Source organism: Vigna angularis, chromosome 7 (assembly GCF_016808095.1).
Source record: "Vigna angularis cultivar LongXiaoDou No.4 chromosome 7, ASM1680809v1, whole genome shotgun sequence".
Taxonomy (NCBI): Eukaryota; Viridiplantae; Streptophyta; class Magnoliopsida; order Fabales; family Fabaceae; genus Vigna; species Vigna angularis.
The window spans coordinates 6346744-6418832 of NC_068976.1; the positions used below are offsets into that span (position 1 = coordinate 6346744).

General features: G+C 35.7%; 3 protein-coding genes across 6 annotated transcripts; 1 reads left to right on the forward strand and 2 right to left on the reverse strand.

Moving 5' to 3' along the window:
• Nucleotides 1-4770: 4770 nt before the first annotated feature.
• Nucleotides 4771-44322, reverse strand: LOC108336917 (putative leucine-rich repeat receptor-like serine/threonine-protein kinase At2g19230). Of its 4 annotated transcripts, XM_052880812.1 has the most exons (14): nt 44072-44322; nt 41509-41778; nt 41223-41418; nt 40479-40981; nt 40221-40356; nt 39592-39663; nt 39424-39495; nt 39056-39136; nt 11261-11415; nt 10428-10642; nt 10189-10315; nt 6215-6289; nt 5932-6124; nt 4771-5313 (listed from the first exon to the last, which is right to left on the reverse strand). In XM_052880812.1, exons 1-14 carry the CDS (start codon nt 44187-44189, stop codon nt 4896-4898), a joined length of 2631 nt encoding a protein of 876 aa, XP_052736772.1. In that variant the 5' UTR covers nt 44190-44322; the 3' UTR covers nt 4771-4895. The 4 variants fall into 4 exon arrangements, with proteins under 4 accessions (XP_052736772.1, XP_052736770.1, XP_052736771.1 ...); XM_052880810.1 differs by having other exon boundaries at nt 41223-41778; XM_052880811.1 differs by having other exon boundaries at nt 4772-5313; nt 6215-6277; nt 41223-41778.
• Nucleotides 44323-50996: 6674 nt separating this feature from the next.
• On the reverse strand, nt 50997-53970 carry LOC108338119 (transmembrane emp24 domain-containing protein p24delta4). The gene is made up of 4 exons (XM_017574837.2): nt 53595-53970; nt 52549-52755; nt 51662-51738; nt 50997-51363 (listed from the first exon to the last, which is right to left on the reverse strand). Exons 1-4 carry the CDS (start codon nt 53820-53822, stop codon nt 51219-51221), a joined length of 657 nt encoding a protein of 218 aa, XP_017430326.2. The 5' UTR covers nt 53823-53970; the 3' UTR covers nt 50997-51218.
• Nucleotides 53971-61918: 7948 nt separating this feature from the next.
• On the forward strand, nt 61919-69954 carry LOC108338118 (uncharacterized). The gene is made up of 4 exons (XM_017574836.2): nt 61919-62992; nt 63074-63211; nt 69209-69448; nt 69569-69954. Exons 1-4 carry the CDS (start codon nt 62102-62104, stop codon nt 69656-69658), a joined length of 1359 nt encoding a protein of 452 aa, XP_017430325.1. The 5' UTR covers nt 61919-62101; the 3' UTR covers nt 69659-69954.
• Nucleotides 69955-72089: the final 2135 nt, after the last annotated feature.

The following is a 72089-nucleotide window of genomic DNA, read 5'->3' on the forward strand; positions in this document are numbered from 1 at the left end:
AAAAACAGTTCAGGAGTTTCATTGATATTTTCAAGAAGCTGGAAATCAAGATGCCCTTCTCAGAAGCACTAAAACAAATACCTGCTTACTCAAAATTCATGAAAGATTTGCTCACAAAGAAGAGAAAGTATATTGAGGAAGAAACTATAGAAGTACAGGGCCAGTGCAGTGCTATCATTCAGAAGTTGCTTCCACCAAAGTTTAAAGATCCAGGCAGTTTTACAATTCCATGCACCATTGGTAAACTGGCTATTGGGAAAGCGTTAATTGATCTTGGAGCCAGCATCAATCTTATGCCTCTGTCAATGTTTAAGAAGATTGGAGAATTAGAGTTGAAGCCCACACGCATGACTCTACAATTGGCAGACAGATCGATCAAATATCCGCATGGAGTAGTAGAAGATGTTCTGGTAAAGGTAGACAAATTCTTATTTCCAGTGGATTTTGTTGTCATGGAAATGGAAGAGGATAAAGAAATTCCTTTGATTTTGGGAAGACCATTCATGAAGACTACTCGAGTATTGATTGATGTTGATGATGGAAAGCTTAAATTGAGAGTTAAGAATGAAGAAGTAAATTTTAATGTTTTTGAAGCAATGTCTCACCCAAATGATGAAGATACATGCTTTCAAACTGATGAACTTGAGGAAGTCTGCATGATGGCACAAAAGACGATGCACATATCATCACCTCTTGAAAGAACTCTTGTTGATGCTTGTGAATTTTTACTTGTAGATGAAGAGAAGTTAATTGATGAATGTATACAGAGTCTAGATGCTTTGAAGGAGATTCCATCTGATGAAAAAGAGATAAAAGAAAAGAAGCTGGACTTGAAGTTGCTACTTTCACATTTGAAGTATGCTTTTCTTGACAAAGATGACAATAAACCTGTGATCATCAGCAATGTTGTATCCACTCTGGAGGGAGAAAAGTTAACTGAATTCTTGAAAGTGGACAAAGGAGCTGTAGGTTGGTCAAATTCTGATCTGAACGGAATAAGTCCTTCTTCTTATTCCATGCATATAATATTCATGAAGGATGATTTCAAACCATTGGTTCAACCACAGAGAGCTTCTTAGTGTCAAGCTAAAGACGTTAAACAAGCGCTTACTGGGAGGCAACCCAGCTTTCTAACTCTATCTATTTATGTTTTCATTTACTTTGGTTGTGTGGATTGAATCTGAATATGTCTGGTTGTGTGGATTGAATTATGTTTCTGCAATGATTTGATTGTGAATTGTGTGTTTGAATGTTTGAATTTGAATTTGGAATTCTGTCCATGATAACTGGCATGATTGTGAGATTGTTATTGCAGAATCTGAGTTTTAGAACTTGTGTTATGATTATATATGACTGGTTCTTGAATCTGACTGATTGTGACCCAGAAGTTGAATATCTGAGTGTACTGAGAAAGCTTTGAGAGCAAGTGAGAAGTTGTTATTGCTATGAATTTGGTTTTTGCATAATTCTTATTAACACAGATACATTCTGTTTTAGAAATGAGAAAGGCAGTTTTGTTTGATGAAATTAGCTACTGGCCAGATGACTACCCATTTGTGAATATTAATCATTTGTTATCCTATTTGAGCCTTATATATATTTTTTGTGAACCCTGAGCTTCTTACAGAAAAATCTACCTTATCCAACACTCTAGGAGAAGAGAACAAGAAACATATTTGTCAAGATGATAGGTAGAAATTAAGTTTGGGGGAAATCATAATCAGTTGAATCTTAAACTGATAAAAAAAAAGGGGGTTATTGTATCATGTAAATATGATAAAGTATCAAAGTTAGAGAAAAATTCAAAAAAAAAAAATGTGTTATGTGATGAATGAAGAGGTAGTTGATGAATAAAGTTTCAATGTTGCTATGTTCTTGTTCTCCTCTTCTTTAGTGTTGTTTTGTTTCCCTGTAAAACCATGTTCCTTCTAGCCAAGCCAAGTTATAACCTGAGAAAGTCCTTTTGATTTAAATCAGAATGTTTGAAGTGTATATGAGATGACTTGCAAAAGTTGATGAAGTAGTTGATGACACTTTGAGCGTGAATTTGAGTGTAAACACTTGCAGGTTGAGGTAAACACTGATTGAGCACATTTGTACTATTCTTTTTGTGGATGTCTTATCATTTTGGATTCAAGAACTTGTCAATATAGAAGTTATAACATTTGATCTGAATATTTGGAGGTGTAGGTACAATCCTTACTTTTGTGACAGAGATTATGTGATGGAATACTAACTGCTTTGTTGGGTTCGTTTTCTTTTGTTTTTGTGTATTTTCATGAGGACACGAAAATATATAAGTTTGGGGGAGTTTGATAGGTGTAAATTTTACTTGTTTTTGTTCCTTAAAATGTTGTGTTTTTGAGTAAGTTTTAGTATTAATTCTCATGAAAAGTATATAATTGTTGATGTAAGTATAGTTTGTAATGTTTAAATGTGTGTTTTGATGCTTTTGTGTGTTTATTTTTGCAATAGAATAAGGATTGGATAATATCAAAGAGACCCTGTGTGCATCAGTGGCCCAGCCAGAGCGCACCAGAGGCCCAGCCAAAAGTGAACCAGTGGCCCAGCGACCAGGAACCAGTGGCCCAGCGCACCAGTGGCCCAGCGACCAGGAACCAGTGGCCCAGCGACCAGGAACCAGTGGCCCAGCGAGCCAGCTCGCCCAGCGAGCTGGAGCAGCTCGCCCAGCGACGGACGCTCGCCCAGCGACGGACGCTCGCCCAGCGACGGACGCTCGCCCAGTGAGCGTACGTTCGTCGCCCAGCGAAAAATCACTTAAGGTCCTTTCTTTAAAAACGCGATCCAGAGGCAGAAACCAGTCAGTTCTGGAGGGGAGAAGCTAGGGGAGACTCTGCAGCTCGTTTCCATGCTCGTTTTGGGTGCTCCGGAGTGGAATTTCAACACTTTCTACCATCCAATCCATCCTTTATCGCTTCTATGATGTATATGTGTAGCTAGAACTCCATTTCACTGGGGTTGAGAGTACATTTCTGAAACTCTTTGTAATTTCTATATTAATGCATGATTTTGTATGAATGTTGTGTTCTATCTTTATTATTCATGCCTATGATGAGAATCTGAGCTATTTGAACGGTTAAATCATTGAGAAATGTATGAGACCGCGGACCTAGGATAGAACTGCTAAAGGATTTCGAGTCCTAGACATAGGAGGAAATTTTTAGTCATCTGTGACATTGTGATTAAGGAAAATCTGATAACTGAATTATCTAAGAGATTAGGATTTAGTTTGAATGATTCTGAACGGTCATCTGAGAGATCAGGACTGCATGCGCCTAGGATGTTGATGCTTAATTTTGAGGAATTGTGTTAGTAGAAAAATTACTTGAGTGATGAACTTGAAAATCAACCCCAGTGAACTTTAATTCATCTGTTTTTACCACTTTAATTTCATCTGTATGCAAATCTTACTTGTGTTGTAAAATTAATCGCTAAATTAGTAAACTTTAATCATTCTGTGAATCAAAACAAATCTCTTGGGAAAACGATTTCCGGACTTACCGATTTATTACTTGTACGATTCGGTACACTTGCCGAGGTCTCAACATGGGCCCTGCACGACTTGCCTATATATGTAATTGACCAAAAAGTTTTCCTATATCGGTAATTTAGGAAAACTTTTTGCCTAAAAACGTAAAAAAACCCTAGATATTGGACTTTATAGTAGAGATCAACGTTGAAGCATCACGATTTTCAAGAAAAATCAACATAATTGACGCGTAGCCCATCCTATTGCAGGATGAGTTCCATGTTGCATCCCATTTTCGAATTAGAAACCAACCTAATCTAATTCGTTTTTTATAAACCAATGACACATCAGACTAAAATGGATCGAATTGATCTATTTTTTCATTTCTAAACACAAGAGAGAAGATGAGAAGAAGACATGTTGCACAAAGAGGAAAATGATTTAGAATTTTTATCCTAATCAAGGTAAAATGGGTACGGGGATTATGAAAATTTTGGGTGCAAGAAAAAGAACTTGGGATGCATGAAAAAACCCCTTCTTTAATAACACTTCCTTTTCTGATTAATGTTAGAATAAGGCCCAAATGCATAATTCCCCAACTTATATAGGAACAAGCCTTATAATTTCATTCTTCACCTCATGGCTTTGAACCAAAACCCCTTCAGCAATGACAACTTCATCTCCAATTCAAATTAGAGACGTCTATGAGATATTAACAGAAATTTTTACTTTATTTCAATCCGTATAATATTGAAAAAATATTCTTAAAAATAAAGTTTCTAATTCGTTGGTATATTTATATATAGGTTGTATTTCTATTTGCATTTCTTCGGCTTACTGGTCAAAGATTCTAATTGGTTTCCATAATTGATATTTTGTTTGTTTCCAAACATTTCATTTCCCTTTTTATATATGATTGTAAGTTTAAGTTCAATTCTTTTAAATCCTTGATTTGGGTTTTTAATTAGCTATTGCCTTATATTATTGCAGCATACAATAATTTCATTTTAATTAGGTTTGTCTCAATTTTGGCTCCATATTGGTCTTTCAATTTTTTTTTTCCATTTTTAACCTTTTTTCTGCTTTTTAATAGTTATTCAATTTTCATCGTAATAACTAACCTATGACAAGTTAGATTCTTATTTAAGATCTTCGTAGTTTTTTTTCTTTTTCTTTACTTTATATATTTCTCTTCTATTAATGAAACGCAAAAAACATGTATAAATTGTCATTATAAAAACGGTAAAAAATTGTTGAAGCATAAATATACAAATATGAATCAATGAAAATGAAAATAAAAATAAAAATTAATATGCATCCTTACCGAAAACAAGGTAATAAATATAGTACAAAGCAAGCACAGAGACAATCCTATATATTGAGCAAATTTAGGTGGGGAAAAATCCTACCTAGGATTTGGACATATATCAGATTCACTGAAATCAATGAGCACAGAATCCATGAGGAATGAATCCCTGTTGTTGCTCACAGTCCTTTGAAGGGATGCTTCCAAATGCAAACAATCCTTCAGTTCTGAGGTTACATGGCTTATGTCAGGCCTTTGGATGGCAATATCAGGAAGGCAAGACATGGCTATTTCCAAAAATTTCCAAGCTGAAGCAACATGGTAATTTCCTTCTAATCTTGGATCAACTATTGCTTTAATATCTCCACCTTCAACTTTTTGTTTAACCCAAGTATGTATGTGACTTGGTTTCTCAGGAGTTCCTCTTATTGCTGCTTGACCTGTAATTAGCTCTAACAAAACTACCCCGAAACTGTAAACATCACTTCTTTTATTAAGAGTACCCGAGGAGTGAAATCTGTGAAAATATACCAAGTTAAACACAAGGTTTTAATTAGTGCTGAATCACAATGATGACCATTAAAAAAAGTTTATAGGAGACAAATCAAAGAAAAGGAATATATCACCGAAACCAAAATTTTATAATCTTTAAAATTATGGATTAAATATATTTTTATTCCTTAATTTTTATTAAAAATTAAAATTAATTATTTTTCAAAATTTAGAATTACTTTAATTTTTCAATTTCATAAATAACTGGATTTAGTCCGCCAAATGAATCAAGGTTAAACATTTGCTGAATTATGTAATGATATTTCACCATATAACAAAAATAACAACAATATTTTTAACAGAGAAGATAGTTTTTATATGCGTCATCTGCTTCCTTTTTTACAACCTCTAATATTGTGAAATGTCATTTTATATTTCATAATGGAACGTCAGAACACAATTCAACTAAATTTATAAACAATTTCATTTCAAAAACTAAATCTGTTTATTTATAAAGTTAGGAGATTAAATTTGTTTAAAATTTAAGAAAAATATATCTAATTTTAATTTTCAGGAAAAATTAAAAGACAAAATATATATTTAACCTAACACTGTTAAGAAGTAAATTTTGTTATATACTTACTCAGGATCAAGGTAACCTGGTGTACCACCTGGGTAATTAGTTAAGACATGAGTGTCACTGTCATTTGCAAAAGTTCTAGACAATCCAAAGTCTGAAATCTTGGCACGCATATTTTCATCTAGTAGGATGTTGGAACCTTTCAGATCTCTATGAATTATAGGTGGCTTACATCCATTATGCAGATAATCCAATCCTGCATAATTCGTATAAATGTAACTAGTTCCTAAAGAAAATAATAACTTTAAGAGAATGAACGTTTATGAATATAGTTTTGATCATTTACCACTTGCTGCATCTAAGGCAATTTCAACTCTCTCTTTCCATCCCAAGACACTTGAGCTTTTCTCTACAAAACAAGCTTTATATATATTATCAATAATATTGATCAAAGCCTTCTGAATCATGCAACTGTATCTATGCATATAAATTTTTGTACATTAAGAATATTAATTACGATCATATATTTAAGACTTGTTTATGCCAATAATAAGTATCTATAATTATGAAGATTTCTTATTATGAAGTTGGTGTTCAAATTTATTTTCAATTTCATCCTTCAAATAATATTATTATTTATTATCATAAAAAGAATTCAATATACATGATAAACGAAATTGCAGTTAAGTTGAGTTGACGGAGATATGAAAATAAATTGGTTAAAGTTTCACAACATCTTAAAAATAAATTCAAGAATAGAAAATAATCAAAATCACAAAAAAACATTACATGAAAAATGCAAGAAAAGTATGAAAAATGAAGAAATTTGATTAAACAAAAAATTATCGACGAAAATACCAACGGTCTCTTGTCTTGCATTTACCGACAGATATATCCATTGGTAACGGATAGGTGTTTTAATTTACCAACAAATATATCGACGACATCTTGTGTTTCACTTACTCTGTGGATATATTCGTTGGTAATTAGTGGGTGTTTTAGTTTACCGACGGATATATGACCATTGGTAACCATCTTGATGAAGTTAGGACAAAATTAAGGTATTTTCTCCCCCAAATTCACTCAAAACTCTTCTTCTTGCACTTTTTCTCTGGTTTCCAAATCTCAGTTTTCCACTGTTATTTCCCAATTCGTTGTCGGTGTCATGTTCCCCTACCTCCATTGTTGTTCAATCACAGTGTGTTCTGGAGTCCCCAACTTTCACTAACTCTTGTTATCAAGAGGCCCATCGTTGTGGTCTTCCCTTTCCTATGTGCTTGCGGTTTCCTAGGGTTTATGTTTTGTTGTTGGTGGAGGTACAAGGGTTTCCTGGTTCGTGGTTATGGTTTGTGGTTGGTGGAGGTATGACAATTTCATGGTTTGTAGAGGGTTCGTGGTCATGGATGTTGGTGTTAGAAGGCCATTGTCGTAAGGAGGGGCTCCCTAGTGCGTTGACCAAGGTCGAGGGTTCGTGCAGTGCTGAGCTTCGACGATTAAGCCATCTTCTTCTGTGTAAATTACCCAGTTAATGTTAATTAGTTTACCATTTTGGCATATGGCATGTGAATCCAATGTGATGTGTTTGTTAATTCTGTGATTGCTTCTGGTAATTGGAGAATTGAGGTAAAACCAAGATGAATGCAAACTTACTTTAATTGTTGCTTGTTGTCCTATAATGTTTGATTAAATATGTCAATTTGGAAAACTATTTAAGCCTAAAGTCACAAGTAAGTGGTGGAAAATTGTTTAAGCCTAAATCTAGATATGTCAAGTTCGACAAGTTTGCTACGAAATTAGGAATTTGTCCACTTAGTTGACCTTGGTATAGATCAAGGCCTTCTAAACTCCTTAATGTCCACATTTGTTGAGGGATGGAACAACTGAAAAAATTTGAAGAAGGATTCAAAATATTTATTATGGATGTGTTACCAATTTGTAGTGGAATGTACCCATATAAGGAGTTGTTATAGATATTTAGGATAATTAAGTTAGGGAAAGCTAAGAAGTTGAGGGTGTTAAAGGTACTATGAGACCATAATTTACAAGATGTGTGTTGGAGATGGACTTGGAATTGTTACAATGAATTCCTTCCCATTTGCATGGTGTAACAAACTTTCCATGTTGACAAGATATCTTGGCTCTAGATGTGTGAAGGTTGTGTTTCCACTTTAGCGGTGCATTGGTTTCATTTTTCTCTACTACAACTTCATCAACAATAGTAATTGAGATAACAATAGAAGCCAAATAAAGGATTTGGGAGAATCTTAATGGATTACTTGGTTCAAGTATAATTGGATTTTTAGGATCAAGAATATAATAAGAGTCTACCAAACTTAAATTTGGGATTTTTAGGATCAAGAATATAATCCTCTAGTAATTAATTTTCATGGATTGCATGGTTCATACATTTATGGAGGTTCCAACTCAAGGCCCTGTCCAACCAAGTTATCACATAACACCAAAGCTTAAATTATAGAGTCTAGGTGGTTTCGATAACAGCCAACACAATTCACTCACACACATCAAAATATTTCACACTCATGCATAAATCTATTTTCACTTAAAACTCATACCAAACTAGTCCAACCCCCACAATGATACAACCATTGCTAAACAACTCCACTGAAGTGAAATATCAAGATGTATACAAAACACAAAACCTAACTACTTCTAGCATTCATTCCTTTCCTAGCACAACCACTAAAATCGTAAATTAATGAGATAACCTACACTATGGCTACCACTCCACTTCACGATATTAACCCAATATAAAAGGGATCAATGGCATGATAAATATATCACAACCAAAACATATACAATGTATCCAATTCGCTCAAAGAGATGCAGGGCAAGGTTGCACTACCTAATCAGTGAATATGTTACATTTTCTTAGCTTTCATACAAAAAGGTATATCAAATCGAATTAATGAACAAAGCTAAATGGCCCATAATTTCCCTAAAAAGAAACCATTTTGATAGTATGAAACCATTTACCCCTACCCAAATAATTCACTTTTCACTAGATTAAGTTCGTAAGTGTTCTTAAGTGTTCAACCTGCAAAGTTCATTAAGGCACCCAAAATCTAGACAACAACTTAGTTCTACATTTATTAACAACTAATTAGCACATTTAAACATCTAGTAGTATACAACATGCTATCACACAACTAAAAGCCACTTGTAGCTAAAAAAAACACCGAACAGCTAGACTATAGTATTATTACAGCTTACCCAAATCATTTAAACAATTAAACCACAAAACAGGATTACATGTAACACTTGGTCTTAGTTAGAATGCATGCAGACTGTACTTCAATAACTTTAAATTTATTTGCAGTCCAACATTCATGCCTCTGACCATCATTGCAGCGAAACAATCAAACCTTAGTGTAATAGTCTAATCAAGTCACAGAACATCTCGCCAACTCATGGAATTCATCATAACACATTGTAAAAAAAATCAAACAATTGAACACAATTTCTTCCCTTTGCTCCAAGTTTATTGCAAATACAAATATGAGACATAGATTAAATACCATTTCGGTCAGGATTCCACTTAGAATATCACAAGAAGCCGGACAACCTCTGAACACACCCTAAACTAGAAGCATGGTGTTGTATCACATTAATTGGCAAGTTTTGGCGAGTTGCTAACTTTCTAACTCAAATTATTTTTCTTGTTGGTACTTGAGTTATGCTTAAATCATTGGCTGATTTACATGTGTTGATTTCTTGTTAGGACTGCAATACTTAACAAACACAAGACTTGACATAGGATTCTTAATAAATAAGCTTAGCCAAGTCATGAGCTCTCTCACTTTAGATCACTAGTAAGGTATAACAAGAATATTTAAGTATCTTCAAGATATCATTCACTCTTATTTACACATTAAACTATTCATTAACTTGAACTTAATAAAATTCTTAAATGCTCTGAACTACAAGTGTGAATGATAAAAATCCATAATGGCTGGTTAATGTATCTATTTTTAGTGAAATACTTGTCTCTTGCTCCTTCAAGAAGAAAAAGGATTCAAGATTTCATAAAGGTTTGGTTGACTTAGTTGCTAAAAGAACTAAAAATAATTAAATAATTACAAAAATAGGTTTTTACAAGAATTATTAATTAATTTTGTTGTTTATTTATTGACATACTACATAAGTGAAAGTAGATAGTGATCAATGAGAAAAAAAAATTATGATCAATTCTCTTTACTTAACATTTGCATCTGATTCTGCTTGTTTGAGAGAAAATGGAAAGGTCTTATCATGTTAATTAACATGTCATATATATTAGAAAGAAACTGTAACTTAACAAACCTGACAAATGTTCTTGGAGGTTTCCTTTTGATAGATATTCGTAAATAAGTGCTTTAGCATCACCTTCATCACAATACCCCACAAAAGAAACCACATTTCTATGATGAACAAGCGTTAGAAACTTTGCCTGCATTTTAGAAATGTTTAATATATCTTAAATTAATGAAAAAGATATATTTGTTGAGCAAATTCGAGAAAAGAAGAAAAAAAGGACTAATTAATCAATTGTTCCATCTAACCTCTGACTTAAACTCCTTGTAACCTTGCTTTGATGACAGGGAGAGTTTCTTTACAGCAACTCGTTCACCACTTTGCAAAGTGCCTAAGTAAACTTCACCAAATCCACCTTTTCCAATCATTGTTTCGAAACCGTTGGTAATATTATGAATCTCCGAGTAAGAAAATGTTTGATTTTTTAATTTTAGTTGATCTTTTCTTGAAGTTGAAGATATCCCTAGACAATGAAAAAAGAACACATGCCATTTAATGAATATTCATATAGTGCAAAATATTCAGAGCAAAGTGAAATATATAAAAAGAAAAACCAAATACTTGAATTGCATCATATTAAGAAAGCTAGTTGAATCCTTCAACAAAAATATCATTGTTTGAGTCACTGTTAAAGAATTAAAAATCTAGAGAGTTAAATATCTAATAAGATGCTTTTGCGATTCTTCATTCTTGTACTTTAGAATTTCAGATTAAACAAATTGTAATAAGAGTAGTAATTTTAAATTTACATAGAAAAATAAAAATAAAAAAGTAGAAAAATTTGTTCTTATAAGCTTGTGTAAAAAAGATAGACTAGTGATGCTAATGTTATAATTTTCTGAGTAAATATGTCCATCGGATAGGAGACATATAAGAGTTTAATTTTTATTTATCATCTAGTAATGAAAGAGAAAAAATATAGATATATGATAAGTTTATCATCAAGCAAAAATAAAATAATAGATATTAAAAAAATTCTAAAGATTCAAAAGGAAAAGAATGAGAATAAATTTAATGATAGTGATTGGGTGTACTTAATATAGTAATATTGTAGAAAATATCATATGAATTATGAGTATACCTCCTTCATTTCTTCTAAGTGATCTCCAAATCATAATTATGCCCACTATTATGATAGAGACAACAATTGATGCTACAATAGTTGCAACTAATGTAACAATATTCTTCTTCTTCTTGCATGATCCTATCAGACATATATCAGTATTCCCCTCCAAACTGAAATAATGTATAAGCGTATGTTATCATGCAATAAATATAATAAATACGAAGAAACAATTTTAATTCAATAAGACATTAAGTTTTTTCTTAACATTTTAACTCCTAATTTTGAATTTATAAGCTTTCAATTTATTTATAAAATTTTTCACTTAATATTGAAGTGGATCGACATTTTACAAGGAGTGAGATTTAAATGTTATTAAGTTTAGGAGTTATTTGAGATTTAAAGTTTGACTCCATGTTCCTATTATCATTCTATGTTGAGATGAGAGATTGAAGAGACAAAGAAGGATCTTATATGGCTTAATATTAAGGTATTATTTCTTTAATGTTGCATAATTAATTTTTGTTTTAACTTATTAATCAACATATGTGCTAATGTTTCATGTTATTATTTTTACAGTAAAATCTTGTTAATTTGAACACTAGGATGATGAGAAAGAAGAATTTATTTGTCATTGTCAGAATGGATGATATTTTGTGTCAATCAATTGAACTCTACTTCGTAGGTTAATTATTGATAATGTTTGTAAATATATATATATATATATATATATATATATATATATATATATATATATGTATGTATATATAATTTCTCATAATCTCATTTTCTTATTTGTATTGGAAGAGAAAAGTTGACAGGGTTTGTAGAGTCTCACCTCCATACTATATGAGACTCCATGTGGAAGGTTGTTTACCCAAAATCAACTAATTATATGACTCCTGATCTTGCATACATATCATTCCTAACAAATTTGTAAGTCTATGTACAGTTAATTATTGAACCTCCCAACACTGGTATTAGAACAAATCTGTGAGGGTTTGACCCAAAACGGACAATATCTTACTAGTGTGGATATATGTGTATATTGAACCTCCCCAACAGTAAAAACAAAAATGCAATGCAGAGAATGAAACTGATAGAGCAGTAAGGAAGTACAGAGAATGTATGAGAGAAAGAATTTGAAAGTAACACTATGGAAGAGTTATTATTTTAGCAGTGAATAACAACGTTTATATACAATAGGAAAACATAATAAAATGGTACAACAGTATTAACTGACTAAGTCAAACATGACATGCTTGAATTACATATCTAATACACCTCCTTAATTCAAGCTATTCAGTGTTAATACTCCAATTTCCTTTTTGAGAAACTCAAATCTGTCAAGCTTGAGTGCTTTCATAAACAGATAAGTTAATTGTAGATCAGTCTTGCAGTGCACAAGTTCAATTTTGTTGTTCACCATATCCCGTAAGAAGTGGTATTTTACCTCAATGTGTTTGCTTCTTCCGTGGCTTACTGGATTATTTGCCAAGCTTATAGCAGACGTGTTGTCCATCTTCAATTCAAACGACCTCTCTGTTTGAACTTTCAACTCCTTTAGGACCTCATTCAATCAAACCCCTTGACACACAGCATAGCAACCAGCTATGTATTCTGCTTCACAACTTGATAACACAATAACTGTTTGCTTCTTAGAGCTCCACGAAATAGGTGCCTTGTTCATGAAAAAGATGTTCCGAGATGTGCTTTTTCTCTCAACTTGATCACCACAGAAATCAAAATCAGTATATCCAACCAGCCTCAACTCTTCCTTCTTCATACCATAAGGAAACAAAATACCATAATCTGCGGTCCTTTTAACATATTGCAGTATGCATTTGGCTGCTGTCATATGACTCCTCTTTAGGTTGCTCATGAACCGACTTATCAGACCAACTCCAAACATTAAATATGGCCTGTTATTGCATAAGAACCGTAAGGATCCAACAAGTTGCTTATAAACTACTCTATCCATGCCTTCTTCATCTTCATATCTATCTTTAACTTCACATTAACATCGAGTGGGCTTCTAGCATCATTACACAGGGTCATCTTGAATCTTTCCAGTAAATCCTTCACATACTTTTTCTAGTGCATTAGTAAACCTGCAGTTGTATGTATAAACTCCATCCCTAAGAAGTAATTGAGCCTCACAAGATCTGTCATCTCAAACTCAGCTTCCATCATCTGTTTGAATTCATCAATTTCATTCAGGCTAGAACCAGTCACCAACAAGTCATCAACGTAGAGACAAATTATCATTATGTCATTGTTGACACTCTTCTTCACGTACAAACTATGCTCTACAGCACATCGCTCGAACCCGTGGCTGACAAAGAATGCGTCAATCCTCTTGTTCCAAGCCTTGGGAGCTTGTCTCAACCCATAAAGTGCCTTGTGCAGTTTGTACACCTGATGTTTCTTATCCTTTTTGCTGAATCCTGGAGGCTGCTGAACATATACTTCCTCCTCCAAAGGACCATGCAAAAATGCATATTTAACGTTAAGTGCAAATAACAACCATTTCCTAGCACAAGCAATAGCAACTACTAATCGAATAGTTTCTAACCTTGCCATAGGTGCGTAGACTTCTGTAAAATCTACTCCTTGCTTCTACAGAAAACCTCTCACCACAAGTCTATCCCTGTGCTTTGATATTGTGCCTTCTGGATTCAACTTTCTCTTGAAGATCCACTTCACTGCAATGCATTGTTTTTCAGGTGGCAGATCAACTAACTTCCACGTATTATTCTTCTCGATTGATCTAAGCTGTTCAATCATGGCCTCCTTCCAAATTGGTTGTGTTAGAGCATCATCTATATCCAATGGTTCACTTCCAGCCATCAATGCCAAGTGAATTATGTCACCCTCTTCATCTACTCCAGCATCAGAATACATCTCGTTCTAGGAGAACCTGGAGGTCTTGTAGTTTGTCTTCTCGGTCTTTCTGAAACTTCTGTAGAATCTATATTTCCAGCATTTCTTTCAACAACTTTTGCAACTTCTACGCTATCCTGTATAGGCGCATGCATCACAACTTTCGTTTTCTTCAAGCTTGTCTGATTGCATTTCCAATCCCAACTCTCATCTTCAAGGATCAAAACATCCCTGCTGATAGTCATCTTTCCTCTGATAGGATCATACAGCTTGTATGTGCCAGTAGGATGATATTCGACAAACACCATCGCCTCTCCTTTGTCTTCAAGCTTTGTTCTCTTCTGATCTGTAATGTGACAAAATGCCAAAGACCCGAATATTCTAAAGTGTTTAACAGAGGGTTTCATACTTGTCCAGATTGCATGTGGCACCTTGCATGTCAGCCACTTCGTTGGACACCTGTTGAGCACGTAGACAGTTGTTGACACAGCTTCTCCCCACAACTCGCGTGGTACTTCCTTCTCTCTCAGCAGACACCTGGCCATGTTCATTATAGTCGTATTTCTTCTCTCCGCCAAACCATTGTGTTGAGGCGTGTATGGTGCGATCACCTCGTGAGCTATTCCACATTTCTGACAAAACCTTTCGAACTCAAAGGAGGTGTATTCACCCCCTCCATCAGTACTAAGGACTTTAATCTGCCTTCCGGTCTCTCTTTCCACGCTAGCCTTGAATCTTTTGAACGTCTCAAGAGCTTCACTTTTCAGCTTTATGAGATACACCCATACCATTCGGCTAAATTCATCAACGAAAGTGATAAAATACTTGTTTCCAGCCAGTGTTGGTACCTCTAGAGGACCACATATGTCTGAATGTACTACCTCAAGACGCTCTTTAATCTCATCTCCAACCTTGTCTGAAACTGTCTTCTGGTTTGCTTCCCAACGATGCAAGATTCACACGTTTTATCTGGTATGACGATACTTGGTAATCCATAAACCATGATATTTTACTCAGCTGTTGTACGTCTCTAAAATTCAGATGGCCAAACCGTAGATGCCATTTCCAATTTTCATCCTCTTTGATAGTAGACAAGCAACACCTGTTTTCAACCGTATCCATGCAAACTTGAAATGTGCGATTCTTAAAAGTCTTGCTTCTCAAGATCAACTTATTGCTTTTGTCAAACACCTCCACTCGATCATTGTTTCCCAAAATTACCGTGAAGCCTTTTTCTACCAATTGAACCAAACTCAACAAGTTGTACTTCATTTCTGGCACAAAAAGAATGTTTTCTATAGTTGCATGTTGTCCATCCTTCTTCATTATGACAACATTTCCAATTCCTTATACTCTTAACGTGCTGTCATCTGCAAATCTAACCTTGCTTTTCTTTGATTCATCCATATTGATCAACCATTCTCTATTACATGTCATGTGGTTTGAGCAGCCTGAATCTAAATACCACGATTTGTTCAAAGACGCAAAGCTCTCCAAAGATGTTGTAACCATGAGAATTAACGGCTCTGAATTAGACTCTTCCTTCAGAAGATGAACCTTCTTATTCTGATCTTTTTTGTTCTGTCTACCCTTATTCGACTAGCACTCATAGGAAAAATGTCCCATCTTGTGACACGTGAAACATTTTATGTTTCTCTTGTCTTTCTTCTTATAATTCTTGTTCAAACCGCCTTTTCTCTAAGATGAATCACTTCTTTCTTCTTGATCATCTACACTATTATCGTTCTTCCATCTTCTTTGTGCAACAAACTTACCTTTTCAATTCTTAAACTTCTTCTTTCCTTCACCTCTGACGTGCTGAGCCTTTAACTCCTGCTCATCGTGTTCGATAGGATCTCTGTCCAAAAGTCCCATCTCATGAGCCTCCAAGGAACTTTGAAGTTCCTCGATCCTTAACTTCTCAAGGTCTTTGGATTCTTCGATTGCAACAACAATAAAGTCGAATCTTCGAGGTAATGATCTCATTATCTTCTCCATTATCATTAAATCGTTGAGCTTTTCTCCGCAACCTTTCATTTGATTGGTAAGAGACAAGATTCTATTGAAATAATCACTGACCTTGTTGTTGTCCTCCATTTGCAACAGCTCATATTGTCTCCTCAACGTTTGGAGCTTTACTTTCTTAATCTTCTCCCCTCTAGCATGACTCACATCTATGTGCTCCACCTGCTCCAGTTTTTGTCTGTGAGAATAGGTAGGTTTGTCGTAGAGAAATCAGCCATGATCCACCTTCTTTTCTGCTTAAGAACTGCTTTCTTTGATTGTTCCAACCACACTTGGCCAGCCGCACCGTACCCTGATGATCAATTATTTGATAGCCGTTGCTAGGACTCGGGTTCAGCCCCCAAATCCCCGGCAACGGCGCCAAAAACTTGATGAGGCCCAACTTAACTTGTTAGCCGTTGCTAGGACTCGGGTTCAATCCCCAAATCCCCGGCAACGGCGCCAAAAACTTGATGAGGCCCAACTTAACTTGTTAGCCGTTGCTAGGACTCGGGTTCAATCCCCAAATCCCCGGCAACGGCGCCAAAAACTTGATGAGGCCCAATTTAACTTGTTAGCCGTTGCTAGGACTCGGGTTCAATCCCCAAATCATTGGCAACGGCACTAAAAACTTGTTAGCTCAAAAAATACGTGTTAGGCTCGATTTCGGCAAGTGCACCGAATCGTTCAAGTAATAAACCGGTAAGACCGGGTATCGTTTTCCCAAGAGACTCGTAATACTAGAGAATTGTGCGATTAACAACTCATATAGACTCAATAACATAACATCAATATACAGAACAAGTGCAGAAATATAAATTCATACATAATTACAAGGTTGGACTTTGGTATTGAAGGCACTTGAAAATGGAAAAGACTAGAAATGGTATGAAATGACATTGTTAAGGTTAGTTTTCACCAATGCACTCTTGTGTATAACCAATTTCGTCTCCTCTCTATCAATTTACTAAAGTCAATCCACTAAAACACTCTAGCCCTAATTCCTTAGGTGAAAGAGCCTAGGTTTTCCTTATCAAATCCCAATTCCTTGGCAATCTAACAAGCAAAACCCGCATTAAAGAGCTGGGATCTAAGACAACATGCGAATCATCTTCCATTCCTAGAATCAATGACCCACAAGGACTCCTATTTCAGTTCAAGATTTCATCTTACGTTCCCATAATCCATGAAACCCCAAAATCAAGCCATGAACGTTCCCATTACATGCAAGCTTTAAGATTGGAAACAAGAATACTAGCAATTGATAGAAAAGGCATATATATAATCAAATCATTCAACAATTACACAAGAATTCGAAGGCTACAAATAATCCCAACAAGATGGGTTTGGTTCTCCATTTCCTTGGAGAACCCTAAAGCTTACAACATGGAAGATGGAAGAAGAAGGAGAACCCAAGAGGAAGAAGGGAGTGTTCCCACGAACCCTAGTGATGAATCATTATTTTATTCACTTCATTTAGTTTATTGTGCTAGAATTAATCAGGGAATTGTGCTTAATTGTCCAGTATTTTCCCATTTTACTGAATTGAGCCTAATCCGATCAGAAATTCTTATTTTAATTAATTTGAATTATCTGAAACGAATGATTTACATTATTGAGTGCATGAAAAATTGTGGAAAATATTTTTGGACATTTAGACTTTCTGTACAAATTCCCAATTCCTCTCGGGTAATCGTTTACAGGGGCAGAAGTGCCTAAAAGTCAGTTTTTTTGCCAATGGTGACCTGTGTTCACCTGACTGAGTACCTGTGTTGGACTTTCTGTACAAATTTGCAATTCCTCTCGGGTAATCGTTTACAGGAGTGCTGTAAACGATTACCAGTGCTGCGTGAATGTTGTGTCAACTTGTGTGTCTTCGTTTGAGTTCAATTCTTATCCGTTTTGCATGCAATTTTTTTTCACAGTTTCGTATGGATGTCTATTTTCACGTATAGTTTTTCCTTTGTTTAAATTCGTTCTGTGCTGTTCCCAGTATTTGTTTTACTCTCCTATGTCAGTCTAGTGTTTACTGTTTGAGTGATTTCTAATCTCTTTACATTTTTTATTGTTGTTTGGTATTTGTGGTTGCTGGAATTGATCATTGAACGATTCTAAAACCTCCTAACACTCTTAAGCAAGTTCTTCATTTATTAAATTTTAAGAATGGCTTGGAACAACACATCACACGGCCCTTAAAAAAAAACTCTCATGCTGAAATTGCAAATTGGAAATTGAATTGGTGTCATGCATGTGCCGTGGAAGCAAAGAGTGAGAAGTAGAGTTGCATGTGGGAGCTGCTATGTTGACATGGAAGAGCACCAAAATACAATTGATAATGGAATGAAAAGGTGGACAACACCTTGCTTTCTTTTCATTATTGTGTGGCATGGAGTGCATGACTCTCACGTAGGATGCAACAACATTCAAAGAATTTCTCACGGCTGAAATAACAAAAGTGGAGGGCCCCCTTTACTTGATTTTTATTGAAGGAAGTTTTAGAAGAAAGCATGGGAACAACACACTTCACACAACCTTGTTCTTGGTCCACAAGAGGTGCTCACGGTCTTGCTACACATGAGAGAGGAGAAACAGTCCAGCCACCTTAAGAGCAGTTGCAGCAGCACGTTAAAGAGAAGCCACCAGCTGAACTTTGATTGTTCACACTGATTTCACTTTGGAGTAGAAGCTGAAGCGGTCATTTCAGAGGGAGAATAGCAGCATACTGATCCAGCAGCTTCACGTCCAAGCAGTCCAGCACGTTGGGGAGAAGGTGTCTCGGTTTTCCACTTCCAGCACTCTCACACGTCCACCATGGCAGCAAAGAATGAAGGTGCAGTAGCCACCTAGAGAAGTGAAGCTCAAGGAAGCTCATGGCTTGATGATGAATGAGAAGAAGAAAGCTAGAGGTTGTCACGACCAAAGCAGCAAGTGATTTCATTTTGGTATTTTGTGTGCATGAAGAAGAAAGGTGTTGATTCAATTTGATGTCCAGCAAAGTGACTGCCATGGGAGATTACATGGAGTTCATCACGGATGGGAATAAGTCACGGCTGGAGCAAGCAAGGAGGCAGTCACCATTGGAGAGTTGCTGGAAATGGAAACAGCAGCAGTAGTGAAGTCACGGTCCAGCATGGAGAGAAAGAAACACACTTCCTGGTACTAGAACACGGTGATGATTCAAGAAGAAGCTTGGATGAGCTGCATGTCCAGGAGCATCCAGAGCAAGGAGAGAACAATGGTCATTGAGAGTTGCTGTCCAGCCAAGAACTCATGCACATTGCAGCCATGACTTGATGCTTCCACACGTTTTCAGCAGAAAAATATTTGCTCCAGCAGCGTCCAGCATAGAGAAGCAAAGCTCTGGAGCAGAGAAAGGAGAAGCTCACTGATTCATCCAGCAGAGCGGAAGGGAGAAAGCATGTCCAGAATCACACAGGGACAGCAGAGAAGTTGGAGGGTACACATTCACGCGTCCAGCAATTCAGCAAAGAGAAGACTAGGTGGAGTGGCAATGTTCTCAGTCTCGGTGCAGAGCATGCAGAAGTTAAAAAATGGAAGGCCCCACCTTATTTTATTCGGCACATAATGGATAATGCAAGAAATGAATATAATAGAAGTTAATGGGAGACCAAGGTGGAACTGACAGAGGGAGATACACTCACTTCCAGTCTGCATTTGCACTTCCAGCCTGCATTTGCACTTCCAGCCATGGGAGAAAAGACCTTCAAGAATAAAAGGAGGAGTTCCGGTTCTGCAGGGAGGTGACACGGTCTGGGGGAGTCTTCCCCTCTTAGAAATACATAATAGTATGGAATGTAGAGTGATGTAAGGAGTTTTGGTAGAGAGAGTTTGGCCGTGAAGGAGATGGAGATGATCATTGTCCCGCAAAGAGAACAGCACTGCACTGGACAGCTGATGGAACAAATGTGGAAGGCTGTTGTTGATGCAAAATAACTGATTTGGTGTACACGCTCCTAGGTTCCAATTTTACTTTCCATGTTGTAATGAATTTAATCTCAATGCATGAGTTGATTTAATTTTCTGTTACTGAAATGTTAATTTTAATTTATTGTTAAATTTTGTTGTAAATTAATTTCTGCTGCAATTTAATATTTATCGTTGTGTGCCTATCGTTTAATTTTTACTGTTGTTTACACTGCGTTGTTGATTATTGCACGTTAAATTATTAGCTGTAGTTTTGATCTAAATGTTTTGCCGCCGTAATGTTGATGTTGTTTTCAGATTTGAATTTTACTGTTTTATGTTTTTACTTTTTACTGTATTTTCATTTTTTACTGTTTTCTGTTTTTACTGTTTTCTGTATTTTCTATTTTACTGTATTTTCGTTTTTACTGTTCCAGATTTAATTTTTACTGTTTCATGTTACTGTATTTTCGTTTTTACTGTTTTCTAAAATTTTCTGTTTTCACTGTTTTCTGTATTTACTGTTTTCTGTATTTTCTGTTTTTCTGTATTTTCGTTTTTATTGTTCAGATTTATTTTTGTTGTTTACTGTTCACTGCAATTTCGTTTTTACTGTAGTAATTTCGTTTTTACCGTTTTAATTTTGTTTTACTGTACTGCGTTTTACTTCATCGTATTTATTTCAACGTTTTTAAAATTCAGTCGCATTTAATTTTCATCGCAAAAATAACCATTTCAAAACCCCCCCACTTCGTGTGTGATCTGAGACTGAACCACAATATTGGTCCTTGAGAGACGACCTAGGAGTCACATCCTAGCTATACTGCATTATTTTTCGTGCATCGAATTTGTATGACCGCGACAGTCGTTGTCAAATTTTGGCGCCGCTGCCGGGGATCAAACGGTTCAGTCTTTGGTTTTTTGTTGTGCCATTATGTGTTGTGTTTTGTATTTAGTTGTTGTTTCTTAAAAAAAATAATTAAAAAAAAAACTGTAATTTTTATTTTTACTTCATGTTATGCTTTCGTATAATCTTTGCATGAAGTGGAAGTCCAGGTCTGAGACAGATTTTGAACTAGAATAGAGAAAATGACGGATTCTCAAGACTGGACGTATAAGCTGATCAAGAAGCTTCCCAAATTCCATGGATTGACACATGAGGATCCATACAGGCACTTCAAGGAGTTTTATTCGATGTGCTCATCCATGAGGCCTGTTGGTGTTTCAGAGGAGGAAGTACATATGAGAATGTTTCCAATGTCCCTTCGAGACGAAGCAAAAGACTGGTTCATATACCAGTATCCTTTTAATAGTTGGCAGGAAACACAACAAAAATTCATCGACAAGTTTTTCCCAGCGGAAAAGGTGATCAGCATTAGGAGGAAGATAACTGCCATTGAGCAGTTTAAAGAAGAAAGCCTGGCAGATTATTGGGAAAGGTTCAACAGGCTCTGCACAACTTGTCCAAACCACCAAATTTCAGAGCATTTGCTCTTGATTTATTTTTATGAAGGGCTCCTGGACAGTGAAAGGATACTTGTGGATACAACTGTTGGTGGATGTTTGATGGATAGAACCCCAGAAGAAGCAAGGAAGTTGCTCTGCAAGCTAGCTGGTGAAAATCCAATTGAGGTAACAAAGGAAGAACCTGAGCAGCCTGTTCTGGATTCTGACACTGATAGCCCTGAGGACGCAGTTGATGACTTAGAGATTGGTAAAGAACTTTTCAATGAGCAAAAACAGGTTTATTCTGAACCTGATATTCCAATTTTACCTGATTTGCCTACACATTCAAATGCATGTGATTTGACGCACATTGATTCTATAGGGTTTATGACTGATACTGATACAAATTCGATTGACCATTCTAAAATTTTTAATTCAGTGTCAGCCATTGAACCCATTGGTAAAAGTCGCGTCAATATTGATTTTGAAAGAGAAACTGTGCAATCTGATGACTTTATAGAGTTAGGACTAAACTTTGATTTAACACAGTTTTCTGAAAATTTTGAATGTGATTGTGAATCTGGTTCTTGCTCCAGTTGTGCTGAAATTGGTTATGCGTTACAGCCAAACTCTAAGTTTATTACAGATGCTATTAAATGTGAGTTTGATGACAAGAATGCAGAGTTAAAAGAGAATGCAGGTGCTGACATTAAGGAATTCATGATTGATGAAGAAGAGTATACTGCTACTTCTTTGAGCGAGCCAGAGATATCTATTCCGGTGTCACACACTCAACAACTGCTAGTGGAAGGAGAGATACTGCTGAAACAAATTGCTACGAGAAGAATACTGATGAAGCAGTTCTTCCTCAAATTTTCTTTGCTGAATCCTGTGATGAAAAACATCTCCCTGCTTGTCCAAATTTGGCAACTGCCACCATAACCAGGGGAGTTTTCCTGTTCCTTCTTCCCTTAATTTTCTTGGTTTGTGAATTAGGGGAGAATTCTGATTTTCTTAGTTTTCGATTTGTTATTTTTATTTTAAAAAAAAAAATTGTTCTGTTTTTGGTCTGTTATTTTGTTAATGTATGTATGTAAATATGTGTTTTGTTTGCTGTTTTTGAAATATGTGTTTTATCTGCTTTGATATCTTGTGTTTGGTATTAGATATTTTGTTAATACGTGTTCTGTTTTATTTATTTATTTAGTTTTCGTTTTTGTTTAAAAAAAAAAAAAAAAAAAAAAAAAAAAAGAGAGCAAAATTGCAGTAATAGGGCAGAGAGGTGAGGTTTGAGCAGAGATATAAATCTGAGTGCTTTTATTAATAATCATGATTCACCGAAAACATTCTGTCTTACACTGCTGATAATAAAATAAAATACATAAAAACATAATAAAGATGTTCAGGGTTCGATCATTTCTGATCGTTAAATATTACAGACCATAATAAAAAAACATAATAAAAATTAAAAACATAAAAAAAAAATAATAATAATTAAGTGTTCAGATTACATGCCTTGTTCAAATTATGGCCACACTCGGCCAGCTAAAACATAAAAAAAAAAAAAACATAAAACATTAAAATTTCAGCGAAAGAATTCTCGAGCTGGTTGTGGAGGTCTAAGGGAGAGCTCCGTCGAGGGAGCTCTGGTTCGGAATGTGAGAAGCATGGGTGGAGGGATTTGTCGTACGTCCCTATCGTCGTCGATGATGATCGGAACGGGAAACAGATTCAGCAGCCTCGGTGCCCTCATAATCACCCAGTCGTACTCTTTCAACAAAAAAAAAAAAAAAAATTGTGTGTTAAGAATAGAAGAGGAAAGGAAAAAATCAATAAATGTGAGTTTTGATCAGAGTCTTACCGTACATATATAGCGGCAGTTGTGAAAACTGAGTGCCAGTGGGGTCTATCTCCGCTTGCCAGCGCCTGACCCGGTTGCCGTGATTGTTGAACCAGCAGTGCACGTTGTATTCGCTGGCATCTCCGAAGATCCTTAGTCGAGACGCGATCTCGACAACTTGCGCTCTACTTGGGTGTGTGACCCCAAAGTTGTAGATTCTGGTCATCATCTGGGTCTGATCTTCGGTAGGACGCCACCTCTGACTGGTGTATCTCTCTGATTCCATCTCACTCTTTTTTTCCTCTCGCTGTATTCTTTAAAAAAAAAACAAAAAATAAATAGAACAAAGCATAACAATAAAAGCATTGCATATAAAAAAAAAAAAATTTTTTAGTTCTGTGTTTTCTTTATTTGTTCTTGTTTCGTTTTAGATTTATTTTGTCCTGTCTGTCTTTGATGTTTTTGTGTCTGGTCTCAGATCTGTTTCGCGGTCCTTGCAAAAGGGTCCTAAACGGATCTACGTCCTGTTGTCCTGTTGTCCTTGTCCGTGTTGTTCTTGTTTTAATTTGTGTTTCTGTGTTTTTAGTTTTTAATGGGGTACGTGGCGTTGTTCTACCCGATTGTCTCTGCCATACCTTCAAACGAAGGGAGATTAACGTCTGGTTTCCAGCCGATATACCCCTTATGTTTTAAGACAATTGTGTTTTTAGTGTTTTAAAATAAAAAAAAAATTGAAAAGGAGAAGAAAGAAGATGGAACGGGAAGAAGAGAAAGCGCATGAAAATAAAGAGCAGTGCAAAGAAGAAAAATACGGGAAAGCAGGAAAGGAAATACAGAAAGAAGATGGAAAGCAGTAAAGGGAAAGCAGTAAAGGGAGAGTAGGAAAGAGGAAAGCAGAGGAAAATAGAAGAAGAAAAGAGAAGGCAGAAAGAAGGATAATGTTAAGCAAGCAGAAAGAAAGGGAGATCCAGGTGAAGAAGGACTTACCTGGAGAAGTGGGCTTGCAGAGGCTCCTCGACGGTCTCAGACTCTTCAGAAGGCGCGGTGGCAGAGGCTCCGCGCAGCTCCAGACGCTCAGAGAGGAGTAGAGAGAGAGCAGGGCAGTCAGAAATGTCGCTCAGGCGCTGAAGTTGGCCTATTTATAGCCAAATTGTTTTCACTGTAGCAATAGTTCCGGTCATTCCCACCGAAACTGTTGCCACAGTACCGGTCTTCTCCTTTTTCAAAAAAAAAAAAAAAAAAAAATTATTTTAGCATCTACTGATGGGTGCTAGGTGATTTAGACATCTGCTGATGGATGTCAATGATAACATCTACTGATGGATGTTACTGAAAATTTCTTCCCTTTTTCCTACTTTTATTGCACTTGTCCATAATATGTTTCCTGGTTTGATTGCTGATGTATGCTTAGAACACATTGAGGACAATGTGTAGTTTAAGTGTGGTCTATTGGAAGAGATTCTGATTGTTCTTTGTTTTGTGTGTTAAATTTTTTGTTTTTGAGTGTTAAATTTTTTTCTGTTTTAGATTGTTTTTAGTGTGTTTTTTGTGTGCAATTTTACATTTTTTCTCTATTTTCTGGACTTTGTTTAAGTTGTAGACTCGTCTTTCATTTCACTTGATTGATACTCATGGCATGAAATCTTTGCTTTTCTCTGCTTGGAAAATGATTATGATGTTTAAGAGGTTGATTTAATTGTGACAAATACCCTATGTGAGAATTTGAGCCACTTTATTTCTTTCTTGCGTGTGACATGTCTCTTGATTGCTTGCACATGTGCCTTGGCTTGACTCTTGTTGATGATTCTTGATGGATATGCATGTTTAGAAATGATAAAGGCATTTTATTTCTTGAGCCTCATTAGCCAAATAAGCCTACCCTGTTATTATCATTTGATAACCCTTTTGAGCCTATACTGTATCCATTTCTTTGTTTTAAAGCTCATACACTCGACCTAAGTGGAAAACTATGTTTACCTTAACCTTAGGAAATTTTGGAGCTTTGGAAGTGTTTTGGGAATAAGTGTGGTCTCCGTGGGGATTCTTATAAATTGGCTAGTTGGTTCCTCATCTTATTTTATTTTTGGAAATATGATCTTGTTGAGTGAAAAAAAAAAAATTGAAAAAAACAAAAAAAATTGAAAAAAAAATAAACAATTTTGTGAATAATGGAGTCAAGAAGAGGATTGAATTAGAGGTTTGGTTGTGATTTGACTGTGTTTACACTTGTTCCCCATTGCTCCTCTATTTCTTGTGGTTTGTAGCTACTTATCCATATATATCCTCCCTTGTCCTTGGCCCCATTATCACCCATAAAAGACCTTTTGATTTAAACATGCATATACTTCTGAGTGTTGATTTTAGAGGCTTGCCAAGTCTGTTTGTGTTTGCTTTCTTGAGTGCATCGAGCTGATATTATTATTTACCCTAGACACTTGAGAGAAACACTGATAGTGCATCTGTGAGGTTTTGGTACTTTTAATTCACCTCTTTAACTGATTAATTGTTTTACCATGTTTTGAATTGCTTGGATGATTTCTGCGAGTATCTGTTTTCTATGATTTTGTGTCAGATATTGTCTACATCTTTTCGTTGTCCAGATTTCTTGAGAACAGTGTAAATTTTCTTTCTTTCTTGTGAGTTTTTATTTTCTGTGTGCTGAGTTTTTGGTCGTACACCTAATGTCCATTGAATTATTCCCTGATTTGCGTCTTAATTTTGCCCAGGAGTGCAAAAGACTAAGTGTGGTCTATTTTGATGAATCATTATTTTATTCACTTCATTTAGTTTATTGTGCTAGAATTAATCAGGGAATTGTGCTTAATTGTCCAGTATTTTCCCATTTTACTGAATTGAGCCTAATCCGATCAGAAATTCTTATTTTAATTAATTTGAATTATCTGAAACGAATGATTTACATTATTGAGTGCATGAAAAATTTTGGAAAATATTTTTGGACATTTAGACTTTCTGTACAAATTCCCAATTCCTCTCGGGTAATCGTTTACAGGGGCAGAAGTGCCTAAAAGTCAGTTTTTTTGCCAATGGTGACCTGTGTTCACCTGACTGAGTACCTGTGTTGGACTTTCTGTACAAATTTGCAATTCCTCTCGGGTAATCGTTTACAGGAGTGCTGTAAACGATTACCAGTGCTGCGTGAATGTTGTGTCAACTTGTGTGTCTTCGTTTGAGTTCAATTCTTATCCGTTTTGCATGCAATTTTTTTTCACAGTTTCGTATGGATGTCTATTTTCACGTATAGTTTTTCCTTTGTTTAAATTCGTTCTGTGCTGTTCCCAGTATTTGTTTTACTCTCCTATGTCAGTCTAGTGTTTACTGTTTGAGTGATTTCTAATCTCTTTACATTTTTTATTGTTGTTTGGTATTTGTGGTTGCTGGAATTGATCATTGAACGATTCTAAAACCTCCTAACACTCTTAAGCAAGTTCTTCATTTATTAAATTTTAAGAATGGCTTGGAACAACACATCACACGGCCCTTAAAAAAAAACTCTCATGCTGAAATTGCAAATTGGAAATTGAATTGGTGTCATGCATGTGCCGTGGAAGCAAAGAGTGAGAAGTAGAGTTGCATGTGGGAGCTGCTATGTTGACATGGAAGAGCACCAAAATACAATTGATAATGGAATGAAAAGGTGGACAACACCTTGCTTTCTTTTCATTATTGTGTGGCATGGAGTGCATGACTCTCACGTAGGATGCAACAACATTCAAAGAATTTCTCACGGCTGAAATAACAAAAGTGGAGGGCCCCCTTTACTTGATTTTTATTGAAGGAAGTTTTAGAAGAAAGCATGGGAACAACACACTTCACACAACCTTGTTCTTGGTCCACAAGAGGTGCTCACGGTCTTGCTACACATGAGAGAGGAGAAACAGTCCAGCCACCTTAAGAGCAGTTGCAGCAGCACGTTAAAGAGAAGCCACCAGCTGAACTTTGATTGTTCACACTGATTTCACTTTGGAGTAGAAGCTGAAGCGGTCATTTCAGAGGGAGAATAGCAGCATACTGATCCAGCAGCTTCACGTCCAAGCAGTCCAGCACGTTGGGGAGAAGGTGTCTCGGTTTTCCACTTCCAGCACTCTCACACGTCCACCATGGCAGCAAAGAATGAAGGTGCAGTAGCCACCTAGAGAAGTGAAGCTCAAGGAAGCTCATGGCTTGATGATGAATGAGAAGAAGAAAGCTAGAGGTTGTCACGACCAAAGCAGCAAGTGATTTCATTTTGGTATTTTGTGTGCATGAAGAAGAAAGGTGTTGATTCAATTTGATGTCCAGCAAAGTGACTGCCATGGGAGATTACATGGAGTTCATCACGGATGGGAATAAGTCACGGCTGGAGCAAGCAAGGAGGCAGTCACCATTGGAGAGTTGCTGGAAATGGAAACAGCAGCAGTAGTGAAGTCACGGTCCAGCATGGAGAGAAAGAAACACACTTCCTGGTACTAGAACACGGTGATGATTCAAGAAGAAGCTTGGATGAGCTGCATGTCCAGGAGCATCCAGAGCAAGGAGAGAACAATGGTCATTGAGAGTTGCTGTCCAGCCAAGAACTCATGCACATTGCAGCCATGACTTGATGCTTCCACACGTTTTCAGCAGAAAAATATTTGCTCCAGCAGCGTCCAGCATAGAGAAGCAAAGCTCTGGAGCAGAGAAAGGAGAAGCTCACTGATTCATCCAGCAGAGCGGAAGGGAGAAAGCATGTCCAGAATCACACAGGGACAGCAGAGAAGTTGGAGGGTACACATTCACGCGTCCAGCAATTCAGCAAAGAGAAGACTAGGTGGAGTGGCAATGTTCTCAGTCTCGGTGCAGAGCATGCAGAAGTTAAAAAATGGAAGGCCCCACCTTATTTTATTCGGCACATAATGGATAATGCAAGAAATGAATATAATAGAAGTTAATGGGAGACCAAGGTGGAACTGACAGAGGGAGATACACTCACTTCCAGTCTGCATTTGCACTTCCAGCCTGCATTTGCACTTCCAGCCATGGGAGAAAAGACCTTCAAGAATAAAAGGAGGAGTTCCGGTTCTGCAGGGAGGTGACACGGTCTGGGGGAGTCTTCCCCTCTTAGAAATACATAATAGTATGGAATGTAGAGTGATGTAAGGAGTTTTGGTAGAGAGAGTTTGGCCGTGAAGGAGATGGAGATGATCATTGTCCCGCAAAGAGAACAGCACTGCACTGGACAGCTGATGGAACAAATGTGGAAGGCTGTTGTTGATGCAAAATAACTGATTTGGTGTACACGCTCCTAGGTTCCAATTTTACTTTCCATGTTGTAATGAATTTAATCTCAATGCATGAGTTGATTTAATTTTCTGTTACTGAAATGTTAATTTTAATTTATTGTTAAATTTTGTTGTAAATTAATTTCTGCTGCAATTTAATATTTATCGTTGTGTGCCTATCGTTTAATTTTTACTGTTGTTTACACTGCGTTGTTGATTATTGCACGTTAAATTATTAGCTGTAGTTTTGATCTAAATGTTTTGCCGCCGTAATGTTGATGTTGTTTTCAGATTTGAATTTTACTGTTTTATGTTTTTACTTTTTACTGTATTTTCATTTTTTACTGTTTTCTGTTTTTACTGTTTTCTGTATTTTCTATTTTACTGTATTTTCGTTTTTACTGTTCCAGATTTAATTTTTACTGTTTCATGTTACTGTATTTTCGTTTTTACTGTTTTCTAAAATTTTCTGTTTTCACTGTTTTCTGTATTTACTGTTTTCTGTATTTTCTGTTTTTCTGTATTTTCGTTTTTATTGTTCAGATTTATTTTTGTTGTTTACTGTTCACTGCAATTTCGTTTTTACTGTAGTAATTTCGTTTTTACCGTTTTAATTTTGTTTTACTGTACTGCGTTTTACTTCATCGTATTTATTTCAACGTTTTTAAAATTCAGTCGCATTTAATTTTCATCGCAAAAATAACCATTTCAAAACCCCCCCACTTCGTGTGTGATCTGAGACTGAACCACAATATTGGTCCTTGAGAGACGACCTAGGAGTCACATCCTAGCTATACTGCATTATTTTTCGTGCATCGAATTTGTACGCGGTGCGACCCGCGTGCCACCTAGCAGCCCTCCAAGCTCTCCTCTGAGTGAAATCGCGCCTCCAAATGATCAAAGACCCATTCCCCTTCGTGTTTTGGGGTTAAATAGACTGATCTGCCACATCAGAAAAATCGCGCCCGGGCGCCCTCTGTCAGTCGCGCCCGGGCGCGAGACTCTCTGGAAAAATTGAAAACTGGCGAAATGTCGCGCCCGGGCGCCCCTTTTCTCACGCCCGGGCGTGAAACTCTCTGGAAGCTGAAAGTGGACGAACGTCCACTTCTCGCTGCCGAGCGTCCTCTTCTGCTCGCTGGACGAACGTCCTCTTCTGCATGGACGAGCGTCCTCTTCTGTGTGGACGAGCGTCCTCTCGTTTCTTGGACGAGCGTCCTCTGCCTGGCTGGACGAGCGTCCACTTCTGCCTGGCTGGACGAGCGCCCTCTGCCTGGGACGAACGTCATCTCTTCTGGACGAGCGTCCTCTTCTCTGGACGAACGTCCTCCTCTCTTGGACGAGCGCCCGCTTCTGGGACGAGCGTCCTCGGACGAGCGTCCTCTTTTACGTCCTTGCATGGCTGGACGAGCGTCCTGGCTTGGACGAGCGTCCACAGCGCCTGGCTTGGACGAGCGTTCGTTCTCCTTCGCAGGACGAACGTCCGTTTCTGCTCTCTGAGCGAGCGTTCGTTCGCTGGCGACGGCCGTTTCTGCATGTGCTCACTTTGGTTCATCTCTATACATGGTTGGAGACTCTTCCAAGCTCGTTTTTAGCTACAGAATAAGGGATTATTGATGAAAGTACATCAAAGTAGCCAAAAACACAATTATTTATAAAACAAGACAAAAGAAGAGGATTAAACAAGTTACAAGTTAGAAAGGAGTTGATTTTGCTACAAAAATGATGCTTAAATAATGGTAAAATTTAGCATTATCAAATACCCCCAAACTTACAACTTTGCTTGTCCTCAAGCAAAAGTACTTCTCCTAGCAAACAATTCAATCACAATGGTCTAGCAACTCAAGCATAGTTTCAATCAAATAAACAAAATCAATCATGCTTGCTCAACTTATAAATCACATTCAAGAGACAATATAGTCTTAGCAAGCTAAACTTCAATCATGGTGCTAACAGATTAAAAATCACAAGATAGATGCAAATGATAGATCAACAAACATGGCAAGTTGTTTTCAATGAGTGCATGGAACCAATCCTCACCAAAGAAAGTGTTTCACTCAAGCACAATGGTGTATAAGGATGTGTGTCTAACTCTCAAATATCACAATGTTACACAAATCAACTTTGCCTTTCATTTCAACAATTTCAAACACATTTACAAGCAAGTTACATCACAAGGACTTTGATTGGCTTGTATTGTGGCTGGGCTAAGAAGAAAATTTGGTTTTTCTGGACAACAAAGCACCTTGAGATAAGAGACCAAACAATTTGATTCATGATATAGCTTAGTATCTCTTTTTCTCCAAAATTGAATAACCCACTTCTCAACCTATTTCCCAACTCTTTTTCATTGAATTCATGTTTTTGTTTTCTTCTTCTTCTTTCTTCTTTTTCTTTCTTTTTAACTCAACTTATTGTTTTTCTCAATGCTCCCCTTTTGACAAGAAGAACTCCCCCAAACTTAGACCATTCTCCTCACTCTAACATATATGTTCATCTCTACTCAAGGTAAGGAGGTTAATGATTTTTCAATAGGCTTAAGGTTTCGGGAATGAGAAAGTTTTCTTTAAGGTTCAAAGGTTTACATTGGCTTTTAGGCTCAAAATGTAGAAGAGGTGGAAGAACAAGATGGCCTTGATCATTTGTAACATGCAAGTAACTAGTTCAAATAGAGAAACTCAGGCAAAATCAACTGTGATTCCAAAGTAATAACATTCATCAATAAACTCTGAGGCACAACATCTCACAGGTTTACTCAAGGTTCCAAAATTTGATAAACATCATGCCAAGAATATTGATCACAATTAAAACCAAGCATCTATCTAAACAGATACAAGCAACCATAATCTCTGTCCAACAAGCTCAACCACATAATCTCAATCAGATTTTCAAAACAATTCTCATGGATAAAGAGCAAGCACAAGAGATTTGTATTCAATTCAAGCATAACAAATGATTCACTCAAATCACCAGACCAATTGCACAAGAACTATCCACTAGGCAAGTCAAAAAGAAAACCAAATTCAAAAACTGAAAGCAAATAAGAACTGGAAATTAAAACTGAAAAACCGAATTAAAATGGACTCTTTGCAACTCCAGCAGTGTAGGACACTAGCTTCACTTTCATCTGCAACATCTTCCTCCAACAGTAGCTTATACTCCGCAACTGCTCCACCTCCCCCATCAGTAGGGGCCTGGCCCCCAGGCCATGCTACACGAGCAGCAAAATCTTCAAGTCATATAATGCTCTGCTCACGCCTGCCTCAAAGGTTGACCAATGGTGGTTTTCTCTTTAATTCCTAAGGAAGATCTTATCATGTAACAAGAAAGCTCAAAGCAAAATTAGTATCCTATAGTCAACAACTGAATAGAAAGATCCATAAAACACACTAAAAGAAAAATGCACAAGAAAGCAAAGAAACAAGACAAAGAAATCCAAAACAGACAAAGATAAAAAGTACAAGAACAAAGAGGGAAGTCTTAAAATTAAGCTTCCCAAAGGTACAACAACACAAAAAGGGGTAGCAACACATCAAAAGGAGTGTGTGAAAGAGTGCAAAAGAATGGGAAACTCATCATAAATCAAGAAAAACAAAAGTGCAGAACCAGAATTTTTGGTGCTAGGCGGCCCTGGTGCAGCTCGCGCTCGAGCGCCCCTCAGCAGGGGGCGCTTGGGCGCCACTGGTGCATCGCGCGCTCGGGCGCCCCTCAGCAGGGGGCGCTTGGGCGCCACTCGGTCAGTTTGTGCAGGATGGCCCTCGATGCAGCTCGCGCTCGGGCGCCCCTTAGCAGGGGGCGCTTGGGCGCCATATCAGTTTTCTGCATAATGCAGATTTCTGCGAAATTGGCCACTCACCATGTGATTTTTGGTTCTAGACCTTCATTCAATGCATTCACACACCAAACAAGCTAAAACTAACCTAATACACTTATACAAACCACAAAAACAACATCACAACTCAAAAATCACAAGAATGCAAAACTACACAAACATGCAAAACATAAACCAAAAATGCAACTAACACAAAAATCACACAAACACAAGTAAAAAGGATAAGAAAATTGGGTTGCCTCCCAAAAGCGCTTGTTTAACGTCATTAGCTTGACGGATTACTCAATGAAGTGCAAATGTTGATGTTGGTGTGCTCCTTCCACCAACTCTTCTTGAACCATTTTCTAGCCACCAAATCAACTCTCATAGCTTGAATTCTTCATTTTTGGCCCTTCCACTACCTTGACATCTTCAAACACTCAATCCTCTTGATCAAATTTTGCTTGCTAGGTTTGAGTTCTTTGTCTCTCATCCAAGGGTGGTGGTGACTAGTCTTTCTCTTTTCCTTCTCCCTTTCTTCATCTTTCACTTAGCACTTGGAGCATCTTCAATGAAGGGAGAATTTGGGGCAGCTTGTGATGCTCAACCTAGTTGTCTCCTTGTGTCCTATAATTCCATCAATCTCAAGGTCTTCATGATGCATTTGAGGCTGCAGTCCTCCTTGTATGAACATCCCCTGCATACACTTAGACACAACTAGGCTAAAGCCACAAATTAGCCCAAACAAAACAGAAAATCTATTTACAACAAAAGAGTTAGTTCTATATACAAAATCAAGTCTACATAAGTTAGAAACCTCACAAAAGTCTAGTATTGACACGAGTCCCCGGCAACGGCGCCAAAAACTTGATGAGGCCCAATTTAACTTGTTAGCCGTTGCTAGGACTCGGGTTCAATCCCCAAATCCTTGGCAACGGCACTAAAAACTTGTTAGCTCAAAAAATACGTGTTGGGCTCGATTTCGGCAAGTGCACCGAATCGTTCAAGTAATAAACCGGTAAGACCGGGTATCGTTTTCCCAAGAGACTCGTAATACTAGAGAATTGTGCGATTAACAACTCATATAGACTCAATAACATAACATCAATATACAGAACAAGTGCAGAAATATAAATTCATACATAATTACAAGGTTGGACTTTGGTATTGAAGGCACTTGAAAATGGAAAAGACTAGAAATGGTATGAAATGACATTGTTAAGGTTAGTTTTCACCAATGCACTCTTGTGTATAACCAATTTCGTCTCCTCTCTATCAATTTACTAAAGTCAATCCACTAAAACACTCTAGCCCTAATTCCTTAGGTGAAAGAGCCTAGGTTTTCCTTATCAAATCCCAATTCCTTGGCAATCTAACAAGCAAAACCCGCATTAAAGAGCTGGGATCTAAGACAACATGCGAATCATCTTCCATTCCTAGAATCAATGACCCACAAGGACTCCTATTTCAGTTCAAGATTTCATCTTACGTTCCCATAATCCATGAAACCCCAAAATCAAGCCATGAACGTTCCCATTACATGCAAGCTTTAAGATTGGAAACAAGAATACTAGCAATTGATAGAAAAGGCATATATATAATCAAATCATTCAACAATTACACAAGAATTCGAAGGCTACAAATAATCCCAACAAGATGGGTTTGGTTCTCCATTTCCATGGAGAACCCTAAAGCTTACAACATGGAAGATGGAAGAAGAAGGAGAACCCAAGAGGAAGAAGGGAGTGTTCCCACGAACCCTAGCAGCCCTCCAAGCTCTCCTCTGAGTGAAATCGCGCCTCCAAATGATCAAAGACCCATTCCCCTTCGTGTTTTGGGGTTAAATAGACTGATCTGCCACATCAGAAAAATCGCGCCCGGGCGCCCTCTGTCAGTCGCGCCCGGGCGCGAGACTCTCTGGAAAAATTGAAAACTGGCGAAATGTCGCGCCCGGGCGCCCCTTTTCTCACGCCCGGGCGTGAAACTCTCTGGAAGCTGAAAGTGGACGAACGTCCACTTCTCGCTGCCGAGCGTCCTCTTCTGCTCGCTGGACGAACGTCCTCTTCTGCATGGACGAGCGTCCTCTTCTGTGTGGACGAGCGTCCTCTCGTTTCTTGGACGAGCGTCCTCTGCCTGGCTGGACGAGCGTCCACTTCTGCCTGGCTGGACGAGCGCCCTCTGCCTGGGACGAACGTCATCTCTTCTGGACGAGCGTCCTCTTCTCTGGACGAACGTCCTCCTCTCTTGGACGAGCGCCCGCTTCTGGGACGAGCGTCCTCGGACGAGCGTCCTCTTTTACGTCCTTGCATGGCTGGACGAGCGTCCTGGCTTGGACGAGCGTCCACAGCGCCTGGCTTGGACGAGCGTTCGTTCTCCTTCGCAGGACGAACGTCCGTTTCTGCTCTCTGAGCGAGCGTTCGTTCGCTGGCGACGGCCGTTTCCGCATGTGCTCACTTTGGTTCATCTCTATACATGGTTGGAGACTCTTCCAAGCTCGTTTTTAGCTACAGAATAAGGGATTATTGATGAAAGTACATCAAAGTAGCCAAAAACACAATTATTTATAAAACAAGACAAAAGAAGAGGATTAAACAAGTTACAAGTTAGAAAGGAGTTGATTTTGCTACAAAAATGATGCTTAAATAATGGTAAAATTTAGCATTATCATACCCAGACGCACGATTCTCCTTAGGCCCTTTCTCGACCTGGGCTCTGATACCACTGATAGAAACATAAATGCAATGCAGAGAATGAAACTAATAGAGCAGTAAGGAAGTATAGAGAATGTATGAGAGAAAGAGTTTGAAAGTAACACTATGGAAGAGTTATTATTTCAGTAGAGAAACAACGTTTATATATAAGAGTGAAACAATAATAAAATGGTACAACTGTATTAACTCACTAAGTCAAACATGACAGGCTTGAATTACATATCTAATATTAATAACATTTTAAATTCTACTATCATTTATAAGTGAAGTAGTTAGGAGTATGTTAACTAATGGATGATATAATGTAGGATTTTTTACATGAGTAATCCATAAAATTCATTTCTTTTCCATGGTCGATGATATAACCATACACTAGTGCAATCAAGGGATTTGACCTCGGTTATTTTCGGTTATAGGCATCGGTTTCGTAACCGAGGCATATACAGACAAGGTAAAAAATCTACCTCTTTTTGCCTCGATTGTGAACCGAGTCGAAAAACGATAAGATTTTGTCTCGGTTTCTGCTGAACCGAGTCAATATCTTGGATTCTACTGTCCCGCTTGGACCTGAACCGAGGCGTATAGTGGTTTTCGATTTTTCCAAAAAATGTTCCAGGAAGTTGTAGAAAGCACTGAAGCAGAGAGCACAGAAAATGTTCACGGTCTACTGCCGTCCAAAATTGCAGACCCAACTAAGCTCAATCTGCCCCCAATCCAAGAATCTACTGCCATCTAATGCCCTCAATCTACCTCACGGTCAAACCCAACACAGATGCAACGAGCTCTAAGCTCTCAAAGAAACTCATACGCAGCGAACAAACCCAAATCTCACCTTCTCAGACTGAGACATTCTCCGTCACAGAGACACCAGCGACCACCGAACAGAGCCGCTTCTCCTCCTCCGCTGCTTCTCTTCCTCCGCCGCTTCTCCTCCTCCGCCACCGTCATCAAACCCTAATTTGCACCACCACCATCAACATCAAACCCCAATCGCACTCACCTTTTTCACCAAAAAAACTCCATTGACACACCAGCACAGAAAACACTCTGTTCATCACCACCTAGCACCGCCGCCAGTTGCTCTTCCGTCCAGAGGCGACGCACTCGCAGGAGATTTTGGAGGCGAGAGCGAGAGCGAGGGGAGGGAGGCGAGAGCGAGGGGAGGGACGCGAGAGCGAGAGCGAGAGCGAGAGCGAGGGGCGGGAGGCGAGAGCGAGGGGCGGGAGGCGAGAGCGAGGGGAGGGAGGCGAGAGCCAGGGGAGGGGAGGCGAGAGCCAGGGGAGGAGGGGAGGCGAGAGCCAAGGGAGGGAGGAAGGGAGAGCGAGGGGAGGCGAGAGCGAGGAGGGAGCTAGGTTTTCCTTCAACTTGGGGAAAATTTTGGGGAAATAAGAGAGGCTTATATGCCTCGAGTCCTTGTGCCTGAGGCAGTAGAGGCTTATGCCTCGGTCCTTCCTACTAACCGATGTCGTATAACTCTTCCACCTCGGGTTTCTCTTAATCGCGTCAGAAACTGCGTCAGAAACTGCTAATTAGGCACCGGTTGCCTTCACAACCGAAATGATAGCTCTTTTTGGCACCAGTCTAGTCTGAACCGAGGCCTATAAGGTGTCGTTAATTACGAAACTGCCACCGTGTCTGAATAGACAACGGTTTGGTGTAAAGAGAGGTCTATTGTGCGAGTTTAAAAGCATATTTTGTACTAGTGATAATAAGAAGATAGTAATTACTTTAGTGCCAATTCAGAGTGTGTCACTCAAAATGCCATGCAAAAGAAGGTGATACAATTCAGAGTGTTAATTGTAATTCTTGTAATTATATTAATGATGAACTATTTTTTTGTCCTTTATTTAGAATTTTGTCTGTCATGATAAACAACTTAGTATAGAACATATTATTTATTATGATGGTGAGGTGGTGGAAGATGAAGATAATCTCATTGCTCAACTTTTGAACATATTATTAAGGTTGAGAAGAAAACTCACAAGTATGGTTGGACAACACAGTTTTTGGTGTCAACACTTTTGTTGTTCCTTTGTATGAAGATAATTTGTCAACGATGTCAAAAACTTGTTGCAAGAATAATTTTAACATATTCTCATTTTACATTCATTTTAAAGTATACATATATTAACTTGCATTTAAATTTAATTTAATTAGAATTAAGGCTAAAACAAATATTTTAAGTGAAAAAAGCAAAACAAAATCCTTTCTAATTAATTTTTTCCAAAGTTAAATAAATTTTTAATACACACTAAGTATTTTATCTATAAATTTTTAATAATATTGTGATTTATTTCTTATTTTAATGTAAAAAAAGCAAGAGGACTTATTGAAATGTGACTGCATTGTATGATTTAGATGAGAATCATCATTTATAAGGTATTATTGATTCCATAACGAAAGTAATTCAACATTTAGTTAACTTTAAATTTACTTTTATTAACATTTAATAATAACATGATTAAATATAGCACTTCTTATAAAATATCATTGTTCAAGGAAGATATATTACGTACAACAAACAATGACAAAAATAGATAGTGACACTTACCATATTGTTTGCAACATTAAGTAATTAATTTAGGTTAAATTAGATTAACTTCATTGAATTTAGATAAAAAATTCTTTATTTCATGTATATAGATTGGTGTGTATTGTTGTTGGTTTTGAGTATTACACTAAAAAAAACAATCAAAATATATCGAAAATGTTACAAATTCATATGTAACAATTTTTTTTATGGATTTTTTATAGATTGAAATTTGTTGATAATATTTAACGACAAAAAATTATATATGTAAATATGTCGATAAATTTTGTTATCATGAGCGAAGAAAAATTCGTCGATAATTATTGAGGGAAATATCTGCTGTTAAAGTTTTTTGATAAATACCATGATCTAGTTCATCTTTTTCTTCCTTTCTCGTATGATTACGATAACGTGAGGATCTACGGTGGTTTAAGATAGTGTCACAATGGTGAAACCTTATTGTGAAACCACATGAAATTAGATTTTCTAAGTCACTATGGTTCTCCCTCATGAAGGATAACAAAATCAAATTCGCCTAATCCTATCATCGTTCATTATCTAGTTTTGCAGTTTCAGGTGATTGAGTGGAAGAAGTTACTCCAATGATGTGAATCTGTTTAAGGTTCGTGAGCTAACATTGGAGTTGTTGGTTTTGTGGTGTGTGGCTCAAACAATGGTGAACCGTGTGGATCTGCATTCATGTTAGTGGTGCGATTGTGAGGAACAATAGGTTGGTGGTGCCGTCTATTTGTGTCATGGTGGCTAAATGGCTACGTGATGGAGACTCTCTAGTGAATGTGTGGAACGTGATCTACTCTTATTTTGGGTTGTTCACATGCTGACGTGAGAGCTACATCTAGCAGAGCTTCAATCTGCATTTCTACTAGTGGTTGAAGGTGTCGCAGTTTTTATCGTGAGAGGAGATCCAATGACATTCGTAATGGCTACATGAATGGCTCACGACGTAGGTGTCATGGTTCTATTGGAGAAAATGGAGATGAAGATGACACGTAATATGTTGTGGTTTGTTTAATTTTGAAATGGTGAATAAATGTCACGTATCTCTTCTTGATTGGACAACTTTAAAAGTGATAGATTGATGTCATGTAATTTGATGCGAGATTTCGACAAAAAATGTGTTGTTCTTTTTATCGACAAATTTTTCCGTCAATAAATTTATCAATAATAAATTATGTAATTAACAACGAATTCATTAACGAATTATTTTGTCAGTAACACATATTTTATAAAATAATTTTAAAACAAAAATATAGTTAACCTATAAAAAGAAAAATTGTTTTATTTATATGAAATGAATTAATCTAATTTGTGTTGATTGAGTAGTAGTGTCTAAATGTTTATTAATAAGTCTAGTTACAAAATTATATGATAATGTTGAGTGAGCAAACCTCAATTGTAAAGAATTACTCTTTGACTTCGCTACGAGGGCATCAGGAATGGGACCTGTGAGACTATTCCTGGACAAATTACTGCAAAGATATTGACAAATTTCTTCACATCAATTTTTAGAAGAAAAGAATAATTTCTTTCAATTAAAATTACCATATACATAAATTAATTCATAAAATTTTCTCTAATATAACATTTTATTTTTAATCTATACATAATCTAATTTTAATTTATATAAAAATATTTATTTTATTTTTTCTTTTAGTTTTTCTCTCTTAATTTTATTTTTATAAATAAGTTTGTCAACAAGTAGAAACATGAAAAAAAAAATTGTAAGTTTAGTCAATGCTCAATTATAACAACTTACAGTATCTTCAACTGCGATAACTTGGCAAAGAATTCTGGCACCTCTCCCACCAATTGATTGTTTGACAGATCTCTGCAACATAGTAATAATTATTGTTTTGGTTTTCATTCCTTAACCTCCTTGCATAATTGTCCTTACAAAATGCTAAATTTAATAAATGGAACTTACAAAATCTCTAAATTTGCAAGGTTGGAGAATGACACATCTATGTTGCCCGATAATTTACTTGAACTCAGGTTTCTGCTTAAATTTCATGGTAAATATATGTCATTGTATCCGGATAAAAATAAATAAATAGAGAGAAATGAAATGAGAAAAGAAAAAGTCACTATAACATTGTTAATTTTTATATATTAAATGACTAACTTTAATTTTTCAAAAAAAAAAAGAAAACAGTTAAAAATTAAGTAAAATTTACTGAAGTTACTGAATTTTCCAAAACAAAACATTATTACTACTTTGATGTGACCATGAGAAAATCATGTCGAGAAAAAAAAGTAAACAAGGGAGGTTCAAAGAATTTAGATACTGTAATAATTTTTTTCATAATCACTTATAAAAAAAAAATCTGCTATAAATTGAAATAAATGATTACGTAAAACATATTTTTACAGGTTGAAATAAAGCTTTAGAGAAATTAAAATCCAAGAGTTTGTAACGCATGAATTAGTTTTAACTTACAAAATTGTATTTATTCTTCTTATTCAAAATTTTAATCACTTGATATTTCCTATGATTTTGTAAAGTTATATACATTATTCTCACTCAATCCATTGTATCATGAAAATGTTACTTACAATGAGATGATTCTTGGAGGATTCCTAGCATTGCAAGTCAGACCATCCCATGTAAATCCGGTGGGTCCGCAGGGGTCTCCTTGCCACTTCATTCTGGAGATCTTATAGATGTCTTTGATGCGTTTGATTGCATCGACTGATATTAATTTCCAACAATTATCAAAATTTTAGGATTAAGATAATGAACTTAGTAATAAAACAAAATTTAAATATTAGTAATTAATTATGTTTTGATAAGTAAAAGTGAAATTAAGTTACCATCATCTTGGTGCGTGGGTGAAACAGACTGAGGAACGACTCGATAAATCTCATAAGCATTAAGCATGGCAGGTAAGTGAGAGTCAGAGGTGGCTTTAATGAAAATGTTGTTAATGCCCATTCCTTGTTCTACCGTAAGTTGTAGGGTAACGACCTCCTTGTACGAAAGGCTAACGTTTTTTGTGACATTAACTTGAACATCTTCTCCAAAGCCATTAACAAGAACATTCATTATCCTTTTCTCACTACTATCTACTCTTTCCTCAAAGTCAAAAAAATGAAGATATACTTTATATTCGAAACTCTTGTCTGCGTAATTCCTCCATATATTCACCGAATCAGACAACCTCAATGCCCTCACTGCAGTGTTCAACACTTCTGTCGGCAACTTGTAAGGATCATTCAGCGTATCCAAATCAATACCTAATTCTGTGCTCATTTCTTTCTCATTACGTGTTAACGCTCTTGCAAGCCAAGACCTACCATATTCGTCATCCATATACCTATCATGATTAAACAAACAATTTTAAGGTTTAATTTGTTGTCATATAGATACGCATATGTATATGTATATGTATATGTATATCTATATGTATATGTATATGTATATGTATATGTATATGTATATGTATATGTATATGTATATGTATATGTATATGTATATGTATATGTATATGTATATGTATATGTATATGTATATGTATATGTATATGTATATGTATGTATAAGATTAAGCGAAGTGACCTGAGCAATTGGTTGGGTGCATAAGAGACACCAAGTGTGACTCTGGTGAGGAGATCTAGAGTCTGTAAATTCAACAAATCTTGATAAACATAAGCACTTCCCAGAGGCCACAACTCCAACAGTGAAATGAAAGGTACTCCTTGCTCAACATTCACCAGGCAGAAATCAATGGTGTCAGTTAAGCTGGTATAAATAGCTTCAACTCGACGAGTGTTATTAGCCACACTGAAACGTATGGAAGTGAAGACAGTGACATCAATGTACAAATCAAAAGTTGGAGGCATACTTTTGTTGTCGTAGTTTCCATACGCAAAGTAACCTCTCACAATGTATCTCTTGTTCTTTCCCTGTTTGGGTTTCAAGCTATAGCAATTCCTCTTCCCTTCTGGGAAGCTTCGCAGTGACGTAAGCTGTTTATTAATTTGAGCTTGGGTTTCAAAGGAGTTATTGGAAATGGTGTGAATTTCACCGAATTCAATATCATCGTCTTGGTACTGTATGCTGGTCATCAAGTCAATGTAGCCCTCCTTTACCCCACAATCAATGCTTATCACATCTACAATTGAATTTTCACACAATGATTAAGTAGCCAATAGATATGGGTTTATGCTTCATTTTTATCAAGAATTAACAAAATAAAGTCTTAATTAGTATACCTTAGCTCCAAATAACGCAAATTAATTAATATTTTGAGGTTTTAACTTCTCCTCTGTACGAGATTTTTTTTATTCAAATTTGAAGGTAGGCTTATGGTAAAAATCACTAGAAAGAGTGACAGGTGAAAGCATAATCATGATTGAGAGATGTAAAAAAATAGAGTAATATTTTTTACTTTCGTATGTATATTTTGTACAAGAGATATGAAGCATATCAAATGCTCTTTTAGTTTAATTGTATGCTTAAAAAGAAAAGCATTTCAAGTTTGCAGACTAAAAAGCTATATATTGTCAAGGTTGAATGGCATTGTTATTGACAAACCCCCTCATAAACCAGCACAAGCTTCATAAAACAGACCACAATTGCTACGTAGAAAAAGAAAAGAAAAACTAATCTCAATATATATATGATCTACTATAAAGATAAAGGACAGAGATACTAAATTTCTATATTTTTAAACTTGTGCTTGAACATTTATATTTATATATATTCATTCAAGATTAGAAAGAGAGAATTTTAATAGAATAAAATTTTAAAATATTAATTAAAATGAAGAAAACTAATATTTTTCATTTAAGCTCTCTCTTTTTTTTTATATATATATATATATATATATATATATATATATTCTTCTTTTTAATGTAAATTACTTACAATAGTTATTTTGCATAATCCTCACCTGACCTCAAGTGAGCTCATTATTAGATGTAGTAGTTAATTTTTTTTTTATTCCTTGTAAACACTAGTACAATAAAAAGAAAAGGCACCGGTTAGTTTTTATTATTGACATCGGTTTTGCAACCAAAGCATATGTGGGCGAGGTAAAAAGGACAGATTTTATGCCTCGGTCATGGACTGAGATAAAAAGCAGACAGAAATATGCCTCGGTTCTCACATAACCGAAGCAGTATCCTTTTTTTTTTTTCAGATGCAACCTGTTTATAGTAGGCAACCAGAAATTGTTCCAGAAATTGTTTCAGCTTTCTTGTTGTTTCAGCAACAAGAAATTGTTTCAGCAACAAGAAACGGAGTGGTGCAAGTCAATGTTTTTCACACAACCGAAAAATCCCAATCCCAATCCAAAATCAGACCTAACATTTCCCAATTTCAGAAACCCAAAGTGCTTGTGATTGTGAGTCTTCACTGGCCTGACCTCAAAAGCAGAAGAACAAGAGTAGATGAACACCTTCTCCAACGAACCAGGAAGCTCCCTTAGGGTTTCCAATCACACAGGGCTCGACGGTTGGAGGAAGATTGACGGTCTAGGGCGGCGGCGACAACGGAGGGGAAGAATGGTGGAGGCAGCAACGACGGAGGGCTCACCGATCTGGAGCGGCTTGGCGACGGCGATCTGGAGCGGTGGATCGAGAGCGGCGGAGGCAGGCAGACCCGACGGAGGGCTCGCCGATCTGGAGCGGCTTGGCGATGGCGATCTAGAGCGGTGGATCTAGAGCGGCGGAGGCAACAGCAGAGGAGGTACAGCGGCAGAGGCATGGACAAAGAAGAGTGAGAGCACGAGAGGAGTAAGAGCACGAAGAAGAGAGGAAGAATGGGAGAGCACGGACAGAGAAGAAGTGAAAATGAAGAGTTAATGTGAGAATCGAGTTAGGTGGCAGGAGTTGTATGCCTCGGTTTCGCCTAGAACCGAGTTAGTAGCGCCCTTTAGGCATCGATTGCTGAGCAACCGAGTTAGTAGCTCTTATCAAACCCAACAGCTGTCAGTGGAGCAGGTTTAGGCAGAGTTTTATGCCTCGATTTTACGTAGAACCGAGTCAGTAGCATGCTTTAGGCACCGATCATGGGACAACCGGAACATATATTTAAGCTATTATTACGACTCTGCCACCGCACCATTACACGTTTTGGGTTCGCTTAAATCAAAGCGTATATTGCGTTTTCTAATCCCATTTTTTTACTAGTGAAATTATAACATCTTTCATACTTAACTTCAAAAAATGAAAAAAAGTTAGATTTAGAATAAATTCCAGTTTGTCATGTTTAATATTCTAAATCTTGATATTGTATTTCTCACCGGAAATAATCTGGCCGGAAACTAGAATAGGAAGAAGGATTATTCTAAATGTAATAAAACAGTCATTACATGTACTTAACTCAACTATTAATTTCATGAAGAATTATATATAAGTTTTATTGATCCGTAAACGTTGATAAGAAACATAGAAAGTTTATACCAGAATAATCAACATTGGCAAGCTTTCTATGAGGAGTTTCATCGATTCCTGCAGCACGATTTATGGTGGATGAAGCACATACTGCTACAACCACAATCCACTGCAACGCTCTCTCCATGATTCATACAGAGAAAATAAAACAATAAATGGCAAGAAAAGATTGGTTAAAATCAACTCTTTGCAGACACCATTATATATCAGTGTAGAAGAAAGAAAAATGGTAGTTCTGATTTTGAAAGCTGAATGACAAACCAATGAGAAAGGAGTTAAGCCAATTGAATATTCAGTAAGGTTTTTATAGGTCAAATCGAATAGTACGTGTAGAAAATTATTAAAAATAATAAAATTGGAAAATACCTTATTTTTCATTATAATTATGGATTAAATTACACGGAAAAGAAAAAGAAAAAAAAAATATAGCATACCTGTAAAAATCGTTATATTTAATTAAAGAATAAAACTTATCTATAATATTTTATGTACAGTTATTGCTGTTCTTTCATTAGATTTAGATTTTTACTTTAAAAGTTCATATTTTATCAAATATATGCCACATTTTAAAGATAAAATTCTAAATTTAATTATGAAAACAGGTCCTAAAGTCAGTATATAAGTTTTAATATATATTTAGAGGTTTGACGAAGACTCCTTCAAGTCCTGGTCTTAACAGCTCATGAACAGCATGCCATATATTAAATGCGTTTCGTTTAGAAAAGTACGTAGCGGAATTACACGGATGCATGTCTTGACTTTATCCATTTTTATTTTATCTTTTTACTATTTAATTATTATTGTGGTTGGTAAATATCATTTTTCTAATTTTAATATGAGAGAGATAGGTACGGGCTGGTCCGCATTTAAGTTTGGGGTGTTACTCCCTCCACCCCCACCGAATCCTTCCCGCACCTCTCTAAAATTTAAAATTTTTTTGTAATGTCAAAAGTATTCTTTTTACCTTATTTATTTACTTTTTTTTTCTCTTTCTAAAACCTAATTCCTTATCCATTTTCACTTTTTCTCCAGCCCCCAAATTCCACATCCGTCTTCTTCCCACCTTCCCACACCCTCAGATCCGTTTGCTTCCAACCCACATCCGTTTTCTTCCAACCCACATCCGTTTCTTCGAATCCCCTAAGTCCCACTTTCTCTCGTTCTCTTGTTGGTGGTGCGGTGGTTGTTCGTGGTGCGACGTTGCGACAGTGTGTGCGGTGGTCCATCAGCGTTGCGGAGGTGCGACGGTGTGCGGTGGTCATTTGGTGCTTCCTTCTTGTGCAGGTCTACGAGAGGTTAGTTTGTTGTTTAATCATAGATATATTTATGAATTTTTGTTGATTATTGTAGTGCTGTTGTGTTTGGTGGTAGTTTTTGTTTCTGTGTGCAGAAGAAGAAATAACCATGCAGGCCATGAACGGATGTCGCATATCCGTTTGGCCCTGAAACGGATGTCGATATCCGTCGACGGATTATCACATCCGTTGAAGAATTACAATAACTTCGCACACTTGGGACGAAGCTTTCTTTTGCTGCCTCCGGCAACCACTACCACAAACAATGACCTCTGCCACCACTGGTTCCTTGCACCACTTGCAATCTCCCGCCAAGTAAAGCCTACCACTTCACACGAGCACTACACACTCTCAGAACAATGAAATAGAGGAAGAAGAAAGAAAGGGATAACTGAGGCATAGCTGATTTCCGTGTGCAACTTTTGTGGGGGTGCATTGTTATAAAAGTGGGACCATTGTAATTAATGAAGTAGGTTAACGTTGTTGGCCAAAATTTATTGTACAGGGCAAATTTGTCATGGGGAGGTACAGGGAGTATTCGGTAGTGGTGGAGGGAGCAACACTCTTAAGTTTGCACTCTTAAAAATCTCCACCGAAAATAGTTCAGCTGCCTTTTACTTCTTTCACCGCACATTATCAGTACATGCACTCCCATTAATCATTATATCTTTATGTTTTATTTCAATTGTGCTTCTCCTTCGTCACTTTTCTTGCCTGAGTGTGTTTTTTTTGTTTTTTGGATTAAGGAGTATGGCGAGCTTTGATGGTGGTTTGGAGTTAGTTATAATATTTTTTATATTATTAATAAATAATATAATATCTCATTTTAATAAATTAAGACGATACCAAATAAGTGTGCTAAATAAACAAGGGATAATATATATACGCAAAAGTAATAAAACTAATGCTAAGAAGTTTACTGATCTTTGCAAACCATCTACCATGTCTTGTTTCTATTACAATAATATTGGTCACTTATCTAAAACATGCTATTATAAGAAGGTTGGTGTTCCTAAATGGAAATTCAAGTGGATTCCAAAAGAACCAACACAAACAGCAAAGGTCCCAAATTCATTTGGGACCTGCAACCAAACCTTTCAATTGTTTTGCAGGTAACTAAGATGAATCGCATATACAATGACTCAAGGAAAGCACAAAACTGAAACATATATCCTTCGTAGCTCCTTAAGTTCATCAACTGCGGTAACTGGCTATAATATTGACAAAACATGCATCATTTATGTTCTATGTAATCATTTGGATGTGTGTGATGATTATTGGTTGTTTGGTATGAAAGAATTGTGTGAAAATTCATTTATGCATGTTTTAACCGATTACATTAGTAGTGTAATCGATTAAACTTTTCTCATTGTTTTTACTTATTGTTGAAACTGTATGCAATGAACTTAATTTTTTAGATAAAGAGGTTAATCGATTATATCTGACTCTGTATGGGCTTTTCAATTTTCAAATGGGCTTCCCTCTATGCTTAATCTTTTAGGGTAAATCATCAATCAACTTGTGCCTATATTCTGAATCAAACCTATTTTGCTAAAAAAATCATCTTGAATCTTAAATCCCCATGGCATCCTCATCCAAGCGTTGCAAGAAGGTCGCTCAAAAGGTCAGATACGCAAGCCCCTCAGGTTGGATCAGTGACGAAGAGGCACAAACTAACTTTGAGTGCTTCTAGCGCATTAGAAAACTTATTTTCCACAAGCTTTTAGGTATACTCTTCTTCAGGCGAGAAGGGTTTGTTTTCCAGGACTGACTGGAGTATCAAGGTCTTGCAAGGGTCATTGAAATGTCAGGAGATTGGTACCCTGACCTGATAAAGGTTTTCTATGCTAATCTTAGAGTTGAAAATGGAATTATTTGCTCTCGAGTAAAAGGTGTGAACAACAAGCTCGATGAAGGTATTTCGTCAATGATTGTTGGCTTCAAGCTTGGTGGACATAAGTCCCACTTGAGTGTTCTTGTTATAAACAAGCTTGCAATATATAAAGCTTGCTTGAGAAACCCAGATGAACCTAGAGACTTCACATTGTTTAACGTTGGGGGACTGAAAAGAGATGACAGATTATGTGCATTTGTAATTGCTTGGATTCTACTTCCTAGAGGAGGTAATCATGCTCAACTCACAATTGAGGATGTATATCTACTTCATGCTCTCAAGGGAAGGTTAGAAACTGATTGGACAGTTGTTGTTTGTGATCATATGGTCAAGATCTCCAAGCAGAATATGGCTAATCTTCGATATGCTGCGTTTTTAGCCGGGTCATGCGTCATCATTTTGTTGACCTCACTGATGAAGTTACAATGAGCTGTAATAAGAAAAATCTGATGAGCAAATATTGATGGTTGAAGAAGATGTAGTACCTCTGGAGGTGGACAAGTCAGATACTGAATCCAATTTTCAACCAAAGACAGACTTTAAGGGATTCATGGTCAAGCAAATGAAAATCCAATCTGCAAGACTTAAAAGGATTGAAAAGACTCTTGTGAGAGTCCATAGGAAACTGAATGATGGATTTGACAATGTAGAGAGGTCTTTGGGAGTGACAAGGTAGATGAAGATTACATAGATATTTCTTATTAGAATAGGGATTTGATTTAGTTTAAATTCTTTCCTGGGAAAATTGTAATTTATGCCATAAAGATTTATGTTTGAACAATTTGTTCCTTTATGTTCTTAAGTTGTTTGGATGAGTATTTTGTTTGAAATTACTCTATTTTATGAGCAATGTCTTATGTTTGACTTTTAATATAATTTGGATGATTAAGTTAATTCCTATATCCACAATATCTGAATGAATTGATGTAATCAAGTATATAATTGAATGAACACAATGAATGAGTGTATTGACTCTATTCTGAATGGTGAATCTGATTTATCACTTGGTCATGTGCTTAATTCCTCATATCATTCATTAATCATGCATTGGTATATAACTACTGCGCAAATCATGATTATTGTGATACTAACACTGTAAAATGTTGAGAAAGTTGTTGCAGTTATAAAGTGATCACAACAGATTTCATGATCATATACTGTGCTTTTGGTCATATCTGCGATTTTTAACAGATTAAACACTTGCGTAATCTGTTAAATAATCTGCAATTTATAATCTATTACATTAATAATGTAATTGATTATGTGCTTAAATCTGATTTATATGCTTAACTGCATGTTTGAATTGCTGGAAAAGTTTTAAATGTCATTTTATACATGTCTGGCGTGAATGACATGTCATATGTTGCATATAACTAAAACTCACTTGGAAATCCATCATATATAGTATGAAATATGCTTCATTATGAGATAAAACAAGTGTTTCTATCTCTACTATAGTTGTATTGATACTTGTATCATATATTCTGCTGCATATAACTGATATCCTACTGTCTTTTGTTTGAATTGCTGGAAAAGTTTTAAATGTCATTTTATACATGTTTGGCTTGAATGACATGTCACATGTTGCATATAACTTAAACTTACTTGGAAATCCATCATATAGTATGAAATATGCATCATTATGAGATAAAAACAAGTGTTTCTATCTCTACTATAGTTGCGCTGATACTTGTATCATATATTCTGCTGCATATAGTTGATATCCTTGTCTTTTGTGCAATAATATTTTTGTCTTCATATACATTGTATACATTACATGAGTATTAAAAAATGCACTTGATATCAAATACTATATTCATGGAAAATTAGTATATTTACTCTAATACTTGTGAAATACATCTCATATACTATTTCAAATTAGTACAAATGAGATCTCATACACACTCTGATATTAATCATTTAGTGCTCACATATTGTCACGTTGTTATATCTCTTTTTTGATAGGGAGAACATTATTCTTAAATGGTATGTATGTAAATTTTGATGTTTCTTTTAGCTCATACATATTCCATATTACTTAGTTCTGCTATTTTTTTATTAATGCCCAAAAGAGGAGAGTAACTAGAAAACATGTTTCTAGTTCTTCCTCATAAAAAAAAGGGGAGATTGTTGATAGGGGGAGCTAAACCTACCCTTTATATCTTTTTTTTTTATCATGCACAAGAGAATGATGTTATAGTTTCTTGCACAACAAATGACATAACAATTGTTTTATCTATATCTTGTTTGTGCTTGATATGAGAATTCATTTGTATTAAATGAATCATGTATTAAACAAATTAATAATCTTACTTCTGGATGAAATAATCGATTTATGATAATGTATAATATTCTAGATTTCACCAGTTCACTTTGTATGTTTAAGAACAAATTGGTTTGTAGTAATCAATTACATAAGTTGTCTAATCGATTAAAATAGAAAGCAATGCATTTATCTGTTTCATAAGTGGGTAAATATGTTTAGAATGAAAATTTTCTTAAGTGTAGGATTAATCGATTACATAAGTTGTCTAATCAATTAAATCAATTTACTTTCTTTAAATCCATTTCATTTAATAGTTTGATTTATTATAACTGTCATTTGAATATATAAATGACTTATGTGATTAAATAATTGATTACATGCTTAGAATAATATGTTAAAACAAAAGCAAATTGTTAAAGCAGAACCACAAAGCTTAACAGATTACATAAAAACCTTAATCGATTATGATGCATGAGGATTCAAAAAATCCTATATATATGTGACTTGAGTTTTGTTTCAAAATGTTAAATTGCTATCATTTTCAAATACTAACGTTTATATTGAGTTATAAATACATGGCATTCAAGAAGTGATCTTGGAGAATCAAGGCTACATTGGTTGCTTATACATCAAGATTCTTTGAAGAAAAGTAGGCTAAAGTTGTTCTGATTTGATTTGCACTAAAGGAGTGTGACTTGGAGATCAATTTCATCATAAACAATCTTTGTATTGTGTTCCTGTATAGGTTTGCCAGGGGTTTAAGGGTTGTGAGTGCTCTTGTATTAAGAGATTGAAGATTGTTCATCTCTTGGGTAGTTATATTGATTTTAAGTGTGGTGAGAAGTACATTGAGAGGGGTATCTCGATATTTTTGTAAACTCAATCAATTATAGTGGAATTCCTTCAACTCAGATTGATTGAAAGAGGACTGAATGTAGACTTAGGATTAGCCGAACCAATATAGATTGTCTGTATTGATCTTTCTCTCTATTCTTTCTCTTTTATTATTGATTCATCACTTCTTATTTATTGATTTCAAGAAAGTCAAAGATTTCACAAAGATTTTGAAAAGAACAATTTTTAAGACTTAATCCAATTTATCCCCTCTTGGCTTGAGATATAAGGCAATTATTTTCTTACACCATGGATGTAAAGATTAAAATTGCAGTGGTGAAAAAAGAAATTGTCAATAAATTGACAACGTCTCAAACAAAACCAAACTAATTTAAAAAAGTAAGATTTAATTTTGGAAGAAAAATGGTTAAATTAATTTTGATTAAAGAATTCAATTCATTTAAAAAAAGTAATTGGTAAATAGTAAACCATTAGATCTAATCCATTTTTGTTTCTCTTTCAGCTATTGACTTAAACTCAAGTCCACATCCCTTTTACATATCAAGCCATATGATAACGCACTTGCAACAAAAAGTTTGAAACCATGCCTGCTATTTGTAAATGACGTATGAGAAGACGCATTCATGAGATTCAATGTTGCATATATAGCTAGCTCTTCAATTAAGCATATCAGCATATCTATATAAAATTGAAATGTAACACCACATATCCCTTTGCAGGGGCACCCCCTAATGATACATAGTAAGTATCAACAAACAAAAAGCTATACAACATAGAATTCATCCTAGACTATCCAAAAGTTGAGTAAAAATATTGTGATGTGAAAGTCTCATATGAAAGCAACATCTATATGAGTTTCTTCTTCAGAAAAAACCGCTTTAGATGCCACACTTGTAATAAAGAAACCAAAACGCAGATACCAAGAGACATGAGGCTATACCAAGCAACTCTGCTATTTGTTTTTTCACTGACTTCTCTCATCCTTGCTTCCCTGTAACAAAGTTCAAGAAAAAGTATTTCTGAAATGCACTAATCATCAAATATAAAAGGTAGCAGATAGCAGTTATTGTGAAGGGCTAATCACACAAGACCCATTTCTTGTTAGCACAAACAACAGACCCTTTAGTTAATTGAAATTGATTCATATATTTAGTGGTAGAAACTTTAAGATCTCACTTTATTACTAACATTGTAAATGCCACACATTAACAATGAGAAAGTAAGAATTATTGAACCCTGGTAATCAAATATAAATCAAGCATAAAATGTAAGGGGGATAGCATATTTACTTATCCTTCATATAAATTAGATAACCATGGATGGCTTCTACTGCTCCTTCAAGTTTCCTGAGCTCGAGTTCAACACCCTTGAACCAATGCAGGAAAAACCACAAACATGTATCAATTTCGTTTATACATAGAATAAGTAACATATGCACTGGTAAAGAAAACTTTTTTATACTATTATTGAACCACAAACTATAATGTATAATAAGTTTTGTATAAAAAAGCTTAATTATCCTTTTGGTCTTCATAGTTTTGACAACTTTTCTTTATAGTATCTATAATCTAAAACATCACATTTTGGTTCTTATAGTTACGTTTTTTTACCCCTTTGGTCCTCACCATCAAATATTAGTTAATACCATTTGAAGAAACATGAATGAAGTTAAGAAAAACCCCAGAAGCAAGCTCAGACACCATGTTCTCACATGTAGGGACGTAGTGGTGGACTTTACCACAGTGTTCATAAGTTGTTGAGAGAGTAACATGTTTTCTCTTGGAGTAAGAGTGATTTGCAGTCTCACGTTATATAGAAATGGACAAGTTGAGTAGCATATAAGTGAGAAGAAATCCAGAAACCTGCAATCTTACGGTTTTGATTGAAGACGGTATAAAATTCTTTGGTATTGTTTTATGGTGCATTAGTGAACATTTTCCCATTTTTCTCTCTCCAATGAAATACTAGTGGTTAAAAAAATGAGATGTGCTATACTATAGAAAGGAAAAGGTGTTGAAATTCAAGGAACAAAGAGTAATTGAATCTTATAATGCTATCTTAACAATAGTTTTTAATTAATTGACAACATAAAAACTTTTATACTAATGGTGCCTATTAAAACTATTATGTATATGACAAAGCAATGACAGAACATGAATGAAATTCATTGGTTTACCTCGATCTTCTCTTTCTTTGCAACGGACTCCCAATCTTTGGCAGCAATTCCAGTTTTCCATTCAAGGCTCAAAGTTCCTTCTTGTTCATGTTTACCATCCATCCAAAAGCACGCCACGTAGTTCCCACTCTCCTCTGTTGTAAATGCAAATTGACCTTGTGTAGCATTTTGATTATCGTAAAGGCTATTCCCATAAGGAGATGTTACCTGGAAAATAAAAAATCAAATTAAAACAAATGATGAACATGAATCCCTAAAAATCACCTTAACCTAATATCCTTATTTCACAATCACAACATTAGAAATAAAAAAAAAAAAAAAAAAAAAAGAGTTCTCAGTTCTTAAATCTGCAACAGGGGACTTGGACAGAAACGAATGAGGTGAGAATTTTTTAAATTTCAGACTAGTCATAGGTCAGGAAAATTAAAAACAAAACACCCCTTATTCATCATTGACATTGTTTCATCTGAATGAAACCCTTTTAGTGAAAAAATTATTAGATACTTTCATACCACTAATCAATCTTTAAGTTAACACGTTATTTAGTTTTCAAATTTACAGAAAAAAATAAATTATATTAGACTACGTATCATTTAGTGATTAGGGAATCTCTCACCACTATGACTGTCTGAACACAGAAAATTCATCAGATTTCTCCATAAGCAAAGTTTAATTTCCAATTTATAAATTGTGAAAACACTTATCACCAACAATCAAATTGACCAACACGAATCAACAAGTGGAAGGTCCAAGTGTCTATGGATTCAGTTCTCTTGATCAAGCTCTCAAATTCGTATCTTCTGGATGAAAATAATGTGATTGGGAGGGAGACCTCAGCAAAGATGCTCAATGAGGTTCTCTATAGATATTAGCCATGCATTTGATACTTTATATCAAAACATGGCAACAAAAATAAAACTTACCAGCATGAATTTGCACAAGGAATAAAAAAACATCAAAAGTAGCCAGCAATGCAAATCTAAATCAATCAACAAGTTGGATCAAGCACATAATTTTTCATGGGTTGGGAAGATTAATAAACATACCTTGACAGAAACTGTGCTGAGCTGGGGATCACCTTCAGTGACAACATAGTAATCGGCTAAAACAACAATGTTTTTCTGGATTTCCTCGGACATGCACTTAGTCCCCGTAGTGGGGATTGTAAACCACACTGCCTCTGCAAGTGGGAGCACCGAAAAGTGTGTGGTTAAGCATAAGAACAAAGCGACCAGGGACGCTCCAGTTGCAAGGTCCGTTATGCTCCGAGCCATTAGCAAAGGTTGACCTTGGAATCAGACACAGCCTCAGATCTTGTCAAATTGAGTGTTGTGGTGTGATGTATGTCACTTGCGTATAGGGTGAGGAAAAAGTTAAGTGGGCAGGTTTAGAAGTTAAGTTTGTGTTGGTCAAAAGAGAAGAACCACAGTATGTGTGATTTTGGTGTTTGTGACGCATTCGAAGCTTACATGGATATGTATTGACCAATCACGTTCCTTCAGGAAAGTCCATGTAAGAAAATGTGCCACCTAAACAATGTCCTTTTGCAGATTAAGGCTGCGAATTCTGGTAAGAATCAAAATAATTTACTTCGCATATGGCTTCCTCTTTCTTGGTAAATGGATAGAGTTAAAGGAATAGAGAAATAAATGGATGAAAATTTTTATTTTTGAGAATAGTACGAGAGAGGTTTTATTTAGATGGAGAATTTTTAAGTGTTAAGTTCTTTTTTTTTCTTTTAATTTGTTTTTGTTCGAATACAAAAATTTAATTTATTTTTACTTTAAATAATCTTGCGTTTGGATAAATCGATTGAAATTCTTTATTTCCAAAGCTTTTTGTTTTGGTAATATCTAAATTACTTCCTTTTTTTTAATGTTACGTTTGATTAAAGCAATTAATTTTTTTTACTTAATTAAATATTTTTCGTATATAGTAAATATTATTGTTATTTTGATTATATATATTTCCCTAGTTATATTTTAGAAATATAAATTTAAAACTATCCTACTCAACCTAATAGATATATTAAAAGAATACGTTTATCAAGGCTTATTAAGTCTCATCATCTTAGAACAATCTATAATACATATATTTAAATAAATATTTACGTATTAATGTTAAACAAGACAATTCTCGCCAGTTTGATTATATCACGATATAATTATCACTCTTTAGAGTAAGGTACCATTTTATTATTATTATTATCATCATCATTTATTTAGGGTAAGTTTTTATTTTATTAACAATATTTAATATTACATTACCAATTTTATAACATTGACCCTAAGGTCTAAAGACCCTATAAATACATCTCGTATTACTTAGGGAATACTCATTATCATATTTATACTCACTTTCTCATTCATATGCATTCTCTCTTACTCATAAAGATCTAAACTCTTTTATTGACTTTAGAATTAGAGAGTTTTTGCAAGTGGATCTATGTTGGATTGTCATGCAACAATCCAAGTATACCAGCAAGTATACTAAGTAATTTATAGTATAACAAGTCTCGTATTCATAGGGAATTCGCAGAAAGCACTTTGTTTTAACTATCTTGAACATTTAATGTGAAGTAGCGATGATTGTGATGGGGTTCCAATAACTCTTAAGGGGTTCCAATGATCTTATTCAAGATTACGAGTATAACCCACTCCTGGTTACAAGTATTTTAATCCACTCCTGGTTTCCCTAGTCAATCTTGACAAGTCCATGTTTACCTACTCCTGTTTTACAAGTATTATGACCACTCCTGATATCCAAGTATTGTCAACCACTCATGGTTCCCTAGTCTAACTTGACTAGTACTTATTGTTTAACATGAATGTTTCAACTCAAACACAAATAGTGTTTGATTACAATTACAAATTAAATAAACTCTCATGAAGAGGACTAGTACAGTATAAAACAATTTGTGAATTCATGAGGTTCCTTTTCTTATGTTGAAGAGCATTAGACGATATAAGCTCATGAATTTCTTTCTCTCTTTTCTTCTCTTCTCATCTTTTTAATGAGCATTAGGCATTGTAAGCACAATGATAAACTTTAGAGTAAATATTCAATAATAACTCTTTGTTCTTCTCTTTCATCTTCTCTTTTCTTCTTCGCTTCCTTTCATTCTTGAAGCATGAGACGTTGTGGGCTTGGGGATAAGGTAGAAGGCTAGATGTGATGATAGCTTTCTCTTCACATTTTCTCTTGCTTGAGCTTGCTTTCATCATTTCTCTCAAGTTGAAGAGCATCAAACTATATAAGCATTGAGATAAAGTAGAGTTGATATTTGATGATCTTTCTTATGTATACTTTCTCTTTTCTTCTCTCTCCTTTTCTCTCTTATATTTTCTACCTCTTCTTTCTTCTACTTCAACAACTTATTCTCTTTGGTTAATCTTCTTTATATAGGCTTTTTTGAGAGATAATCGTTGGACATTGGGTTTATTTCAAGATAGGCTTCATAATTTTTTTGGGTAGTTTAATCAAACTCAGGTCTACATTATAGAGCAGCAGTGCTTTCACAATGGTAGCTTGGACGATCCTTCTGGGTTAAGGGCTTTGAATATAGATTTTTATTTCTCAATGTGTCTTTATTTAGAGCTTTCGGATAAAGTTTGGTTCTTTCATTTCCTACACAGATCAAAAGAACAAAATATGTAAGCACAAAAGAATTTTTTCATATAATATTACATATTTTATCCGTTGATGATTGTAAAGTACATTATGTGTTTAGAGCATTCTTCCATATGTCAATGTCATTTAATTAATGCATCGTTTGATGATAGTTTTGATATAGATGGTGTAGATGACATATTTATTAGATGCTTGTCTCATAAAGCTTTTCATGCGATATCATGTAAAGTTATATTTTAGATGCTTTATCACATGTTGCTTAATTCATGCACAAAAATGTTTGGATACTCTATTAGGAGTTTTCTATCATTTAACGCTAGTCTGAGTTTACTTTATTGATTAGACGCTTATATATTTTTTTCATTATCGTTTAGCAGCTTTCGTTAGAAGATATGTTTCATAAGAGGTCTGCTTGATAAAACATTGTTTGAGCCTCAGAGAGGCGCTTCTCTTAACAAGACATTGTTTGTTACCCATATCGTATTAGATGATTCTTTAAAGGAAAGGATTTCTTTAATTAGACATTGTTTTCTATAAGAATTATTTCATTGAAAATTGTTTAATAAACTTCAAAACCTAAGTTTCTTAGACGGTCTATTCTCTAGAAAGTCTTAATCATCAAGTCAAATTCTGGTAGAAGTAAGATCTATCTTCTGAGTCTAGGCTTTGAGTCTTGCTTTTTCATCAAGTATTTAATGGTTGCATGGTTTGTGACTGAAATTTTCTAACTCGTAGACAATGGCTAGAAGTTCATTATAGGTTGTGGCATAATTGACTTGGACCACATTAAGAACTTTGCTCGCATAATGAATAACATGGGTTTTATTTGCCTTTCTCTACCTCAAAACAACACCAACAATGTGATCACTTATATCACACATAAGTTAAAAGTTGATATTCCAATATGGTGGTGTGATGATAGGTGTAAAACTCAGCTTGTGCTTGAACTGCTCAAAAGTCGTGAGACAATTTTTTATTAAAGCTGAATTTGGTGTTATTAGAAAAGTGATGCCTTGTATCTCAAACCAATAAGGGGGTGAATTGGATTTTGTCTTAAAAAATTGTTCTTTTCAAAAGCTTTACAAAATCTTTGGTTTTCTTGAAATCAATAAAATAACAATAATGAATCGACAATAAAAGAGAAAGGATAGAGAAAGATTAACTTAAGAAATTTATACTGATTCGGCCAAGCCTACATTCAGTCTTCCTTCAACAATCTGAGTTGAAGGGATTCCACTATAATGATAGAGTTACAAGAATACAGAGATATCCTCTCTCAATGTACTTCTCACCCCACTCAAAATCACTATAGCAAACAAGATGTGAACACCTTCACAATCTTACTAAACAAAGAAAAATCACAACTCTCTTAACACTTGAGAACAATGACAACTCTTAATGAGAACACACACGACTCTGTCCAAATAAGAATTGGTACTTTTCCAACTCTTATTATTGATTTTAGTTGTTGGTGTTGAGAAATAATGTACAATGTGGAAATATGGTTTTGTGGCTGTTTGGTACATGTATATCGTTTGGATGGAGTAATTGTGTTGACCTTAATTATATTTGGACAGTTTTAGTCATGGGTGTTGTATGGTTGGTGTTATATGGTTGTTTGATATCGCTTTCATTGAGTTGATTGCCATATAGATTATCTTTTGCTCTCAAGTTGTCTAGTTTTGTTTGGTGAGCTCTTGAGAAATGATAGAGTTAGAAATGTCCAAGTAAGGTTGGATAGACTTTGAGAGTACCCCAAGGTTATGAAGTGGTTTAGAGAGTTGGGTGTGAAGCCCTTGAGTTAAGGGTCTTCCTTTTGTTTGTGAGAAGTAGGAAAGAGGAACTCTTCGATTGTGCAAAGAGTAAGAGTGGGTCAGAGTACCATACCCTCGATCCTGTGGGAAGTAGGGGACGGGAAAATTGTTTAGCCTTATAATCCGACTTGAAGTTAAGTATAGTGCTTGGTGTGCGATGCACCGAAGCTTTTACTCGTAAGACCTTAAGGAATAGGGGAGACAGGTCCGTACTATAAAGGTAGACTACTCAATCACCCCATAGTTAATATTGTAAGATTAGTGAGAGAAAAGTTGGAAAGAGAGTTACGGGTAATGATTGATTGGTTGTTGAATGAGTAGTTGATTGACGAATTAGATATGTTCTTATGATTCCATTGTATTTAATTGTTGGTTTTGTATATGTTTTAACTGTTAGCTTCCCATACATTTGTTTGTTTTGTTTGTGCCTGTGACGATGATCGTATAACGTGTGTTATACGGGAGCTTAGATAGGAATGTTGATGTTGCAGGAACAATATGATTTAAGAGAGATGGGTTTGGCAATGGACGTTTTATTTAAAGTTTATCTATTTTTTTTATGTAAAGAATTATATTAAACCCTTTACATTATTGTTGGATTTGGATAATCTCTATTTTCAAGTGTTAAAAACTTTATTTCTTTGGAAAATTTTAATTATGTTTTGATTTTAAATGAATTTACTTTAGACTTTGATGCGCTTAAGTGACTCCTAGTCTTGGGATGTTACATTTTGCACAAAGCCCTCCACCCGAGGCATTGAGTTACTTAGACAAGTAGCATTAAATACAGTGAGAGGATATCAAAACACAATCAACTTTGGTTTACAAGTTCAAATTTTAATAACTCTCAATGAGAGGATAAATACAATACAGAGAAATTTAAGAACTTGTGAAGTTCTTTCTTTTGTTCTATGAACAGACTTAGACGATGTAAGCTTATGAGAGAATAACAACGTAACGATACAATGATAGAAAAAGTTCTTGTATTCTCTTGTGCGAGTCCTCCTTTTATAGTTTTCTTCGAGAGATTACCGTTACTCATAGATAGTTGACTTTGTTGAGAGTAGTTGGCTTCTCGTACAAAGATATGTACTTTTCTATGCCTTAGGAATAACAACATTGCTTTCATAATTAGAGCTCGTACGACTGAGGTAAGACATAAAGCTTTAGGAAACATTTTAGGAATGTCTTCCTGTCTCACAACATCTTTATAATCCTCGTGTAGTGCTTTTGAGTATATCTTGGTGTTGTCAATATCTGCAAAGATAAAGAGGGCAAAATCATAACAAAGAAGATACAATATGTACATACATTTAATGATCTATACGTTGATATAGTGTTGAAACATGTTTCGTGTAAGCTTGAGCTTTTTCAAGTAGTGAGAATTGATAAGATATAACATTTATGGTTTCTTTAACTATACACGCTTTTGTCAAATGTTTGTTTAATTCTTTTATGCTTAACATATCATGGACTGTCTTATAAGCCTTTAGAAAGAATGTTCTTATGTGCAAGCATTATACATTTATAAACAATATTTTGTTAAATATTGTTCGTTAAACTTCAAATCTTTGAGATGCTAGACAATTTATTTTTTTAGACGATTTTGTCTTAACAATCTTTTTTTTTATGTTTAACAAATATCCATGCTAACGAAATATGTTTAAGAAGAATTTGAAAGAATTTCAACAATATTGATCAGAATCTGAATATTTAGAAAATATTTTAATACAACTTATCAAAGCATAAATTTTATCTCTTCAAATCATTTGCTCATGATATAGGGTTTATGCATTTTCAAACTATTAAAGCGAATAAGTTTAGATGATATGTTTCATGGCATTTGTATCTCAGAACTATTGATTCAAGGATAAATCTAGGAGATATCTTATACCATTTCCATATCAACACTATGATGACTTAGTTTCAACCATATATTTTCCTATCAGAGCTATCATAAAAATATTTGTTCAAGTCTATCTCATAGCTTTCATATATCAAAGTTATAAATATATGTGTAAACAATATTTTGTAGTTATTGTATCAAAGCTTGTAGGCTTTGTTCACTTGAATGGATTTGAGGGAGAGTGATTGAATGGATTTGGAAGGATTTAAAGGTAAATTTTTTTGTTGTTTATTTGAGTGGATTTGGAGTTAAGTGAGAGTCGATTTGGAAGTAAATTTATTTAATTTGTCACATCAATCAAATCCTATATTAATTCTCACAAACTTTACTTCCAAATCCACTCTCACTTACCTCTAAATCCACTCAAATAAATAACAAAAAAATTTACCTTCAAATCCTCTTAAATCCATTCAATCATCCTCCCCAAATCCATTTAAGTGAACAAAGTCGTAAAGATAGATCTTAAATGACATTTCATAGCATTTATATCAGAGCTGTACGAGGAATATGTCTAAGCAAATATCTTTGATAGCATAAAATCATTCTTTGAGTCTTTTGATATGATGATTTTACATTTCATTTCAGTCTGGAGATTAAGTATGGCATTTGAATTAGCACCATAATTGTGATCTTTGATTCAACTTGTCTTAATATTTCTCATTTTCATACAGGTATCCAGTATCCATTCAGAAGTTCCATCTAGGATTTTTAAATTTTGTACTTGTTCTCCGCATGTGCACATCTTCATCCATACATACTAACCAATTTAGAGTTTCATGTGCATTCGTATAACCTATTCTGTATTGCAATAAAAAAAATCTCTGCATATCAAAAGTAGTTTCTAGAATCATTCTACTCTGCATTGGTTCTGCATTCAACATCTACATCCTTAACCCTTATGCTACTATATTGTTGTTGGTAGTTTGGGTTTTAGGCTGAGAATTCAATTCTGTTTGTAGCCATTTCATACCTGATTCTCACATTTTGGCACTGCATAACATTCTAGGTTTAGTTAATGCATATTGTTGGCTCGTCCAATTAGGGATTTTAGTTCTTTTCCTTTTTCCGCATTAGTGAAGTAGTCAAATTAGGCAGTGAATAAAAGCAGTTCAGTTGCTTTATCAATTGGCTACCACGTTATTTTTGTGCTGTCATTTAGGTGTTTATAGGCCTTTTGCAGCATTCTTCCATCCTTGCATCTGCATTAGCATTCCATTAAAAAAAATAGATTTTACAGAGTTATATATTCTGGTGCCAATAAAAAGTATGTCCCTATACATGCATATGCATTGCATCTTAGAGTACACTATTATAGGCATTTAAGCTTTACCTTTTGCATCTTATATTTTTCAGTGCGTACATTTAGATTCATCTTGATAGTTTCATTCATTTATTTCATTTTTTAATTTCCCCCATTGTATGTTGGTTAAATATACAAACTAGAGCTTAATATGTACCAATTCCTTGGACTGACACCATCGGTTATCCTATACTACATTAGAAGATTTATGATTTTATTAATTTTATTGAGACAAAAAAGAATTTTAACAATAATGTTAATGTTTTTAAGTGTTAATTAATGTTTAAAGTTGACATTTAAGTTAAACATGATATTATATAAATAACTTAAATATTAACATAAAACATCATTTAACACAAAAAAAAAATCATTAAATTAAAATATTTATTTATTTTAAAATTTAAAACTAAAATATATCAAAATTTAAAACATAAATAAATTTTAATTTCACATATAATTAAAAATATATTTATTTCAATATATATATATATATATATATATATATATATATATATATATATATATATATATATATATATATATATATAACACAACTAAATATATATTACAATGATCAAGAAATGCGAAATCACAGTAATCGAACTAAAGAAATTAAGCCAGATTCCTTATCCCACATGATTTCACAACTTTGCAGACCATAAAAAAAAATATTGTAACCTGTATCAAATGGAGTAAAAGACTAACAAATGATAATTAGTGGCAAATTTATTATCGACCCTGCTCTAGCAATCGAAAACGCAACCATAACAATCCTTCTCATCACTTTTTTGAGGGAGTTGAAAGAAAGTTCAACCTACTGGCAACTGATACAAGGCTGATGTTCTTTACCTGGTTTTAAATCCTCCAGTGTGTAAGCGGAACTGAGTTGACTTGCTTTGTCCCATGTCAATGGCTACTCCACACTTTCAGAGTAGCATTCAGCCTTTCGCACTCTTCCATTTAATACTCCTCTTCTCCTCGCTCCTCCACACGGCAACCGCAACCCCAAGTCACCAACAAGAACAAGAAGAAGACACTCCCATCACGCGCTTCCAGCACTACCTCCGCATCAACACGGCCCACCCCGCCCCTGACTACTACTCCGCAGTCTCCTTCCTCAAAGCCCAAGCCCATTCCTTGGGCCTTACCTCCAAGACCTTCGAGTTCACCCCCGGCAAGCCCCTCCTCCTCCTCACCTGGCCCGGCTCAAACCCCTCCCTCCCCTCGATCCTCCTCAACTCCCACCTCGACTCCGTCCCCGCCGAGCCCTCCAAGTGGCTCCACCCACCATTCTCCGCCCACCGCACATCCGACGGCAAAATTTTCGCCCGCGGCGCCCAGGACGACAAATGCATCGCCGTCCAGTACCTTGAGGCCATCCGCAACCTCAAGGCCCACGCCTTCTCTCCCCTCCGCTCCGTCCACATCTCCCTCGTCCCCGACGAGGAGATAGGCGGCTTAAACGGCGCCGCCAAGTTCGTCGAGTCCGATGACTTCCTCCGCCTCAACGTTGGTTTCGCGCTCGACGAGGGGCAGGCCTCGCCTGGCGACGAATTTAGGGTTTTCTACGCGGACAGGGTTCCGTGGAACGTGATAATCCGGGCCAAGGGAATGCCCGGGCACGGGGCGAGGATGTACGATGGGAGTGCGATGGAGAATCTGATGGAGAGTATGGAGGCTGTGAGTAGGTTCCGGGAGAGCCAGTTTGACGTGGTTAAGGCTGGGAAAGCGTTGAACGGCGAGGTTGTGTCGGTGAATCCAGTTTATGTTAAGGCTGGTGTTACTTCTGATGACGTGAGTTTGGGATTGCATGGTCTGGCTTGGTTTTGATTTGATTGAACGTTGTTTTAGAATGAATGATGTGCTTTTGTGCAGGAGTTTGCGATGAATGTGCAACCTTCGGAGGCGGAGGCTGGTTTTGATCTAAGGCTGACGCCTACGACTGACCCGGACGAGATGAGGAGGAGAATTGCAAAGGAATGGGCGCCGGCTGTTAGAAATATGTCGTATGAGGTGAAATTTTTAAAGAAAAAAAAATCTTATTTAGCTTTTGGAACGTGGCGAAGAAAATTGGCTTTTGATTTGAAATTCGATTCACTAGGATTCGTTCCAGAACTGACTCATAAAGATTGAATATCTGAAATTATTTCCGTAGGCCATCCATGCAATTTGACAACATTATCCATAAAGATTTTGCAACTTTTGCAGGTTCAGAAGGGTGAGATAAAGGAAAAAAAATGAGTATACTTAGTTAATCAATCAATGATAACAAAAATAGCAGTCATAGAATTAGATCTAGGAAGACCGGTAATAGAACCCAAATATATAGATTTTCATGCTCGATCAGGAATAGGTAAAGGTTGTAAAATACCAGCAGGTAATCTAAGGGTTTATTTTGCTGACATATATGACAATGTTGTGCCCACCTTTTTAGTTCCTTCTGCATACCTTTCCAATAGAATTGCTCTTTAATTCTTCTGTAAGTTAACTCATACCCTGAGTGACCCCAAAAGCTGAGTCGTGAAATTGTTCAATAATTTTAGACTTCAATTCCGCATTATTATCTACCACCAGTTTGTGTTTCCTTCTGAGGACTTCACCATCAAAAGTAAATTGGTTGTTGTGTCATGTGGATGGTGTCTACAATCTTCTGCAATTTGTGATCTGCCTTCCAATAGTCTTTTGCTTTAGTAATTAACTGAGGTGTCGACATTAGGATTGTTGCTAAAGTACCCTGATACCTTGGTCCCATAGCCTTGCTTATATATGCGTTAAAACTGCACCAATATCAATACCAGAAGCATCCATCTCTATAGCAAAGGGCTGCGAGGAATCTGGCAGAATCAAAACAAGTGTTGTGATAAAGCCTGTTTTAACTTGAAAAATGATTCGTTTCTAGCAATAGTCCAAATAAATGAAGTGCTGCTATCTTCCCATCCCCCTGTATAAATCTTCTATAGTACCCTGATAATCCGTAAAACACTCTAAGTTCCTTCAAACTAGTTGGCTGAGGCCACTATTGGACTGCTTCAATTTTACCTGGATCAGGTTTGGGCCCCTGTCACCGAAATCTGATGACCCACTGTGACTTAGAGAAACTGGATTTCTTTTGATTAGGAACCAACAAATTGTTCTTCAAGATAGTTAAAGTCATGTGCAAACACCTACTATAATGCCCCCGTTTCTTAGTGTAAACCACTATATCATCAAAACAGACTAAAATGAAATGTCTCAATTGTGGTCGAAATATACATTCGTTAGATTCTCGGAAGTTGCAGCTGTGTTGCTGAGTACGAAAGGTAAAACCATCCATTCATACAATCCATTGTGTTTGAAAAGTTGTTTAATAAATGTCTTCATGTATCTGCACTTGATTATATTCACGACTTAAATCCAACTTTAAAATGTCTAGCACCATGCAATTCATCCAAAAGGTCTTTAATTAAAGGTATGGAAAATTTATTGTTATCAGTGAGAGCATTAAGCTTTCTGAAATCCGTACTTCTCCATGATCCATCTTTCTTTTTAACCAAAAGGCATAATAACTTGAACTTTCTCTGATAAACCCCGTGGACAATAAAGCTTGTATTTGTCTCTCTATTTCTTCTTTTTGAATATGATACCCGTAAGGTTTTAAACAAAAATGGAATAGTGCTTGTTAAGATAATCTGATGGTCTGGTCATACCTTCTTGGAGGTGGTAATTGAGTAGGTTCTTGGAACACACTCTGGAACTGCTGTAATAAGGTATCCAATTGTACTTTCTGTGGTGGAGTTAATTCAGAGATTTGCTGCGTTGCTGAGGCCAGGAATCAATCTGCAGCTTACCAATAACATAGTTTTCCCTTGCGCTACCCTTAGATTTCCTGAAATCTGAAAACTGTCATTTATATTCTGCTCACCTGTAATGTAATCATCTCTCCCTGATGCTGAAAACTCAGTTAATTTAGCACAATTCCACGAAATTATGCCTAGTGTCTTAAACTATTGCATTCTCAAAATTAACCCAAAATGACTACTTGGCAGGACAAGAAAATCAGCCTAGAACAAGTGGTTACTGAATTTCGATGTCGCTTGAGGGCTTATTCTTGTAATTCTCAGACGTTTATCAGAAGCCACTGTAACAAAAAAATCTCTAATGAAAGTGGTTTTTAGCCCCAATAGTTTCATCCATTTTTCACTGATAAAATTATGATTACTTCCGATATCCATTAAAAAAGGAACCTCTTGTTCCTTGATCAAACCAATCAGTTGCAAAGTGTTCCCGCTAGCTAGTCCTTGTAAAGCATTTCAAGAAATGTGAACTAGAGAATCATTTACCAGATCAAGAATCTGTCGTATCGCTTCATTATCTTGCTCATTATCAGCATCAGAGTTACTACCATTATCATTCATGTAGTCTTGGGCCAAGAAAATTGCATTCAATTTCCCCCAAACTTTACACTTAACCCTATGATTCTAATCCCATTTTTGTCCACACAATCGGCATAATCCTTTAGAAGTTATTTCCCCAACCTCTTTTCTGGAAACTGATCCTGCAGATGGAGACTGATAATCAGCAACAGAAGCTGATTTCAAAGGCGTAGCTGTAGGATTTTGCTTCAGTGTAGTAATTGGCGGTGTGTGATTGTTTGAAGAGGAGTAGACCATGGTCTTGAATATTGGAATTGTGCTTCCATGATGAAATGTCATTCCCATTGTTTCTCTTTGTAATTTCTTGCAGCACCTCATCGTGTAGTCTTGCTAGACATACTTGCTTAAATAATAGTTGGTCTATGCACACGAACAAAATTTTCCAGTTCCAAATTTAATCATGAAAAGAAAAAACTTAATGCTATTTCTTCAGTAATTGTGACTCTAGCCAAAAGATTATCAAAAATTTTCAAGTAATCAATTAACGACCTTCCCTATTTCAGCCGAGCTCTGCTGCTCGATCATCAAATGCCTCTTCATCAAATCTATTGCCAATGTGTTGCAGGATTTGAATCCATGTTTTAGTCTTTGAATCACTTGTTTGAATGTAATGACGTTTCCATGAGAATGCCTTGTCCATAGAAAGAAGCAGTAACCAACCACGTTGACTAACAGGTGTGCCCTCCAGCTCAAAAAATTGTTCCACTTTTGCTTGCCAATCACGGAAATTGGTTCCATCAAAAGATGGAAATTGCGGCTAATCTTGAGAAACTATGGGCATAGGTGAAATTTGCCGGTCAGAATTCAATGCTGCCATAGATGAGACTTGCCCCTCAATCGATGTTATAATGTCTGTAAAGTTTTCTAGGTTAATTCTTGAGAATCCACCATAGTTTTCACCAAAGAATCCATGCGGTTTTCAAGCTCCTTGCTGGTCGTTGTTGCTGGCTAACTTATACCAATTGTCAAACTTTGACTTCAACCAGGTAAACACTCACAGCTTTAGAGGACAAAATCAATATTTTTCATTACTCACTTGAGAGAAGCAAGGGTTATATATATAATCCCTTACAAAGGAGTTCTGCTTTTAGAAAACAGACTCAACATACAAAATAACAAACTCTGTAAAAAGAGTTATAACATTGTTTACTTCAAATCTTCTAATCCTTATAACTTCTACACAAATATTGTGGTGAGAGGAAATTTTCTGAGGTAAAACTATAGATGTAAATTTCAATCCTTAAAAAGTAAAATTACACTTACCTTCTTTCGGAGTTAGTGTTGATGACACTTACATTCGTCTCATTAGAAAATGGTACCTTCCTCCCTTCGTCATTTGAAGGCATTGTGTATGGGCCATTCCCCATACCAGTGTTTACGGTACTGAACTTTATAGGTAGGTGTGATGGATGGTATACATAATAAAGTTCACTATCTTGGAACTTGAAAGAGAGAGTGACTTTATTATTTTCATTCATATCAATTACATTCTCCTTACCTCTATTTGTAGCAATCTAATCATCTAAAAAAAGGAAATAAGGAAATAATATACTGAAAAATAATCTAGAAGATCCTACAAATATTTTTCTCTAATGAGGAAGATTCTATAGATATTTTTTCTAATATTTTTTCTAATTAAGAAGATACTATAGATAGTTTCTCTAATTACAACAGATACCTATTGATTGCTATGCATTAACTTCAACATGTACTAATAATAAGTAGTTAGATTTAAACGTATATAAAACACAAGATAGAAAATAACAGTGTCAAAACTCTTTCATAAGTCATAAAATGACAAAATTGCCAAATAATTTCATAATATAAATATAATTTTTTCAATTTTAACTCTTCATTTTTTAAAGCTATTATATATGAAGAGGTCAGCTTAGAAAAATCTAAGGCTCAAAAGTTGGTCTCTAGTGATTATTGAACGGAAGGTTTCATTGGTTCATATACTAGAATTCACTCCTGTTTTTATGCTTCTCCCGGGTAAAGAAAGGAAGATAATACATGTACTGAAAGATGAACATTAGTGATTAAGAACTGTGTTTTGCATTCGAAAGGTCACAAGATAGGCTAACAAGGAAGTCAATACATTATCTTGAAGACCCTTTATGCAATGCAAAGGGATATTGTAGATATGAAAGATATTTGGAGCTTTTGTGCCAATGGAATTCTATTCAATGCTTGAAATAATCGATTTCTGGGATAATGTTTGCCATACCATAGAAGTCCTAAAGACTACAAGGGTCCCTCATAAGATAGGGTCAAGGGCACTAACCATACTTGATGAGTGGAAACAAAGTATAGACAAGGGGCCTTGTTTCTATTAGATATATGGTATTCTCGGGTAGACTTTTTATTTTCATTTGGGTTCAACTATAAAACTTGATGATAAGAACCGTGACTTTTGTTGGAATTAGAGATAAGGCGAATTTATGGTGTATAAGTGGGTGCAAACCTCATCTTATAAGCTAGTTTTGTAAGGTTAAGTTTAACTTAAAGTCCACTTCTTAACATGGTATTAGAATCATGGGTTAGAGTCTATCATAGCGAAAATATTTTGTTTGTTGGATATATTGTTTCTCCGTTATCCGACCGTTATTGGACAATCCATTGATGTCTAGTCTCATACTCGAGATTTATATACCTCGATATGACAAGATGTGATGGAATCTCATATCAACAAAAGATAAGACAAGTTTATAATATATAAGTAGATGCAAATCTCATCTTACAAGTCGTTTTTGTAGGATTGAGTTAGATTTGAAGTCTATTTCTTAATAAGTTCCATAAAAGCTAGCTATTTTCCAGGGCAAAATCCCACTCACGGACTTCTTATGTAGGGTTGAAGTCCCACATTGCAATTGGGTCTTATAGTCCCACCTCTTGGTTGCAGCCTAAGTTGCCTTTGTGCTAACCGTTTGACTAGTCTCGAGTGAGAATTCCACTGTTGACATTGCTTGTTTACAATTAACACACTTTGTGCAAAAATCTTACGCCAATTGATAAAAATGTTGGGAGAACCATACTACTAGAGCTAGCCACTGTGGTCTGAGAATCCAACGCCTTGTTAACCTCATGCTTTATCAAAAAGCTAGGTATTATAGTGGAGAGTCCAAGCCCTGCAAATGGATCCTAACACTTAGCCCCTAATAAATCTCCTGGTAATAAAACTGTCCATGAACATGTTATATTAGAATAATATTTGTCAAAGCCATTGAATAGATGAACCCGCATAAATGAAAATGAGGTTCAAGTTATTCCAGAAAACTGCAAATTGCAATGTTGTTATGAATACTATACAAGTATTAAAACACACTAAGCTGTCTCAACTTTAGAATTGTTGTCATCACGTTTCCTCTGTCCTACTAGAGGATTTTCTTGCTTTAGGCACTCTGTATTGCCGTTTGACATTGAATGAACACCATGAATAGTACAAGAGCTTGTAAGCTTTTTCTTTATGCTACGTGGTCTTATTCTATTCCTTTATATTGCCATTTGTTGCTCGGTTGTTGAAACATAAAACCATTTCTTTGCCATTAATTTCCTGACTGATTTATGTGTCTTGTTTTTTTGCAACCAAATTTTGAAGATTACTGAGAAAGGACCCATCAGAGACTACATGGGACGCCCGATAATGACTGCAACTAATGATTCCAATCCATGGTGGTCAGTTTTCAAGCAAGCTATCACATCTATTGGAGAAAAACTCTCAAGTCCTGAAATTCTTGCATCCACAACTGATGCAAGATACCTCAGACAGAAAGGAATTCCTGTACTCGGTTTCTCCCCAATGAAAAATACTCCCATCTTGCTTCATGATCACAACGAGGTTTAAATAATTCTTTCAATTCTTCATTGTTCTGCATTTCTCATTTCATTCCAATGAAGCCTGTTACTCTAGTGTGTGTGTGTGTGTGTATATTTTAATTCCTGTTACTTTCATTTGCAGCACTTAAAAGATACCGTGTTCATGAAGGGAATACAAGTGTACGAGTCTCTTATAAGTTCCTTAAGTACATTTACCGAAGCTTCACATTAGATGCCGCCAATTGATTATGGACGGAACTGAGTTTCTTATCTCAATAGGAAAACCATGTCTAACCTTTGTGGGGATAATCTGAGTCATTGGATACCTCCCTCCCCCAAATAATAAATGGTGTAAAAACATTCATATATGGTAGCTTCCAAAAGGAAAAAAGAAAAAGAGAGGTTCTGTTATCACTTCACTCATGGTGGGGACTAGGGATGGCACATATTTATTATTGTACTCTTATGAATTGTAATGGCCACGAAGGTTTTTCTATGAAGTTTAATTGATCTAGATGTCTAATCATATATGATTGTCTATCATGGCCAACGACTGAGCCTAACTCACTACATTTGTCCATGAACTTCATCCTTCAATGGTATATAAAATCTTCAGAAGTAATGCATTTTGCTACAGCGATATATGGTTGAAAAGGTCTTCATGACCCTTTATGTTCCATTAATCTGAATTGGTTCAAAGTGACTTTTGTAAGGGCTGAGTTTAAGAAATTAGATTTTGCGAACAAGTTTGAATTATTCTTCGACTCACCCTATTTTGATTCAATTATTTAGTTATGTATCAATATCCACAAATTTTTAATTAAAAATTATAGCTACCGTTTATTTTAGTTTAAAATAAGTTTGGTATTTAAATTTTATGTAAAGGAGTTACTAGCAAACATATAAGTGATTTTGCGCTTCTAGACTTACCTCTTCAACATCGAGTAAATAGTCATTTTGATGATTGAGAGTTTGGAATTTGGTTATTTTAGACTAGTTCTTAAAAACCAACTAGTCCTCCTAGAGTTAATCTACTTGTCATACAGAATATTCATATGTATCATATCCAATGGTTACTCATTTCTCATATTAGGTTAAGGATGTATTTTCCTCTTCTAGTCCTCTCTTTCATCCCAGAGACCATCATCCCTCATGTTAAACAATTACAAAGCATTGTCTACAAGTTCAAAACAATTGTATGTTGTACTGTTGCAGAGCATGATCAGTCCCCACCATCTCATCGACCAAATTACTTATCATATTCTTGAATCCATCCCCCTTCCCCATATCAGCAAGACTCCAATTGAACAACCTTAAATTTAATTAAATCGTATCTTTCCCATCAAAATTCGTTATCCCATTTTTGTTTTTGTCGTGTTCAATCATTTTCTGTTTATAGCTAAAAGTAGAACTCAACTGGGACTATTTTAAGCTCAAACAGTGATAGTAACGATAGTTCACCAGAAAAATGTCAAAAGAAGAAATGGGTCTTGTCTGTGCAGGATTTGTTTTTCATTTTTTTTTTGCTAAAATAGCATCTATGATGGTAGTTCGAATTAAATCATGTCTTTGCATCATCTTGTCTTTTCATCCTTGTATATCTATACTCACTATTATTTCAAGAAAAAGGAAAAGAAAAATAGAATATGGAAAAGGAAGAAACTTAGGGAAAGTCCTTATTCATTATTTACACATGTATGAACAAAAATTACAAATCCATCTTAAAGCTAAAAGGTTAACTTGTTCAGGTCGTGTAGTTTGAGAAAAAAAATGTTTTCACTCTTAATTTCGTTAATAAAAATAACTATTAACCGTTTTCTGATTTACTCTTTGTTTGACTATTTATACCATAAGATGATGATATGATTTAAAAAAAATGGATCATGTGGTGTAGTACGAAGTAGCATACGAAGGTGACTTAATCCTAGTGGATGAAGATTGAAGATTGAAGATTGAAGATGAAGTTGGTGATGGTGACCCCATAAGACATATATTATTGCATGATCTAAAAAACAGCTATCAAACACTGGCTATCACTATGGATATGGTAGTTGATTTGACACTACCCACTGCTACTACAATGTTTTCTTGGAAGTTTCACTCTATATCCTTTCCCTGTAGCAAAACAGGGAATTTGATATTTAATAATACACTCATCATATATTATAACTTCTAAGAAAATATATATTATTTCATGAATTCAACACCTCCCCACATGGATTTTGCCTTCATTCCCCTGACCCAACAACCTTCCAAATATAAAATCATTGAGTGTACTTTCTCCCATACCTCATCTTGCCCATCACAATTTCAACATCTTCACCATTGTTACACCTTATCATCATTTGTTTAGTTTATATGAACGAGATGACACCAGACACTTTTCCATTAACTCTCAACTCCCAAATGCATGCATGGTTCTTATGTGAGGTCACTTCTAGGGCAATCAATGTATGCATGCAATCCAATCCATTGGACCCCACAATTTATTTGCTTGTCGTTTTCTAGGGTTTTTTCTGAGTACGGAAGGTCTCTTAGTCGGTACGGGCCAGTTAGGAAAGAGAAAGTGCCATCAAAAACCCTTTTTTTTTATTTTCTTTCATTATGAAAATGGCACTACCATGCATTAACATTCTATGGTCAAGGAGTTCGGCAGCATGATG

Excerpts from the sequence above, each read along its gene's own strand:
- LOC108336917 (XM_052880810.1), bottom strand. The coding sequence starts at position 44,189 with ATGGAGAGAGCGTTGCAGTGGATTGTGGTTGTAGCAGTATGTGCTTCA. Across the intron at positions 39,496-39,591 it reads CTTGCAAATTTAGAGATTTT|AGATCTGTCAAACAATCAAT; the intron begins GTAAGTTCCATT and ends ACTATGTTGCAG. Across the intron at positions 10,643-11,260 it reads ACTTAGAAGAAATGAAGGAG|GGATATCTTCAACTTCAAGA; the intron begins GTATACTCATAA and ends TTCATTGTCTAG.
- LOC108338119 (XM_017574837.2), bottom strand. The coding sequence starts at position 53,822 with ATGGCTCGGAGCATAACGGACCTTGCAACTGGAGCGTCCCTGGTCGCT. Across the intron at positions 51,739-52,548 it reads CAAAGAAAGAGAAGATCGAG|GGTGTTGAACTCGAGCTCAG; the intron begins GTAAACCAATGA and ends CATTGGTTCAAG. Across the intron at positions 51,364-51,661 it reads CTAATTTATATGAAGGATAA|GGAAGCAAGGATGAGAGAAG; the intron begins GTAAATATGCTA and ends ACTTTGTTACAG.
- LOC108338118 (XM_017574836.2), top strand. The coding sequence starts at position 62,102 with ATGTCAATGGCTACTCCACACTTTCAGAGTAGCATTCAGCCTTTCGCA. Across the intron at positions 62,993-63,073 it reads CTGGTGTTACTTCTGATGAC|GAGTTTGCGATGAATGTGCA; the intron begins GTGAGTTTGGGA and ends GCTTTTGTGCAG. Across the intron at positions 63,212-69,208 it reads TTAGAAATATGTCGTATGAG|ATTACTGAGAAAGGACCCAT; the intron begins GTGAAATTTTTA and ends CAAATTTTGAAG.